Source organism: Siphateles boraxobius, unplaced genomic scaffold (genome assembly GCF_051911475.1).
Source record: "Siphateles boraxobius isolate OS27281-9 unplaced genomic scaffold, OSU_SipBor_1 15, whole genome shotgun sequence".
NCBI classification, from domain to species: Eukaryota; Metazoa; Chordata; class Actinopteri; order Cypriniformes; family Leuciscidae; genus Siphateles; species Siphateles boraxobius.
Window position 1 is genome coordinate 5,473,975 of NW_027508755.1, and position 55,129 is coordinate 5,529,103.

General features: G+C 39.9%; 1 protein-coding gene and 3 long non-coding RNA genes across 4 annotated transcripts; 1 reads left to right on the forward strand and 3 right to left on the reverse strand.

Annotated features, from left to right (window-relative positions):
* Positions 1 to 2,716: 2,716 nt before the first annotated feature.
* Positions 2,717 to 3,810, forward strand: LOC143738571 (uncharacterized). Its single transcript, XR_013203912.1, has 3 exons — positions 2,717 to 2,815; positions 2,988 to 3,089; positions 3,642 to 3,810. It is a non-coding gene; the product is annotated as an uncharacterized LOC143738571 (long non-coding RNA).
* An 8,256-nt stretch (positions 3,811 to 12,066) lies between these two features.
* On the reverse strand, positions 12,067 to 17,918 carry LOC143738572 (uncharacterized). The gene is made up of 7 exons (XM_077230565.1): positions 17,838 to 17,918; positions 17,691 to 17,735; positions 17,026 to 17,064; positions 15,398 to 15,452; positions 12,748 to 12,938; positions 12,537 to 12,666; positions 12,067 to 12,459 (listed from the first exon to the last, which is right to left on the reverse strand). The coding sequence occupies exons 1-7, from the start codon at positions 17,899 to 17,901 to the stop codon at positions 12,357 to 12,359; spliced, it is 627 nt and encodes a 208-aa protein (XP_077086680.1). The 5' UTR covers positions 17,902 to 17,918; the 3' UTR covers positions 12,067 to 12,356.
* An 87-nt stretch (positions 17,919 to 18,005) lies between these two features.
* LOC143738573 (uncharacterized) lies at positions 18,006 to 22,956 on the reverse strand. The gene is made up of 6 exons (XR_013203913.1): positions 22,882 to 22,956; positions 21,815 to 21,886; positions 19,027 to 19,115; positions 18,829 to 18,939; positions 18,142 to 18,241; positions 18,006 to 18,056 (listed from the first exon to the last, which is right to left on the reverse strand). It is a non-coding gene; the product is annotated as an uncharacterized LOC143738573 (long non-coding RNA).
* A 94-nt stretch (positions 22,957 to 23,050) lies between these two features.
* LOC143738574 (uncharacterized) lies at positions 23,051 to 23,773 on the reverse strand. Its single transcript, XR_013203914.1, has 3 exons — positions 23,666 to 23,773; positions 23,278 to 23,399; positions 23,051 to 23,122 (listed from the first exon to the last, which is right to left on the reverse strand). It is a non-coding gene; the product is annotated as an uncharacterized LOC143738574 (long non-coding RNA).
* Positions 23,774 to 55,129: the final 31,356 nt, after the last annotated feature.

Sequence of the window (55,129 nt, forward strand, 5' to 3'; positions counted from 1 at the left end):
TGAACTACGAGCTGCTCTCAGGGCAGGAGTACTCAATAGGTTCATATCACTGTGTTATTGTTAGTGAACTACGAGCTGCTCTCAGGGCAGGAGTACTCAATAGGTTCATATCGCTGTGTTATTGTTAGTGAACTACGAGCTGCTCTCAGGGCAGGAGTATAGGTTCATATCACTGTATTATTGGTAGTGAACTACGAGCTGCTCTCAGGGCAGGAGTACTCAATAGGTTCATATCACTGTATTTTTGTTAGTGAACTACGAGCTGCTCTCAGGGCAGGAGTATAGGTTCATATCACTGTATTATTGTTAGTGAACTACGAGCTGCTCTCAGGGCAGAAGTATAGGTTCATATCACTGTATTATTGGTAGTGAACTACGAGCTGCTCTCAGGGCAGGAGTACTCAATAGGTTCATATCACTGTGTTATTGTTAGTGAACTACGAGCTGCTCTCAAGGCAGGATTATAGGTTCATATCACTGTATTATTGGTAGTGAACTACGAGCTGCTCTCAGGGCAGGAGTATAGGTTCATATCAATGTGTTATTGTTAGTGAACTACAAGCTGCTCTCAGGGCAGGAGTACTCAATAGGTTCATATCACTGTGTTATTGGTAATGAACTACGAGCTGCTCTCAGGGCAGGAGTATAGGTTCATATTGCTGTATTATTGGTAGTGAACTACGAGCTGCTCTCAGGGCAGAAGTATAGGTTCATATCACTGTATTATTGGTAGTGAACTACGAGCTGCTCTCAGGGCAGGAGTACTCAATAGGTTCATATCACTGTGTTATTGTTAGTGAACTACGAGCTGCTCTCAGGGCAGGAGTATAGGTTCATATCACTGTATTATTGGTAGTGAACTACGAGCTGCTCTCAGGGCAGGAGTATAGGTTCATATCAATGTGTTATTGTTAGTGAACTACGAGCTGCTCTCAGGGCATAAGTACTCAATAGGTTCATATCGCTGTGTTATTGTTAGTGAACTACGAGCTGCTCTCAGGGCAGGAGTATAGGTTCATACACTGTATTATTGGTAGTGAACTACGAGCTGCTCTCAGGGCAGGAGTATAGGTTCATATCAACGTGTTATTGGTAGTGAACTACGAGCTGCTCTCAGGGCAGGAGTACTCAATAGGTTCATATCGCTGTGTTATTGTAAGTGAACTACGAGCTGCTCTCAGGGCAGAAGTATAGGTTCATATCAATGTGTTATTGTTAGTGAACTACGAGCTGCTCTCAGGGCAGAAGTATTTGTTCATATCACTGTATTATTGGTAGTGAACTACGAGCTGCTCTCAGGGCAAGAGTACTCAATAGAAATATCGCTGTGTTATTGGTAGTGAACTACGAGCTGCTCTCAGGGCAAGAGTACTCAATAGAAATATCGCTGTGTTATTGGTAGTGAACTACGAGCTGCTCTCAGGGCAAGAGTACTCAATAGAAATATCGCTGTGTTATTGGTATTGAACTACGAGCTGCTCTCAGGGCAGGAGTATAGGTTCATATCACTGTGTTATTGTTAGTAAACTAATAGCTGTTCTCAGGGCAGGAGTACTCAATAGACTCCTATCGGTGCTTTTTGTCAGTGTTATTGTTCTGTAAAAAGTATTCAGGACATGTGTGCTTGTTTTTATAAATTTAATTTCGTACCTTCATTTTTTTTTTTCAGGTTAATGGAGCATATTTGGCTTGAAGGGATAAGGCGACAGGTAAAGAAAGTAAAGGATGCTCGAGTCATTCAGGAGGTCATACCTTTTTCTGGGGAGGAGACTGATTCCATGCAGGATTACATTAAGAAACTGGAAGAGGAAACAAAAAGCATCTTCAGGTCCCCTGTGTCTACTCGAAAAGACTACTTTTACTTTGCATGTGAAAGATCAACTAAAGCAAGTGGGAAAAGCAAAGGAGAACCAACAAACACAAGAGCTAATTCTTGCAAAGCTTATGTGTCATTCAAAATTATCAAAGACGGTTGTTTCACAGGTGGTGTGGTCAACAAAATGCTTCAACACAATGGACATGATGTGTGCTTGAAAGAAGAGGGTGTTAAAAATCGCATTGATCCAGAGTTGGTAACCTTTATTGAAATGTGGCTTGATCAAGGACAGTCAATTTCTGAAACACTTTTAAAATGTGTGGACTGGGCAGAGCGTCAAGGACATATGGACAAATATAATCGCCGGTATTATGTTACACCTGAAGATATTCGATTAATCAAGAAGACCATTAATGCTCTTAGTTTTCCTGATGCGAAAGACTGCATTAGTGTGGACAAGCTAGTCACATCTGAGCTGCAGCAAAACATTTGTTACTACCAGCCATTGAGTGAAAATCAACCACTAATAATTGTAGTGCAGACTCCCTGGCAAAAAGATGTACTCAGAGAACATGCTCACACCATGGTATTCATGGATGCCACTTACAAAGCCATGACATCATATGGTTATGCCTTTTATGCACTTCTTTTGACCAACAGTATTGGAAGAGCAGTCCCATTTGCTTACTTTATTATTAGTGAGGAATCAGCGGACATACTTGCTCTCTGCTTGGAAAAGCTTGAAGAACACAACCCTGGATTTTTTCCCAGGTCTGAAGTAAAAAAACTTGCATAAAGACAGCAAATTGTAAACTACTTTTTTACATAAGCTTTTCATTTTTGACTGTTCAAACTACAGATGTAGCTATATCTTATTTCCTTCTTTATTCCTCATCATGTAGGTCGATAATGATTGACCGTGACCTTAAGGAACTCAATGCTATAAGAAGAGTTTTTCCAACAGCCAAGATTCTTCTTTGCTGGTTTCATGTACTCCAGGTAGATATATCCTACTGGATTTTTTTTCCCATTATCTTGGGCCTTTAATTAGCAGTATTGAGTTAAAATAAAGAAATTATCACTTGTCACAGACCTATTCATTTTAAAACTAAATTTTGATTTAAAAGGTCATATAAAAATGTCTTGACTAGCTTTTGAATGTTTTTTGTAGGCCGTGCATAGGTGGATGGTTAGAAGAGATGGAGGAAACTTGTCAGTGAATCAACGAAATATTGTGATTCAAGCAATGGTGTCAATGAAATCCTGTTTAACGGTAATATTTGTATATCATAAATCACTTTATTCTTTAGAAATCATTTCAATAATGAAAATAAATCTTGAATTGCATACTATGGATTTTAATAGGATTGGTCAAGTTTATATTTAGTTGAACTTTGTTGTGTTAAAAGTAAAAAAAAAAATGTGGGAACATTATTTTCAAAAGGCAATTTATCACTCTTTACTCATCATCATATCATTCCAATTCATTTGATTTATTTTCTTTTGCACTAGAATGTTTCATTTTTTTCCCGCCAATAGTATATGGAAGTCAATGGGGTATAATGTTGTATTGGACTCAATTAAGTTTTATTACATAAAAAACAAACAAACTCAGAAACATTATTCAAAATAGCTCAATATCATCAAAATATCTATTGTGTTCTACTGCAGGAATAAAGTCATATAGGTTTGGAGTGACATGAGGGTGAGTAAATTATGACATGCGTAACAAAATGATAATTTTCAACTTTGGGTGGACTACCCCTTTAAATGTGTGTAAACATAAGGTGGCATAACTTTACAATGTTGTGTTGTTTTTTTACAGGAAGAAGAGTTTAACAGCATGTCAGCTAGAAAGTGCGAAGAGCTTGATACCTGTCTGGGCAGTTCACATGTATCGACCTACCTCAAGAATCAGTGGATTTGTTTGGGAGATTTGTGGTCTAATTTTGGAAGGACATTCTATCACCACAACAGCGAAACCAACAACAAGGCAGAGAGGTCAGTCAACTATTAAAATTATAACACCTTGCCCTCAAATTACTTTTTAAAATATAGTGTAAATAACATATTCATTACAAATATTCATTAAGGATGTTCTAAATGTTTTAAATTTTGTACACAGATTTTTTCTTACAATGAAATACCAGTTCCCTTACGAAGGGAACTCAACGATGCGTCCATCGACGCCATGGGAACGCCCCCAGCGTGACTGCGTCTGAAGCATCTATGTCAACTAGTCCAATGGAAAGAATGAGCGTCACGGGCGGGTGACGTCATGACCAGGATATGATAAAAGCACATCCGGTGCAAGCCGGCATTAGCTTCTGTTGCCTCAGCAAGCGATCTGTGTCAAACTGTCTGTTATATTTACTGTTGTCTGTCTGATATATATATTTATGGAAACTAAACAATTGCACAAACTCTGTGTTCTCCCTGCTCGCGCTATTTAACGAGTAGGGACACACACGAGCTTTGTGTGATGGGTTTGGGAGTAGAGCATGCGGTATCAGCCTCCGAGGGGGCTGATTGCCAACATTGTGAGAAGCTTTCGCTTCGCATGCTCCGCTCCCGCCTGTCACTTTTCGAGGAAAGTGGCCGGGCTCGCAATTCTCAGGGTGACAGGTCCCGCGTCTGCCGAGGCAGCGCGGAGAATGCATTCCTGTGGATCGCGAATAGGATCTCTTTACGGGGTTGGAGACGGGTCCGCGGATCTTATCTCCTCCCTTTCCACGAGGGATCCAGTGCTCTCTCGCCGGTCTCGGAAGCCCGCACTGCGGTCTCTTCCGCCCGGGGAGAGAGAGAAATCAATGCTTCAGTGCTCTACCTCCGAGGAGGTAGATGTGCTGGGCATTGAAAGTGACACAATCATGGGGGAAGTGAATTTGCCATCTCTTTCCCCAGCGTATGAGAAATATATATAGCCTATATATATATATATATATATGATAGTTTATATATTATATATAAAATAAAGTGAATATATATAAAAAATATATATAAAAATAATAAGCTGGTGGAAGTGTTTACTAAGGCTGTAGATAAATTAAATATTTATGGCCAGCAGAAATAAGGGGGCACTCGTCCTAAAAATAAAATAGATTAAACGAGTTTCCTTCCCTCTATTTTTCCACCTCCATCACGGGGCCTTCCATTTTTCCCGATCTGCACAGCGAGCTGTCTAGATCATGGAAAAAGCCTTACTCCTCTTGTCTTTTAGCCCCCACATTCATGTATATTCAGATATTTGGGGGTTAAGAGGGTATGGCTATGGGGCAATACCCCGGGTAGAACAGACGCTTGCGAGCTATCTGTCTCCCGGTTCAGTATCGTACCTGAAGGCGTCGGCTTCTCTCACTAAACCATTAAAGAAAACTATTTTTTAATCTAGTGGGAAAAGCATATATGGCAGTGGGTCTAGCATGGGCCTGCTTGCACACCATAGCAGTGCTACAAGCATATTCAGGCTGACCTGCTGCGGTATTTGGACAGAAGTGAGGGAGTTTGGCCCGATGGGGTTTGAGAACTCCGTCGGGCCACAGATTTATCTCTCAGGGATGGCAGCCCTTGTGGTCACTGAGAGACACCTCTGGCTCAATTTGATGGGAATCATAGAGAAAGATACAAGATAATCTCTCCCTCGCTATGTCCAACCCCCTGGGGCTGCTGGGCGTGAGCAGCTCCAGCCGTCTAGTTTCTCATACACAACACAGCAGCCAAAGCCTTCAAAGCAGAAGCCGGATCCGAGGACCGTTCTTCACGCTGAGAAGGCTGCGGCTCAAAAGAAAAGGTCTGGCGCCACCGGCGTCAGACCGGTGAGGGCAGCCCCAACCGGGGTGGAATGGTGTACACCTCATTATACGGTGCCCTTTCCATCTCGGTGCCCTCAGGGGACCGTTCTGCCAACCCCGCCACCCTTGGTACTTCGGGGCGCAGCGGTCTCCAGCGAGCTTCTGGCGCAGCGTCAACTCGACATTGCGTCGGAATGCGCCCTCTGAGGGGGGTTCGAAAACAGTCAGTTCGGGTGGTTCCTGCCAGTATGCTTCAGGTCCCCGAACTGGCTGTCTTTATTACACCAGAGGCCAGCCTCGAGGGGCTGGTTCCCTTGGTAGATTTTCTGGCAGCGCGGAAGCTACTGCCAAATATATCTCTATGGGTCCTGCAGTTAGTAGTAAGAGGCAAATTTGGTTCTCGTCCTCCAGGCTACAACGGGGTGTTGCTCACGTTAGTGCATTCCGAGCAGGCTCTGGTAATGGAGCAAGAGGTAAAGGCCCTGTTAGCAAAGAAAGCTATAGAGCAGGTGTACTCACCCGACATTGCGTCGGGTCTTTACAGTCGTTATCTCATTGTTCCAAAAAAGGATGGAGAGCTGCGTCACATACTAGATCTTCGTCTGTTGGAGTGTTTGGTGCTGGAACTCAAGTCCAAAATGCTGACACTCAAACAGATCGTGACTCAAATCAGATCCGAGGACTGGTTTGTCACGATAGATCTAAAAGACGCATACTTCCATATCTCCATCCTCCCTCAGCACAGGAGGTTCCTGAGGTTTTCTTTGGGGCAAAGAACACCAGTATCAGGCACTTCCTTTCGGTCTAGCTCTATCACCCCGCACATTCACGAAGCGTGTAGACGCAGCTCTGGCCCCGCCAGGCTGCAGTGCATATGCATTCTGAATTGCATAGATGACTGGCTGATTCTAGCGGAATCAGAACAGTTAGCGGTTCGGCACCGAGGTGTCGTTCTCGCTCCTATGCAGATGTTGGGGTTGAGGCTCAATGCCAAGAAGAGTGTGCTTTCTCCAGTACAGAGAACCACTTTCCTTGGTGTGGTATGGGATTCAGTGACGATGCGGGCCACTCTGTCGCCCGTTCGTGTAGCTGCTATCCTAACAGCCACAAAAGAGCTGAGGCTAGGCCAGTCACGCACTGTAAAACAGTTAGAGAGACTGTTGGGTCTTGTGACAGCAGCGTTCAACGGGATAACTTTTGGCCTGCTGTACATGAGACCTTTACAGTGGTGGCTCAGGACCAGAGGGTTCTCCCCGAGGGGAAACCCACTTCGTATGATCAAGATCACGCGGCGGTGTCTCCGCACCTTGGTTATATGGAGGAAACACTGGTTCTTAACCCAGGGTCCGGTGTTGGGAGCTCTTTGCCATCGAGTTGTGATCTCGACAGATGCTTCCCTCACCGGCTGGGGAGCGGTATTGGAAGGCCGCTCAGCTCAGGGCTTGTGGAGGAGTCATCATCTCTCTTGGCACATGAATTGCCTAGAGATGATGGTCGTCTTCAATGCGTTGAGACATCTCCTCCCAGACCTGAGGGGCCATCATGTGTTGTTCTGGAACAGTGACTGTTAGGCCTCAGGGCAGCAGCGTCCAATGTGATACCCTTTGACCTGCTGTACATGAGACCTTTACAGAGGTGGCAAAGGACCAGAGGGTTCTCCCTGAGGGGAAACCCACTCCTTACGATCAAGATCACGCGGCAGTATCCCCGCGCCTTGGTTATATGGAGGAAACTCTGGTTCTTGACCCACAGACAACACGTTGGTGGCCTCTTATTTTGGTCCCTCAAGAAATTACGCTGTCTGAGGGCAGTGTATATTCCGGGGGGGGGCAGAATATTGGAGCAGACACCCTGTCGAGGCAGGGGCTGAGGCCAGGGGACTCCACCCCGAGGCGGTGGAGCAAATATGGGAGTTTTACGGCCAGGCAGAAGTGGATTTGTTCTCGTCTCAGCATACGACGCACTGTCCACTCTGGTTATCCCTCACTCAACCAGTCCCCTCGGGGCTGGATGCTATGGTGCAGACGTGGCCGAGGCTACGTCTGTACGCATTTCCCTCCGTTGCTCTGCTCCCAGGAGTTCTGGAGTGAATCCGCCAGGATGGAATAAGCCTATTTAGTAGCACCACCCTGGCCGAGCTGAATTTGGTTTGCGGACCTAATTTTTCTCCTCGACGGACCTCCCTTGGAGGTCCCGATCAGGAGAGACCTTCTGTCTCAGGCAGGGGATGCAATATTGCACCCCCGGCAGGGGATTTGGGAACTGTGGGTTTGGCCTCTGAGGGGGCCCAACTCATAGAGAGTGGTCTCTCAACCGCGGTTGTTTAGTCCATTCTAAGCTCCAGAGCTCCCGCTACGAGGAAACTATATTCACTATTTCGAGAGTTTTTCACTTCTTGGTGTTACCAGCGTCAGTGGGATCCGGTTAACTGTTCAGTAAACACAGTATTCGAGTTTCTGCAAGAACGCTTTGTATCAGGTCTATGTCCTTCCACGCTTAAGGTATAATATGTGTGGCGGCCATTGCGGCTTTCCACGCCCTGGTGGGTAGTACATTTTTGGGTCGAGACCCCCTGATCACTCGTTTCCTTCGTGGCACTTTGAGGCTGAGGCATGCAACTTGCACTAAGGTGCTGGCTTGGGACCTTGCAATAGTTCTAGAAGGCCTATCTGGGGCTCCCTTCGAGCCCTTAGATTTGGTCTCAGAGAAGTTCCTTTCTTTTAAGACTATTTTCTGCTAGCTATTTCGTCCCTATAAGAGTCAGACCTTCAGGCCCTTTCGGTCCCCACCTGCCCTGAAGTGCACCGGGATGGCCAAGGCAATCTTACCCGAAACATGGATATGTTCCAAAGGTGCCTACCATTATTCCGAGGCCTATTGTGCTGCAGGTTTCTGTCCTCCCCCATTTTTCGGACCAGGAAAAGCTGAACCTCTTGTGCCAGTGCGAGCACTGGACACTTATGTTCATCGGACTTCTCTGTCGAGAAAATCCAACCTATTGAGCATATAGATAGTCGAGACTATTCTTCTTGCTTGTGAGTCTTCTGGCCAACCATTTGGTGGTCAGGGCTCATTCCACTAGGAGTATGGCTTCTAAGCGTATTATCTGGAGTTCTCTCCAAGACGTTTGTGATGCGGCGGGCTGGTCCTCACCGCTCACATTCATGAGGTTTTACAGCTTGGACCTGGATGCTGCCCCAGGATCCCAGGTGCTTGGTGCAGTGTGACAACAGGCTGACACTCAGGCATTTGAAAGTCTGGCGCTTTGGGTATTCTCGTTCCCATGGCGTCGATGGACGCATCGTTGAGTTCCCTTCGTAAGGGAACGTATCAGGTTACTATTGTAACCATAGTTCCCTGAGAACAGGGAACGAGACGATGCGTCACCCTGCCATACTTCCTGCATCCCTGTGATCGGCTTGCTTCGGCAATTTTCGAAGCTAATGCCGGCTTGCACCGGATTTGCTTTTATCATATCCTGGTCATGACGTCACCCGCCCGTGACGCTCATTCTTTCCATTGGACTAGTTGACATAGATGCTTCAGACGCAGTCACGCTGGGGGCGTTCCCATGGCGTCGATGGACGCATCGTCTCGTTCCCTGTTCTCAGGGAACTATGGTTACAATAGTAACCTGAGACGTTTCTTAAAGGAAGGATGAATAGCAGGATTGATCAGCTTCTTCGCTTGCTGTGTGGTGATGTCCAAAAATATTACAGGTAAATATAAGTTAATTTTATTACTTTTGTTATGATGATAAATTGTAATTACAGAAATCATATGACCAAGTTGTGGTACCCTGTTTATATATTGCATATACAGGTGCTGGTCATATAATTAGAATATCATCAAAAAGTTGATTTATTTCAGTAATTCCATTCAAAAAGTTAAAGTTGGATATTATATTCATTCATTACACACAGACTGATATATTTCAAATGTTTATTCCATTTAATTGTGATGATTAAAACTGACAACTAATGAAAATCCCAAATTCAGTATCTCCGAAAATTAGATTATTCAAGAACAATACAAAAAAAGGATTTTTAGAAATGTTGGCCAACTTTATGGAGATGCAGATTTCATTTTCCAACAGGACTTGGCACCTGCACACAGTGCCAAAGCTACCAGTACTACCTGGTTTAAGGACCATGGTATCCCTGTTCGTAATTGGCCAGCAAACTCGCCTGACCTTAACCCTATAGAAAATCTATGGGGCATTGTGAAGAGGAAGATGCAATACGCCAGACCCAACAATGCAGAAGAGCTGAAGGCCACTATCAGAGCAACCTGTGCTCTCATAACATCTGAGCAGTGCCACAGACTGATCGACTCCATGCCACGCCACATTGCTGCAGTAATTCAGGCAAAAGGAGCCCCAACTAAGTATTGAGTGCTGTACATGCACCAACATTTCTAAAAATCCTTTTTTTGTATTGGTCTTGAGTAATATTCTAATTTTCGGAGATACTGAATTTGGGATTTTCATTAGTTGTCAGTTTTAATCACAATTAAATGAAATAAACATTTGGAATAAAAATATCAGTCTGTGTGTTATGAATATAATATCCAAATTTCACTTTTTGAATGGAATTACTGAAATAAATCAACTTTGTAATGATATTCTAATTATATGACCAGCACCTGTAGCCTGGGAAAACCCAGACAACTTCCGGCAAATTCAGATTTGCACTGAAAGTTAGTCTGGCAAAGAGCTCATTCAAACACATTTCCAATCCGTCGAAATCGCGGCACCAATCAGAAACGTTGGGGCGGGCTTTACACGATGATGACAGCGCTGGGATTTTGAAGCAGATTTTGTAGCCTACATTACAAAGATGGATGCCGCCGTCGAACATCACTCGTTCGAATCAGCTATCGCGTCTGTTTTAAGCGCTTTGAACGTTTCCTTTTTGTTAAAAACCAAGCAAAAAACAACACTCGGAGATGTTTCTCCGCCGCTCTGCATACGTCATCTCCTTCATCGCTCTGATTGGTTTTAGGTCTATCCGCGACGTCCGCTGGTGACGCCCCTCTGGAAATGATTTGTCTATGACGCTTTGTCAGACCCTAACTCAGTTACAACTGAGAATGGTCTGGTTTTAACCAGGCTACAGCACCTGTATATTACCTCTGGCCACAACCTGTTACCATTATCAACTTGTTTGGATACAGGAAGCTCTAGTATAAACATTAGCTATTCTCTTTAGCCTTATCATTGTCAATTCCAATTACCTGGACACTTATGAAAACATTTAGAAAAAAGGTCTGTCAGCTTCGAGGGCATTGTTGGTTGTTATAAAACTCGACCCCGTAAAACAAAGTATGCAAAGAGTCGTCTACCCCCCCACCCCCCCCCCCACCCCACCCCACCCCCTGTACTCCCTCTATTTAGAATAGTCTTTTTCCCACTGTTTGTTTTAATTAGTTTATAGCCTATGAAATCTATACAAATGTCTATACAAAGGGTATAACAAATGTCTAAAAAGTCTAAATCTTTTTACAACTTGTTCTTTCGTTTAATTGTTCAGTTACCTGGATGACCTGACAGACACTGGACGAATAAAAGGAGAGAACACTGAAGAGACCGCAAATGCTGCCCACTGCATGACTGCAAAAGGCCTGGATGCCAAAGTGGAGATGAATGAAAACGGAGTGTGTTTGGTTCCACCCGATACAAGCACACAATCTCACAGAGTTGACTTGGTGATGCATAATTGCGATTGCAAAATATTCCAATGGGGATCTGTGTGCAAACACTTAATTTTCTCACAAACCATTGCAGAGAAACAAGGACTCGTAATTCAAGACCTAAGGGCAGAAGCAGCAAGAAAAATTGTTGACAGTGAATCCTATTTCACAGATAATGAAGACCTTACTGTGTATCATTTTGATGGGAGTGTAGGAATTGTACGTCGTAAAGGGACCACATTTTGCACATGCATTGCAAATAGCTATGGAGAGGTGTGTGTATGTATCTTAGTTCACAACATTATCTACACAACATCCTGTGAGAACATATCTGAGGATTCACACTGCTCAAAATCCAGTGAGAAAAAAAAAGTAACACTGCAACACATGCTCACAGATCTTCATGAGTGGAGCCAATCAGAAAAATTTCATGAGGATAAGGAAGTGCACAGTGTAGTACAGAGAGCACACAAATTAATTTTTTCAAAGTTTAGCAAACTGTCAAGAAAAAGAAAAGTGACTGCACTTCATAATTATCGTAAAAGGGTCAAAAAAGCAAAAGATGCAGTCACTGTAACTTACACAGTCAAAAAGAAGAAAAAACGTGGTTGATCTTGTAGAGAGATAAATGTTTCATTGATGAAACAATAACTATATGCTCTGCCTAGCCAACATGCTTAGTTTTTCCCCCTTGCTGCCACTGTCTTTTTTTTGGTCAATGAGTGTTGTACAGATGCTTTGTATAAGAACAAAATTAAGGAACAAATGTTGATTGTAAATAATTCACAAAATAAAGCTTTTATTGAATCGTCTTTTGCTTTAACATTACAATAAAATATCAAATACTTTACTTTTGTATTAAGGAACAAAATTGAATTACAAATGCTATTATAAATTACAAAACAATTTAAAAAAAATAAAGTGGATTATAGGTATCTATAAAACAGCAACATATTACAACAGCAAGGTATTATTAAACAGCTGTACCTTAACTAGTTCACATCTTTCGTAGAGGATTTAAGTGTTTTAATTTTTTCTTTGAGGCACGAGTCAATGAACTAGAATGTGCCTACCATTAAACCAGGCCCAAGCCCATGGGTTGCCTGTCCAAATGTCTCCCAGTTTCTCCCTAAAGTAGCCAGAAGTGTTTGCAAGGTCTTCCTGTAATTGAAGTACATAAAGCTTTTGGTTTCAATTTACATAGTCATTAAAAACATTCAACATAAAATGTACTTTACCTGCAGGCTTCAGTTTTGGAAATTGCATCATGGACATCCTCATTTTCACACATTTCCTGGACCACTTTCCTTTGTGGAGTAAACTTTGCTGCCAGGAACATTACGTCATTGACCAGCTCACTGCATTCATCTGAAATGAAACGATGTAAACAAATAGAATTATTAAAAAAATATATAATCCCCAACACCTAAAAAGAGACTTAACAATCACCTTCACACAGTTTAGTGCACAGTGAAGTCAGTTTGGTCCGCTTGGTGGGCTGCACACCCATGCCAGTCAGCTTTTCCTCTATGTTTTTTTTCTGTGCCTTTGCTTTTCTCAAATAAGAAACCACAGTGTTGCTGGAGTAACACTCAGGTGGTGAGCATCTCCTCTTTAATTCACCTGTAGAGACCAGATATCTGTAATATTAAATTAAAGAAGCTTCAGTATTTTGATCAGGACCAAAGTCTACCTCAATCAAGGAAGCACCTAATCAACCATGCACACAGCACATTACTGAATGTACATTGTGAAACAACAACAGTTTATTATTCAGCCTCAGTAAGGTAACCTGTTCTCTTCCGATTGTAAGTCCATACAGTTGACCGCGTGGGGTGGGTGATAGGAGGATAGTGTTGGATGACTCGCCCGGTAACCCATCCCTGTGGGCTCCTCTCTCCTACCTTCCACCGTAGCCGTCGGAGTCCCCCGTGGGGCGTGCTGGTCCATCTGTAATGGAGTGGGTTGGCCGTTTCACCCCGGGGCTCCCCCAGAAAAAAGAGGAATTTGTGTTTACGGCAAATGGAAGAGGAACCTATTTGTTGAGTGAGTCTTCTCTCCGCGAGGAGATCCTGAAGGTGTTCGGTCATTTCAGTGCTCTCTTTCCTGCAAGATGGGTTGGAGTGGGTTGTGTCCTCCACCCTCAAAATGATGTTGCCTCTATATTTATTTGACGCACATCATGATGCCTGTAGCATCGGAAGCACGTCCTGATTGTCAGGTTCCTGAGGGAGCAAGGGAATCTGCCTTGCGCCCCTCTTTATCCTCTTGGGCCTTATCTCTGGTGCTAACTGCACTGCAGAGACCGCCCCTGAGCCACAGCAGGCAGTGAGTTAAAAATTCTGTTTTTACAGTTCTCCTGCTCGCGTGGTCTCTACTAGAGGGTTGGGACTGGCTCGCTTTCGGTCAACGAATTGTGCCTGGAATTCGGGTCGGCTAACTCTCACAAGCTGAGACCCCAGCCTGGATATGTGCCCAAGGTTCCTACCTCTTCCTAAAGGTGGGACCAGGTGGTGAGCCTGCAAGCAATGCCCGGGAGGAGGCAGACCCAGCCCTGGCGTTTCTCTGTCCGTCCCGCTTCATTTCGGTTATACGTGCACAAACAAGAGGCCTTAGGACATCAGACCAGCTCTTGTCTTTTAAGGGAATCAGCAGAAATTATCAGAAAGGGAAGGCTGTTTCCAAGTGAGGTTGGCCCACTGAATGGTGGCTACCTTCATTTCGGTGAGAAATTCCGAGATGCTCATGTCCACTTAGGTGTTGAGCTCCTCTATAATGAGTGTGTGCTCCGCCTGGGCATTGACAGAGTGCTTTGCTGACAGATTTTAGAGTTGGGGGCTGGGTGACACCTAGATTTGAACCGCTGCTTCCCGTGGGCTCCCTTCTCATGAAGCCAGTTTCACCATGAGCCCGGTTCGAAGTGTCGGCTTGTTGCGCCATTCCCCTCCTATAGACTGGATACGTGCGCCTTTCTACTTCAGTTGAGTTCCCTTAATCCGAACCCTGTTAAGCTTCTCCGCACCCCTCCGACATTGGACGTGCGGAACGTCTGGTGTCAGGCCTACCACTCGTAAGCAGTCTGAAACCTGGGTTAGGCTGGATCCATATGTTGTGATCCCTACGTGTATTCTTCCACGGTACGGCTCCCTACGGCGAGCCCGTGTCTTCCCTCGGCAGAGCCTGCTGTGACATTCCATATGTCGTACTGCCCGGTCTTCCGCCCAGTTCATATGTATATTCTCCACGTTACCTCCCTCCGGGTAGGATGTGGCTTCTGCAGCGTCCCTTCCTTCCAATGTTCGGGGAACGCTTTCCCAGTGGTCCTGTAGGAACAGCAGTGATTTCCTGGTCTAAAGCCCTGTCCCTTCTCCGCCTTAAATCGCAGGGGGATCAGCAGGCTTCTGTCTAGGCACTGGAAGGTGGCAGCACTAGTGGCGTTTTCAATGGTTGATCCCCATTCAGTCGACGTCGACTACGTCTGACGTTCTCGACTGAAAAGGAACGTCCTGGTTGCGTATGCAACCCATCAAAAGCAGAAAATTATCAAAATTAGATTCTAAATGTCACGTAAATGTGTGTGCGACATATCTGATTTTTGACTATAGTATTTTGGTTGAGATCAGTGTGCATGTAAAAGAACTGGGTGACTGAAAGAAATGGTCCCACTTTATATTAAGTTGCTTTAAGTACTATGTACGTACATCGAAAAATTAGTACAATGTCCTTATTGTGTTAAGGTTGTATTGTAAAACACTTTTGCTGCTATTGAGATGTGATATGGGTAAGGTTAGGGTCAGGTGTGGTGGTATGGGTCGGTTTAAGGGTAGGTTAAGGTGTAAGGGAAGGGTCAACTGTGTAATTATAAATGTAATTACATAAATTAATTACAGCGGTAATTACATGCAGGTATTTTCAAAATATAAGTACAATGTAAAAACATGTATGTACACAATAAGTCTATTGTATCAAATTATTAATTTCAATGTAAGTACATAGTACTTAAAGCCACTTAATATAAAGTGGGACCAAAGAAGGTCGTCTGTAAAATGTGGCGTGCAATGTCACATTAATTTCTCCTACACTAATCCTGCTGCATTACCTCTTTGCCTGGTGAAAGTCTGACACTTTCAGTACGCTTTCTACAAGGAAGCCATCTGTAAAAGATGACAAAGAGCTAAAAAAAAACTCTTTAAAATAAGCTTAACATAAATGGGATTCTTCAGATGAACAAAATTTCCTTGGAATATTATAGATATAATTTTTCATCAAGACTAAAAAGATATTAGGGGTTGGAAACCTTTGAAACACAAAAGGGTAATCATTGTTACACAAGCAATTGTAAGAGGGATTAATAGTTATTTTACTAGTAAAATAACTATATTTTCATCTTTGTATGGATATGAGGACAAATAAATTATGACAGTTTTAATTTTTGTGTGAATTAACAAAATTGCTTTTACTACTCAAATGAACTGTGCAGTGAAGACAAATTATCTGCCACCACAGACAGAGTGGACAGTGTAAAGCAGATTTCAATCTGCTGGTAGAGTTGTAGCTTTAGACTATAAAAAGGTTTAATCTGTTTTTTAAAAGAATCTGGCATGCTCAACCCTTAAAGGGTTAGTTCACCCAAAAATGAAAATTAAGTCATTAATTACTCACCCCCATGCTGTACCAACCCCGTAAGACCTTCGTTCGTCTTCGGAACACAAATATTTTTGATTAAATGTGACAGCTGGATCACTCCTCCATAGGCTGCCTAAGGGATTTAAACCTGACGGCCCAGAAAGTCAATGAAGAAAATGTTTAAATATTCCATGTCACAACAGTGGCTCAACTATAAGTTTATCAAGCGACGAGAATACTTTTTGTGCGGAAATAAAACAAAAATAACGACTTTATTCGACTATTCCTTTTCTTCCTTGTAGGCCTGAAACGAGACTTCAAGAGATTTCCACGACGCATGCGCGAGAATTGCGATCTCCTTCAACTACTTCAGTTAAGTTCTTGCGCGTGCGCGTCGTGGAAATCTCTTGAAGTCTCGTTTCAGGCCTACAAGGAAGAAAAGGAATAGTCGAATAAAGTCGTTATTTTTGCTTGTTTTTTCGCACAAAAAGTATTCTCGTCGCTTGATAAACTTATAGTTGAGCCACTGTTGTGACATGGAATATTTAAACATTTTCTACATTGACTTTCTGGGCCGTCAGGTTTCAATCCCTTAGCCAGCCTATGGAGGAGTGATCCAGCTGTCACATTTAATCAAAAATATCTTCATTTGTGTTCCCAAGACGAACGAAGGTCTTACGGGGTTGGTACAGCATGGGGGTGAGTAATTAATGACTTAATTTTCATTTTTGGGTGAACTAACCCTTTAAAGTGTCATACACAATGAGTGACACTAAAAACAAGTAATTAAAACTAAACCTGCATTACATGTTCTCAAAGGGTACCACAAATGAAACCCCAGTTCAAACAAAAACTACACGATTTTTCATGTGTACATACTGGGGACATGACATTTGTATAGGTAATCAATTAATGAAATTATTTATTTATTGTTGTGTTGGAGTTATGGTAAGTGAGTTGATATCACACAATGATGACCATAAAGTTGCAAACCCCTGTTTTAATCTAATATATTTATGTCCTTAAATCCAAGCGAAACAATTTCTCCTCTATTGCACCAAGGCATCTCAAATAATTTCTAAGAATAATTATTTGCTTAACCTCTTTCCACCACTTCCTCATCTAGGTGTTTGTCGGTCTCTGCAAAGATAATGTAGACAAAATACAAATAACTACACTTTTGGAACGATGAATGGGAATATTTTTTTTTTTAAATTATATATATATATATATATATATATATATTCCAATGTCTATGTTATGTCTATTACAGGGCTCTTCAACTATTTCCTTTGAGTGGTGAGTTTGTCCCACGAAAATAATAGTGGGGCCCAACATTTTTAGGGAAGTTATCAGACTCTTTCATTGTTAACATGACAAAATAAACTGAAGAGATGTATGTCTATGCCTCAAAGCCTCAAAGATGGTGCTACTGTGAATATGACATCTCAGCCCAAACTAAAGAAGCTTTGCAAACATCTGCAAACTAGGAAAGTGAACTGACATTTTAAACATTCTCACTCTGGTCTGTTAACTGAATATTGTTGTGCGCTCTCAAACTCGCAGCTATGTGTGCATTAAAGAGCACTCTGCTGTTTTAGGCAATGCAATGTTTTTTACAGTCTAAGAGTTGTAAAGACATGATGGCGGAATAAAAGGGAATACATTTTGGACCATGGGTGGTTGATTGAGGAGCCCTGGTCTAAAGACTGATAAATTCTGCAACATGACTATACAGTAAATAAATTAAACTCTTTAAGCCTTACCTGCTTGCTTGTTTTCTTTATGTTCTGATATTGTTTCAGTTTGTACTAAAAAATATAATTTAAAAAATGCATCAGGGTGAATTTTTTACACAAAGTATAAAAAAGTATGTTATAATTAAAAATGTATGTAATAAAGAAATGCATTACCTTTGCACAGCAAACAAAGAGCAGTCTCCTGATTCTTTTGCTCACATTTGTCATGTACGCTCATGCCACATGTCGAACATTTGGCCTATATGTTTGTTAGAAAAGACTGAATTGTAAAGGCCACATTTTTTAATATGAAACATCATTTGAGACTTGCAAAACAACTTTCCTTGCTCTTAACAACAGCCTTATGGCAGACACCACAAATGCCTGACCTTTCTAAAGAAAGCAAGAAACACTTGTTGTACAGTTTTATAACCCAAACCAACATAAAACTGTAGGTATAAACCTGTATTGTACTTACCAAGTGAAGTGAAGAGCAGAATTGCTAGTCTTTCTCTTTCCTCATGAAGTGAAGGGCAGTTAATATACCCCTGGTCTCCACGAAGAAAAGCCTCTGCAAACTTACAAAAAGGTGACAAAGTTTTCAAAAGTTTTCATGCTCTCCTCAAAGGGTTAGTCTACCCAAAAATGAAAATTCTGTCATAATTTACTCACCCTGAAGTTGTTCCAAACCTATATACATTTCTTTGTTCTGTAGAACACAAATTAATAAATTTTGAAGAATGTTTATAACCAAACAGTTGTGTGGGACCATTGACTTTCACAGAATTTATTTTCCTACCACGAAAGTCGATGGTGCCCCAAAACCACTTGGTTACAAACATTCTTATATTCCTTTGTGTTCAACAGAAGAAATAAATTCATACAGGTTTGGAACAACTTAAGGGTGAGTAAACGATGACAGAATCTTATGTTTTGGGTGAACCGTCCCTTTAAAAGCAGTATTTCAAAATGGCATGAATTAAACTAGATTTTTTTTTAGATGTGCATATCCAAGTGTGTACACGTGTAATGCATCTGTAGTGTAAATAAAATGTAGCAGTAAATATTAATAACAGATATATCACTAACAATTCGACATGTAGACAATTAAATTTAATCTTTGGAAAATAAAAAAATATATATTTATAAGATTTTAATGTTTTACCACAGCTGTAAAGATGCCACAAGAAATGATATCTCTCTGAATGGCATGCTCCCTTGTGCAAATGTGCAAATGTCCCATGTTCCCGGGATTCCCTTTGCTGTGGCAAACATCCTGTTAGAATGGATACCACATGTACAGGACAGGTAAGATGAAATCTAGTTAAAAGGTGAAATAGAGAAACCTTTTCTACATACACACCTCCAATTTTCAGCTATTTTCTGACAATTCTCTTTCTGCTCACCAAAGGAATTTAGGTAGGTTATTGTTCTATCCACAATGTTGCAGTGCTCAAACTCAGCAAGATAATATTTGTGTGTATTACTAGGGCTGGTCCGAATACCATTTTTTGAGCTTCGAAGCTTCGGTAGTAATGAACATCGAATATTCGAAGCTTCGGAATCTCTATATGTCTGTCTGTCCGTTTGCATTTTGATTATTTCGAGAACCGTTCATCCAAACGACTTCACAAGGGACCGCAGTGTCGTATTTGGTGCAATATAGAGAGACAGGCGAGACACGTCACGCGACACGTTCAGAATTAATAAACTTTTTTTTTTGGTGGTGGCACGGCGGCGGCAGTCTCCTCTTCTCCATGGCTTCCTGACAGCTCTTCCATCTCCGGAACGGTCTGTTGCTGGTGCAGATGTTCAGCCAGGCGGACAACCTTAAAATCCAATAGCATTTTCTTAGTCAGATCTATTCGTTGTTGTGCACAAGATAAAGTAGCCTAGTGTGGCATAATAATCATATTAAATTACAATATATAAATGTAAAATATTAATATCAGTCTAACCTCAATGTAGACCAGGTCCTTCTTCTCGTTCTCAAGAAATTTGAGGTGCTTAAATCGCTGGTCTAGTGCTGAAGAAAGGAGGTAGATGCTGCCGGGTTCCAAACTTAACAGTTGCCATCTGCTGTCGATCTCCGTGACGAGGGTCTTCTTCATTTCTCTGATGGCAGGGCTGTCATCCTCCTCCGGTGACAGGTGGCGTTTCTTCAGGTTGAAGAGCATAGGCACTGTTGCAGACAACGATAAGTTTGCCTCCTGTGAAAGTAGTTCTGTGAGTGTGATTAGGGGCCCCAGTACTTCTGCTGTCTCCTGTGCCAGTTTCCACTGGTCTGCTGTCAAGTCAAGGGTGCGATCTCCTTTCTTCGTGATGCTGGGATCTGACAAAACAGCTGTCACTGGCCATCGTTGCTCCACCAGTCGGTTAAGCATTTCACACGTAGAGTTCCAACGAGTAGCGACATCTTGAATTAGTTTGTGATCTACAACGTTCTGCTGCGTTTGTTTCTCTTTCAAAGCAGCTGTAGCCTTTGCACTTTTTTTGAAGTGTCCCACGAGATTCCTGGCAGCCGCAACTGTGCGACGTATTCGGTCCTGTTTTAGAGCTGTATTTATGCACAGCTGTAGCGTGTGTCCTGAGCAGCACACCCCTTGAACGTTGCCCCATTTCTCCGGTTCTTTCTTCAGCATCTCGGTGCACAGCTTCATATTGCTGGCATTGTCGTGAACAACGGCTACTCGCTTATAATTTGGAATGGCGAAGGCGTCCGCCGCGTCTCCAAGCTGTTGCGCAATGTTGATTCCCGTATGGCTCAGCTGAAATGCTTTGGTTTCCAAAACGAAGTCAGAGAGTTTCCACTCCTGAGTAATAAAGTGACAGGTGACAGCCATGTACGCCTCCATACTCACCGAGGTCCAAATGTCCGTTGTGAAACTCAAGGCTGTTGAGTTTGCAACGATAGCAGAAATTTGGCCTCGCAGATCGCTGTACTTTAGAGACAGGGCGTTTGAAATACTGGAGCGGTTTGGGACAGTGTAGTCGGACTCCATCTTCTTAATTAATTTTCTGAAGCCTTCGCCTTGAACTACATTAATGGGTCTCATATCCATAGCGATGAACTCAACAATGGCATCTGTTATTTCTCTCTTTCTTTTCTCCGTTATAGGTTTTCGGAATTGTAGGAGCTGCTGTGAAGTTTTTGGTGTGGTTGAGGATGTTGATTGCTGCGAACGCCATACCTGGGGATGTACCTATAGACAAAGTATTATTAGGCTGGGCTATTCGCAAGTAACGTTATTTTCCAAGAAAATTAAGTGCACGTCTTTACCACGTGTAAAATTACTGATGGCGCTCGGTCTACTTACAGAACTCAGGTGATTTCTCAAGCTTGATGTACTGTTGTGGTAGGCCAGTTTCAAATCGCATATTTGACACACTGCCTTTGTCTTGTCTTCCTCACTTAATTTAAAGTTCTCCCACACAGATGAAGTCCTCGGCATTTTTGTCTTTTCGCTGAATCGCGACGGTCATGACGTTCAACTCATGGGCGGTTTAACTGGGGCACGTGACGTGACGACCCAGTAAAATCTCAAAGTCTCCTATATTTCGCAGTAGATTAATTTAGATTGATAATAACGGATAAAAAGGATAATACATTTTGTTTCTATTATTCTATTTTCCACAATGTCAAAGCAACGCAGCTTAACCCAAAATACAAGCTCAGGCATGCACTTCTGTCCATACAAACTCCGCTGTTCTGTGCTCTAGCCAGAGAACACTCCCCGTTGCAGTAACACTTTTAGTAGTCCAAGAAGAAGCAAATATATTTATTAAGTAGATATAACGAAGTTATATGTTAAGTATTATATTTCACCAGATTTTAGAGTGTAAAACATATTCAAGCGCGAATGAGAACCGTTTGGAGGGGGATGCCAGGTGTGAAAAAAAAAAGAAAAAAGAGACGAATATTCGAATGTCACATTTTCAAATCGAATACCAACCCACCGAACGAATATTCGAATATTCGAATGTTCGGGTCCAGCCCTATGTATTACTTTAAATTTTGCACAATACTCATTTTTTTATGCATTGCATAAATGCATTTCATGCATTGCACATTACCACTCATGACCAAAATACTTTTTTTTTAATACATAAAAGATTAATTAAATTCTCAACTTAGAACTAGAGGAACTTACAAAGAAAGTCCAGTGATTCCCTCCCTCCAGGTATGGACCAATAACAACTTCTGCCTTTTCAAGAATGTTATTCTGCAAATGAAAGAAAAGGCTACATGAAACACTGCCATCTTGGAGAGGAAAACAAATTTTAATTTTTAGTAAACTATGTGCACTTCATTACAATAGAACTACCACACTGTTTTGTATATTTACAAAGAAATAATGCATCCTATTCACACTCAACAAGAAAAGAACTGTAACGCTTTAGATTACAGCCCAGAAAGTACTGCGTAATTAAGACAGTTAAGAATTTACAGTTTAACTTTCTGTAATTATAGTGTACCTATAAAGTACTTGCAAGTATAAGGGAACACTATGTAAAGTTTGGGGTATAAAGGAGTAACAACCAGCAGAATAAAAAAAATTATTTATACTGTAAGTATTATAGAACTAAGGGGTACTTATTCTACAATTATAATACAACAATCTTACTTGGAAATATACTCTAGTTTCATGTAGTTACAGGGTAAGTGGTGCTTGTTAACCTCCTATTCCATGTAGTAACAGGATAAGTACAATAAAAATACATACACAATCTAATATCACTGACTCGAAAACCTTTATGTGAAAAACAACTTATTGCAGTTGGTCTGAGGCGATAGTCTACAGTTTAAAAAGTTTAAAATATTGTAATTTTTCTTACAAACACTTACCGGTTCCCTTCAGAAGACATTGATCCATCCATTAAAAAGCCTATACAGTATGTATTGGTACACAATTATTACAAAAAGGTACATAGTGTATGTTCTTGCTAAATTGCTCCCAAATGTTAGATTGTTGTATTATAATAATAATTAGGCCTTAGTTCTATAATACTTACAGTATAAATATTTTTTTTATTATCCTGGTTGTTACCCCTTTATTCCCCAAACTTTACATATTGTTCCCTTATACTCACATGTAAGTACCTTATTGGTACACTATAATTACAGAAAGTTACACTGAAAAATCGCTTTAATTATGCAGTACTTTCCGGGCTGTAATCTGAAGCATTACTAAAAGAAAACTGTAAAAGTAATTCTTACCTTCACAAAACTATGACTTGTTGCCCTGACCTTCCCATCAAGAATATTGTTCAAGGTGTGGCTATTGATTGCAACTAAAACCGTTGTCTGCTAAATTACACATGAGAAGTTATGTATTAAAAATTGAGGTAGTTAAAATGAATACCATCAGTTTAATTTAGTATGTGTTTTCTGACATAAAATGTATAGGTAGATAACGTTATATTACCATGTTGAACAGGTAAAATATGGCATCCATGATCTGAACAGGTTAAAAAAGGTAAACAAAATAATAAGTAAAAAGATGTTTATACGGTAGGCTATAATGTTTAAATACAGTATTATAAATGTACAGTATGTGAATTTTTTTAAATATAATAGAAGTTATTATTATTTTATTTATTTATTTTCATTTACCTCATCAGGAATTTTCTGGTTTTGTAGAAGAGACTGAAAGCTGCTGATATATAGGGAATATGGCCCTATTTTCCCAATTTTGGTATCAGAGCTTAACTCTCCCGAAATCAAAAAGCGTAGAACTATATGGGTACAGAATATAAACACACCGTTATGCTTTTTCCTCTCCATACAGTCATACAAAATGTGCTACTAAAACACATACTGTTTCATTTGTGTATTAACTGCATATAATTAAAAACAATGCGTTTTAAGAAATGTCCTGGAACCTCCCTAAGTAAGGATTAAAAATGTTAAAAATCTAAATACACAGTGCTGGGGAGGCTCCAAGAAAAAAAGATTATAAAATCATGGTTTAAACGGGAAGAACAATTTTTTTTTGGCTTACCATTCATTTTGTTTGTACTCAGTGCTTCCTTGTTTAAAGAGAAAAAAAGCACATTAGTCCACTCCTGCCTCGAAAGAAGGCACATATTACAGTAAAAATAAAATTGAGTAATTCTGCCCTGAGAGCAGCTCGTAGTTCACTACCAATAACACAGCGATATGAACCTATACTCCTGCCCTGAGAGCAGCTCGTAGTTCACTACCAATAACACAGTGATATGAACCTATATTGAGTACTCCTGCCCTGAGAGCAGCTCGTAGTTCACTATCAATAACACAGTGATATGAACCTATACTTCTGCCCTGAGAGCAGCTCGTAGTTCACTATCAATAACACAGTGATATGAACCTATACTTCTGCCCTGAGAGCAGCTCGTAGTTCACTATCAATAACACAGTGATATGAACCTATACTCCTACCCTGAGAGCAGCTCGTAGTTCACTACCAATAATACAGTGATATGAACATATACTTCTGCCCTGAGAGCAGTTCGTAGTTCACTACCAATAACACAGCGATATGAACCTATTGAGTACTCCTGCCCTGAGAGCAGCTCGTAGTTCACTACCAATAACACAGCGATATGAACCTATACTCCTGCCCTGAGAGCAGCTCGTAGTTCACTACCAAAAACACAGTGATATGAACCTATTGATTACTCCTGCCCTGAGAGCTCGTAGTTCCCTAACAATAACACAGTGATATGAACCTTTTGAGTACTCCTGCCCTGAGAGCAGCTCGTAGCTCACTAACAATAACACAGCGTTATGAACTTATTGAGTACTTCTGCCCCGAGAGCAGCTCGTAGTACACTACCAATAACACAGCGATATGAACCTATACACCTGCCCTGAGAGCAGCTCGTAGTTCACTAACAATAACACAGCGATATGAACCTATTTAGTACTCCTGCCCTGAGAGCAGCTCGTAGTTCACTACCAATAACACAGCGATATGAACCTATACACCTGCCCTGAGAGCAGCTCGTAGTTCACTAACAATAACACAGCGATATGAACCTATTTAGTACTCCTGCCCTGAGAGCAGCTCGTAGTTCACTACCAATAACACAGCGATATGAACCTATACTCCTGCCCTGAGAGCAGCTCGTAGTTCACTATCAATAACACAGTGATATGAACCTATACTTCTGCCCTGAGAGCAGCTCGTAGTTCACTAACAATAACACAGTGATATGAACCTATTGAGTACTCCTACCCCGAGAGCAGCTCGTAGTTCACTGCCAATAACACAGCGATATGAACCTATACTTCTGCCCTGAGAGCAGCTCGTAGTTCACTAACAATAACACAGTGATATGAACCTATTGAGTACTCCTGCCCTGAGAGCAGCTCGTAGTTCACTATCAATAACACAGTGATATGAACCTATACTTCTGCCCTGAGAGCAGCTCGTAGTTCACTAACAATAACACAGCGATATGAACCTATTGAGTACTCCTGCCCTGAGAGCAGCTCGTAGTTCACTACCAATAACACAGCAATATGAACCTATTTAGTACTCCTGCCCTGAGAGCAGCTCGTAGTTCACTACCAATAACACAGCGATATGAACCTATTGATTACTCCTGCCCTGAGAGCAGCTCGTAGTTCACTAACAATAACACATTGATATGAACCTATTGAGTACTCCTGCCCTGAGAGCAGCTCGTAGTTCACTGCCAATAACACAGCGATTTGAACCTATACTTCTGCCCTGAGAGCAGCTCGTAGTTCACTAACAATAACACAGTGATATGAACCTATTGATTACTCCTACCCCGAGAGCAGCTCGTAGTTCACTGCCAATAACACAGCGATATGAACCTATACTTCTGCCCTGAGAGCAGCTCGTAGTTCACTAACAATAACACAGTGATATGAACCTATTGAGTACTCCTGCCCTGAGAGCAGCTCGTAGTTCACTACCAATAACACAGCGATATGAACCTATACTCCTGCCCTGAGAGCAGCTCGTAGTTCACTAACAATAACATAGTGATATGAACCTATACTCCTGCCCTGAGAGCAGCTCGTAGTTCACTACCAATAACACAGCGATATGAACCTATACTCCTGCCCTGAGAGCAGCTTGTAGTTCACTACCAATAATAGAGTGATATGAACCTATTGAGTACTCCTGCCCTGAGAGCAGCTCGTAGTTCACTAACAATAACACATTGATATGAACCTATACTCCTGCCCTGAGAGCAGCTCGTAGTTCACTATCAATAACACAGTGATATGAACCTATTAAGTACTCCTGCCCTGAGAGCAGCTCGTAGTTCACTAACAATAACACAGCAATATGAACCTATACACCTGCCCTGAGAGCAGCTCGTAGTTCACTAACAATAACACAGTGATATGAACCTATTGAGTACTCCTGCCCTGAGAGCAGCTCGTAGTTCACTACCAATAACACAGCGATATGAACCTATACTCCTGCCCTGAGAGCAGCTCGAAGTTCACTAACTATAACACAGTGATATGAACCTATTGAGTACTCCTGCCCTGAGAGCAGCTCGTAGTTCACTACCAATAACACAGTGAAATGAACCTATTGAGTACTCCTGCCCTGAGAGCAGCTCGTAGTTCACTAAAAATAATACAGTGATATGAACCTATAGAGTACTTATGCCCTGAGAGCAGCTCGTAGTTCACTACCAATAACACAGTGATATGAACCTATACTTCTGCCCTGAGAGCAGCTCGTAGTTCACTACCAATAACACAGTGATATGAACCTATACTTCTGCCCTGAGAGCAGCTCGTAGTTCACTACCAATAACACAGTGATATGAACCTATACTTCTGCCCTGAGAGCAGCTCGTAGTTCACTATCAATAACACAGCGATATGAACCTATTGAGTACTCCTGCCCTGAGAGCAGCTCGTAGTTCACTACCAATAACACAGTGATATGAACCTATTGAGTACTCCTGCCCTGAGAGCAGCTCGTAGTTCACTACCAATAACACAGCGATATGAACCTATACTCCTGCCCTGAGAGCAGCTCGTAGTTCACTAACTATAACACAGTGATATGAACCTATTGAGTACTCCTGCCCTGAGAGCAGCTCGTAGTTCACTAACAATAATACAGTGATATGAACCTATTGAGTACTCCTGCCCTGAGAGCAGCTCGTAGTTCACTACCAATAACACAGTGATATGAACCTATACTTCTGCCCTGAGAGCAGCTCGTAGTTCACTACCAATAACACAGTGATATGAAACTATACTTCTGCCCTGAGAGCAGCTCGTAGTTCACTACCAATAACACAGCGATATGCTAGGACGGGAGATTTATAAGTTAACTCTGACCGATGAAATGTCACGGAGATCTGAACCAGTTCTGTCCTCGCATATTGGCTTCATAGAAAGCGGGCTAGAGTTAAATTAGCATGTTTATACCTCATTTACACCATAAGCAGCTAGTGCGGTCGATGGAGTCTAATTAAAATGCACATTAAGATGATAAGATTATAATTTTTGTGCATTTTAAAGTTTGCCAATTATCTTTGTAACTGCAGAAGTTGTTGAATTTTAACAAAATATAGCAAATTCACTTAGGCCTAACTTACCTTATAGTTGCTTTCTCCCAGTAACGTACAAGTTTGAAGGATTCCCTCCAAACGTCTTGAGCCCGCCTCTCCTTCAATTTCATTGGCTGAATCTGTAAACCAATCATGTTCCTTTCTGCCCTCAGAACATGTTTGAGTCACTAAAACTCCTATCTGCTATAATTATATGGTGTGATCTTAAATGTACTTTCTGGCCTTCAGTTTTCTCTAACCACTCTTTTTCCTGTTCTGGATCCCAAAGGGGGTCATATATCATTGTACAGTGATATTTACTTTCTGGTAGGGTTGTTTTCAGGAATTGTTCTTTTATATACTTTTCCCATCTATCCAGTGTTTTTCCTAGTCCCTCATCTAAATTCCCAATCCAAAATGCATTAGCTTGTGGTTCCTGTTGATCAATTTCACTCATCACTATCATCTGTTTTATACCTGCACTATCTATATATATCCCTTGGGGAGTGCACCATATCTGTAAATTTAGTTTGCATATTGCATCTCTTCCCAACAGATTGACTGGTGTTTGGTCTGATACTAGCACAGGAATTTTAATTTCAGAGTCTTTGACTTTTATGCTGACAGGAGTTGTCATTGGAATTAGCTACGTCAGTCCCGAGAATCCTACTGTCTTTACATATTTTCCGGACCTGGGGAGGTGCGAGGCATAAGTTGGGCTCAAGCAGGTTTATGCTGCTCCTGTATCAAGCATAATAGGTGTTATCTTGTCCTCTATATTAACCCGCAGCATAGGTTCTTGGTCAGCATTTGATGACAGCATTGGAAGCTGACTCCTCCCCATAGGATTCTCTGGGCATCCCTAGTATCCTTGGTCTGGGCCACGCCATGACGGGGGCCAGATACCTGATACTGCTGGTTTTGATTTCCTTGTCGCCCTGGCTGTCTTTGCTGGGGCCCATCTTGAGGCCATGGGTTAACTGGACAGAATCTCTTGGTGTTTCCAGGCTGATTGCATCCCCAACAGGTACTTGGTTGGTCAGGGTTTCTTTGCTGGTTGTAAAATTGTCTCCCTCTTCCTCTTCCTCTTCCTGGAATTGTTCCATTTCTATTGTCTTGATGTTCAGGAAGGTATATTACAATTGGTGCAGCCAGTTGCTGTGGGTTTCCTGTGTTGACGGGCACATTCTGATTCATGTTGTTTGGTGCTTGCTGGACAGTCTGGGGAGCTTGACTTGGTATGTTGACAGCCGCCATCATGGCAGTCGGATCGTCTGTCTCCTTCACAGCAGCTTGCACTTTCTTCTTTTTGTTGATTAATTCATCCAGCTGCAACTGGGTTAGTTTTCTCTGAAGATCTCTTTCTTGGTTTTTCAGCTTCTGCTCATTTTGTCTGTGTTGTTCTACTGCATGAGCCACATGATCACTAAATTCTTTAGGTGACTTTGAGGTCAATCCCACCACATCTTCCAACTTGGCTTTCACTGGTGCAGGCATGGCTTCCACAATGGCAGTTCTGAACAGTGTTGTTATTACTGGGTCATGTTCGGGGTCTCTCTCCAGTTCTTGCTTCCACTTCCTTGCTTGTTTCTGGACATAGGTGATTGGGTTTTCTCCGTCTCCTATTGGCTCCCCTTTCAGTGATTTTGGGTCCATTTGGGTCTGATAATGTTTTCTCAGCACTTGCCATATCATTGGTCTGCATTGGTCCAGTGGTCTGGCGTCCATTCTGGGTGAATCAACTGCCGGATGTAGTCCTTCGTCTTGTAAGATCTCATTAGTCCTTGCTCCTCCCACGCATTTGGCCAGCAGGGCCTTAACATCTCCAAGGGCCCTCTTCTTCCAGCGATCTGATCCACTTGCCAGCTCCTTCATGTAAATCAGGTAGGCGGGCTATCAGTCCTTCCAGATCCTGCCCTGCCCACGGCACATACTGTCCCTGTTGACCTTTAATTAGGATGGGGCACTGCACAGTTTCTTCCTTCAGTGGGTCCTCCTCTTGTTTGCATGTGCTTATCATATGGCAAAACTTATGATTCTCCATATGCCAGTCTTCTTCTTCCCTATACATACTTGGCTTCCTTAGAGGCCGTTCCCTTAGATTGTATGGGGTAGCTGGTGGGGTGGCTGGCGAGATATCTTCCAGGAGTAGGGTCCCTGTTACACTCTTGACTTCCCTGCGAGGTCTGGCTGGGCTGAGTGAGCGTGACTTGTGCTTTCGACGGTTCTGATGTCTCTGGTGTTCTTGAGGTTCGTGTTGCTCTGAGCCCGTGACATTCTTCAGAGATTCCTGTAAGCGTTTAAAGCTGTGATTGATTTGTTCTTCTGTTGCCCTTATATCTTGTTCCAGCTCATCACGTTCTTGTGCGAACAGCTGATTGGTGTCTACTTCCTGGTTCAGCTTTTCCCCAAGACTCTGCAGGGCTTTCGCTGCATAATGGTATGGATTAGACAGGGTGGGGTTCTTGCGTTCAGTCAGGTGTTTCATATTCAAGCTGCTACCTTGGCTTCCGTCATGGCTTGATGGCCCCTTGTTTAGTGGAGATGATGCTTCAAATATGTCAGCATCTGTCAATATTTTGTGGTCATAACCTGTATTCCTGTGGTCTTCTCTTTCCTCCTCCTCTCTTTCTTCTTCCTCATCTTGTGTATCTGTGAGGGTTACGTTGCATTTGATTTTCACAGTGCCCTCCATCAGGGGGAGCTGTTTACCAGTCATATCATAGGGTGGTGCATAAGGGGGTGGGGTTTCTATTTTGCTATCTTTTTTCTCTGTTTTTGCCTTTAGTTCCTTAAACAGCTGTATGGCTTTGTCTCTAAATAAATTCAAAACCTCCTGTTCCCTTCCTCTTTTCTCCTCCCTTTTCTGACTTTTATCATAAGCCTTGTGGTTTTTTATCAGTGCCCCCATTTCCCTACACATAGCCAAGTCAAATGTTCCCTCTGCTGGCCAGTTAGTGTTTAACTTTTTGGTCCTTTTTTCCCACTTCTTTGATAATTTTTTAATAGTGTCCCTACATATTGGATATTGTGATGCAAGCTGCTCTACTGGGGTCTCTTCTTGAGGTGACACCGAAGCCATCGCTGCAACCAATTATCTGTACAGTATAAATTTTTCAACCTTCTGTTAAATTTAAGAATTCAGGTATTCTTTTTGTTTTCTGAAGGTATTTCAATATGGTTCGTATTGGTACCTCAGACAGTGGCGTCGGCGTCACTTCTTCTAGCTCGTCGTCTCCTAGCTTGTCGTATGTGCTGCGTTTCCAAATGATGTCCTCCCCCAAGTAAATTAATTCGAAATCCCAGGTTATGTTGTCCTCAAACCATCAACCTCTTGCAGTTATTTTCCCTTTCCTATACAAATATTAACTCTTCGGGGTCGCCGATCACGCCGGCGTGATCAAGTTACATGACCAGTTTAAGACGTTGAAGCATAAAAACAAAGTCACGTTGAGCGCTGCCGTCCACTTCTGTCGAAAGTGCTGGCTTGAAATTCTATGTTACTTTTTGTTTTGTGTTGATAGACCAAATAAAAACGGAGATATGATAATTTAAACTTTATATAAAAAAATATTGACGCGTTCGTAAAAGAACGCCAGATGGGATGCGACAGGCGTTGCATTTATTCTAATAACTTCGTCGGTTTTTGTCATAAAACAAAACGGATAAAAATGTGTGAATCTGCTGACTCTGCTCTTCAGGATGCACGTTTGAGGGAATGGAGGAGGAGCCAACTCAGCAAACAAGCGAAATTGAAAGGCTGAGGATTTACGGAGTTGACAAAGAGAGACATATATACGTTATATATATGTAAAGAGAGATGTTATTGCTAGTTTTTGCAAGGGTTTGAGTAGATTTTGAGAGTAGTTTAGGAGTAGTGTAGATAGTTTAGGTAGTTTAGGAGTAGATTTAGATAAACTGTTTTGAGGAGTGGCACAGATAAAAAATAAAATTAAATAAAAAACACCTGATATTTTTTGTAAATACTTGTATGTATAGTTTGATTTTGTGTTAATTTTACCTTTTGTATGGTATATTTGCAGTATTGAGGAACCCCTCTTACTCAAGGAATGAAAGCCCTGTAATGTAGATATCTGTGTAATTGTACATGAAGTGTTTTGTGGAGTTTCTAAGCAAAAAAGTAAAGAAAAAACGCCTATTGCCACACCTCCTTTTTGTGATATATAGTTTCATTTTATCTCAATTTTACTTTTTTTATTTAGTATTTGCACTATTTGGGAACCCTCATACTCTGGGAATGCAAGGCTTTAAATATAGCTCTCTGAATAATTGTGTGCACAACATTTTTTTTAAAGTGGCTGAGCTAAAAAGAAAGAAAAAAATGGCTACACCCGCTCTTTTTTGTAAATCATATTTTTTTGGTATATAGCTTGATCATATCTGAATTGTGCCTGTATATGTTGACATTTACAACTTGTGTTTACATTTTAAACCTTTTAAAATGCTTCATTGAGCATGTTTGTGTTTTTTGTAGCAGAAAAGCTATAATTTTTCTATTCGGATTTTGTGTTTTTTGTGTGATTTTGGGTCCAGTATGTTGATACAGTACATCAAAGTGAAAAATTAATTGTCTGGTCATATAGGTGATGTTGTGCTGAAAAAAATAATACCAAACATTGGTATGGTAAACATTTGTTTATGTCGCAAAATTAAAAAAAAATAAAAGCACTCAAAAACGGCCAAAATAGCCCAAGACTCCGGAGGGTTAAGAGATGGGGTCAGCTTCACCTCATGGCCTTTCCACAGGGTTATTGAAATATTCAGTTCTTCTCGGTGCAGGTTTTTAGTGTTAATGGCTCAAATAAATCAAGATTAGCAATTTTTGTCAAATCTCGCAAGAGTTCATCTCTTTTTTGATCTGTTAGCTCCTGTCTTTGTCCTGTTTCATCCACAAACTCTTTTTCTAACCAGAAATGATTTTTAATTCCCTTCGTTTGTTTTAGGGCCTGCTCAAACCTTTCTTTGTCTTTGTATTGAGCTAATGCTCTCCTATGCCTTTCTTTCCCGTATTCACTGAGTCCCTCCCACATTTGTTTTTCCCTTGACTTCAAACTTTTTTCTTTAAACCTTTTTCTGACTGTTTATCGTCTCTTTATCTCCTTGTTTTATTTGCAATCCGTCTATTCATACGCTTAAAATTTTATTCACACACTTCTATCCCTTCTTCAATATCATAAGTATGTAGAAAGCCCCAATGTTCAACTTTAATTCTCTTTCAACAGGCGCTGGGTTTCTCCATCTGGATCACAATATTTGCAGTCTGGCGAATGGCCAAATAGTCGACAAAACCAATTCTTTGGAGTGTTCTTTGTTTTTTGGTAAGCACAGTTTTTCACTTGATTTTTACTTGTTGGCTTTATTTTATCCATTAATTTCTAATACATTTTTATACTTCTTTTCTATTTATTCTTATTCTGGGCTTTTTCTGCTTCTGTTGCTATTTCTCACTAATTGGTTCCACTTTCCTCTGCTTCCCAGTACTATCACTGATTAATGACTAGTTATTGCACCTCTTGGCAGAATGCCCGGGAGAGCCAAAAACTCCCTTCTCTCTATATTTTAGTCTTCTGGTGTATACTTTTATATTCTTTAACTCAATCCTTTTAACTTATCTTACCTTTTTATGTATAAAACTCTAGCTAATAATTATTATATGAATATTTTTGTTCTTTATCTATACTTTACCTTCCTTACTTTGTGCACATTTTAATACCCCCTATTCTTTTTCACAAAAGACAGACAGACAAACAAACAGATAGTCAGTGTACTTCCTACACTGCCTGGCGCCTTTTAAACACTTCTTTTACTAGACAGTGTACTCTTACTTCATGAGCGCAATCTCCACGCTATGCACTTCTTGCTTTTTGGGACAAACACACATACAGCAGCTTCTCTGGACCTGGAAATCAGACTCCCCTCTCTTCTTCTTATCTTTTACTTCTCAGTTGTTTTAGGTTCTTTTGCAGTGGGGATTTATAATTGCAGAGCAATCATCAAGCGTGTCAGCTTTTCAGAGGCAATTCACAGAACAAAATATAAGCAAAAACTGCTTACCTGATTTTTGGCCGGCCTTTGTTTTGTGAATGCCACCGTCAGCGTTCACACCACGGTGATCTCCTGACCCCAAGCCTGCTCCTGGCTGGCTCGCAAATTATGTCGTGGCTAATTGCTGGTCTCTGGTTCTGATCAGTAGATTTTCAGAGTCTAGTAGGAGTTAGTCTTCAAAAAGTTTTCAGAGTCGAAGTGCCAGGTCTCAGAAGAAGAACTTTATTGAGCAATTCAACAAAGTGAGATGGTCAGCTGAGTCATCTGATCTTACAGTGGTTGAAACACAGATTTTATACATCTTTCTTATCGCCAGTGTCCAATTAGTGTTTGTACCGTTATCTCTTACACTTCGCTCCTCCTGGTATCACGCCACAATAAAGATCACATGCTCCGAGGCCTTATTTCTATTGGTGGCGGAGTATCACATGTATAGTTTTTTTAAAAATTACATCATATATGTTTTTTAGTACTTTCCTGTACCTTGCACCAACGTCATCTATGCATTACATGGGTTTTTAGGTACTTTTCCAACTCTACATTGCCCTATGGCCTACTTTTGCTTAGCATTACAGCATTGAGACTTGAGCATCAGATAGAGGAGGGGTAGCAGAATTCTACAACACATTCCAGGAACTATCCGAATCTTTCGACATCGAATAGGGGACAAAGTTTATACCATCCACAAAGTTTTGTTCTAAGTATCTAAAAACTTCTAACTAAAAGCTTGATGGAGCACGACTGCCCGTTGAGTTCTGAAGATGCTGCGCACAAGCCTACGGTGTTCGATTGTGCCTCGAGCAAAGAGTGTTGTTTAAGAGCTACCCAAAACTGTATGTTTGAAGATTATTTTAGAGGCCGGATGGTTGACTTGATGCATAAGATCATCGATGCTGCGTGTGAATGATTGTAAGAGGCCTAACAAATTCATGGCAGGATGTTACGATCGTGTGTCTTAATGTCAACGAGCCGATCTGTGTAATCCTCAGAAAAGTTCTGGGTGTGGTGTTTGACTGTAGTAACGAGTTTGAAGTCCTCTGTATATGTTCATTTGTAACAGATCTATGTGCGTCACTGTTTTCAAAAAATGAGAAATTCTGTGACGTCGGCAAAATGGTTGAAACTCTAGTCAGCTACATCCTAGAGCAAGACAAGACAGGCTGCAAAAACATTATTTTCTGGTTAGACAAACTTGAATGTCATTACTATTGTTTTACTTTTACTTATTGTTTTTTTAACGCCTCAATGTATGAATATATTGTATAACGTTTCAATGTATGAATATACTGTTTATCTCTCAATATATTGTTGAAATAAATTGTTTTTAAAAATCTTTCTTTTGTGGTCATGTCTGAGATCATAAAAACCGTTTTGTACAACATGCAACCCTAATCCAGACCATAAGGAGGTATTAAATAATAATAATAATAATAATTAAATTATCTTTTGTTTAGCTGCATTTTAAAAAATGGACAAACGGTTCGTATTATACCCATATCTATGTTACACAGCATCTTTTCAATAATAGACAAGCTGTTTAAGTTGAGTTTAAGCAATGCCAAATACATGTATCGAAAAGACCATTGTGTTACAACAAAACCATTATTTGTAGAATGATAATGTGACGTATTGAGTTCTTAGATCTGTTTTGTATTACTCGACATTATCTCAGTGCTTCTTGCTAATTTTTATTTGTTTTTGTTTAATGGTGATTAGAACCAGTTTTCCCCACCTCAAAGAATATGTATGTTACAGACGTAATAATGGTTTATTCAGAATGTAGATTAATGTTTTAAAGCTGATGTGTAGGGTTAGGCCTATAGGTATATTGTGTTTTCATTTTACTCGAGAGAATTTAATAAACGCTTCAGGGACTGAACTTCAACATTTTAATCGTTGGTAAAAGTTAACTTAAAGTCTGCATAAAAAGAAATTCCATCCTATCTACTTTCTAAATGAGTGTTATGGATCTATTGTGAATAGCACGCATATGTTTTTGACCTTGTGATGCTTAGTAAAAATTTTGTAACTGGATTGAGTAAACATAAAAACTTCTCTCTAGTGTCATGCAGGACTTGCAGTTACTTCTGATGCATTGTGACTTTAATTTACATAGTTATATATGGCTCCCTGATGACAACCACCGTACACCCTACACAACAGTGGGCTAGGGAGGACCCCAATCGCTGTCCTGTCCTGGTGGAGCCATGAAATCTTAATTATTTTAACATAAAAATGAGTTTGACTAATGTATTGGATTGGTTTAGTGCCTCAACAACTGAATACAGTTAGTTTGTACTTAATTTGTATAAATAATCTAAAAACATACTATCATACCTAAATTTACAACGGGAAAAACAATCTCTTTTGAATCCCCATGTGCAAGAATGTGAACAAATTGGAAGTCAACAGCACATATGCCAGAATGTAAGATTAGTTAGTTAGTTAGTTAGTTTATTTAAGAGTTTGACAAGGCAGGATATTGAAGGACAAAACCCTGAAATGTATCAAACAGAACACATACTCAAGACAACCGTATATACCTAATAAAAAAAAAAATAAAAAAAATTTAAAACAAAATAAATAGAAGAAACAAACAGGAGGGGTAAAACAGATGCATACAAAAACCTGAAATACATCAGGCTTCATACAAGCAGAACCTGCAAGTTATTTATAAAACAGTTTAAGAGCACGTGGAATAAAAGAAAGTTCATGTCTTTTTGATTTACTCCTGGGCACAATAAGTTCTCTACGCTGCCGTAGTAGGTAAGTAGGTGTTGGAGCCACAGACAGGAAACAATGCAGCGGTGATGAACTGTCCTTGAGTAGTTTTGTAAAAGTACGTATAGTGGCCTCATCACGCCTCTCACTCAGTGATGGGAGAGAAGAAGTTGGAACACCTATTATCCGACAGCAACGTTTTTGGACCCTTTCCAACTCATCAGAGAGACCTTTTGGTAGTCCACCCCATACTGGACTAGCGTACTCAAGAACTGGCCGTATAAATGTCAAATATATTTTCATTAAAACATCACATGGGAGACCCGCGTTTTTAGCAACACAGACATAGTGAATTCTAGGACGCACCTTCGAAATCATGTACTTAATGTGTGCGCCCCACGACAGATCAGAAGAAATTTGAACTCCAAGTAGTTTAAAGGTGGAAACTCTGCTAATTAGATGTCCTGATATTACAGGAGAGGAAGGGCAGGGAATGTTTTGTCTTTCCTGGCGATAATGACCATGTCCACTGTCTTACCTCCATTCATTGCCAATGAAAATTCATGTCCCCATTCCGCCACTGAATCCAAAGCCTTCTATGTTAACCCTGGTAAGGATCCCATTAAAAATTCAGTGATTGTTAAATCATCGGCATATTTCACCGGGATTACTGAAGGAGGCAGGCGGGAATCCAAGCTGTTTATGGAGATTACAAAAAGCAGAGGGGATAGAAGTCCCCCCTGGGGAACACCAGCTGAAATTGGGTAGGAGTTAGACACACAGGAGCCCCACTTTACCTTTTGCTCTCTGTTACTCAGATAGCTCCTTACGCTGAGCCAAAGTGGACGTCTGACATTCATCTCAGCTAAAGCATAAAGCAGTTGACAATGATCAACTGTGTCAAAAGCTCGAGTAAAATCAACAAAAACAGCATGAATGTCCAATTTAGGATTGCTATTGAGTGCTTCATGCCAGTGTTGCAGAATATGAATCAGTGCAGTGTCAGTGGATCTGTTTGCCATGAAGCCATGTTGTGATGGTTGAATTTTAGCAACTGTATCCTCCAGAATGGCATCTCTGAGGATTCCTTCATACACTTTTCCAACACAGCTGAGTAGTGAAATCTGCCTATAATCTGTTGGAAAACTGGGCTTTGATTTTTTGGGAACAGCCTTGACCAAAGCCTCCTTCCATTGTTTTGGAAAAATATTATTTTGCAAGCACATGTTAAAGATATCACATAGTACCGGTGCCAGCTCCTCATGAAAGGTCTTTAACATCCAAGGAGGGATGCCGTCAGGACCAGCAGCCTTTGCTGCCTTCACTTTGCGAAGTCTAACCTTAACTTGTCCAATACTCAGAAGAGGTATACTACAATTGGATAACTTGCAGGTAACCTCTTCCTCAGATGGTGAAATGTGACTTGCATAATCCCACACAGAAGCAAAGTGCTTTGCCAAGTTGTCACACTCATATTGCATGATGTTATGATCCTGAGACACCATGTCACTCTTATCTCCTTCCATCCCCATTAATGCCTTCACAGACTTAAACCATTGTTTAGGCTTAGTGCTTTGCAGTTCCTCGACCTCATGTATATAGTATTGTTTCTTTGCATTCTTGATTTTTTGGGCTATAATTGTTTTTAGTTTACTGTAAGTTGTTTTGTTCCCAGAACAGAAAGCAAGCTGTCTGTCTTTTATCAGATTCTTAATTTGTATGGTCATCCAGGGTTTATCATTATTTGTGATAGAGACTTTCTTAAATGGAATTGTTTTATCCAAGATAGACCTGATCGTAGAAGTGAAGGCACTAACCTTAGCCTCAGGGTCCGTAGCCTCAAGAATGTGAGAAAAGTCAGTAGTATTCATGAGAAGGCCCAATTGCCTATTTGTTTCAGGGGTACGCTTTCTACAAATAATGTGCTTAATAGGTTTGGTAGGCCAATTTCCAGCATTTAACAGAATAGTCTCATGGTCAGAGGAGCCAACAGGAGGCAAATGCTCTGGTGACTCATACATGCAGGAAATGTTAGTGAAGATTGAGTCTAATTGACTGGTCTTTCTTGTTGCTCCAGCCACTATCTGTTTCAGACCATGTCTGCTGCAGATGGTCAGTAATCCATAAAAAGATTAGTAATTTTATGGATTTAATAATGATCCATTTTTGTTTGTCCTTTACAAATTGGTGCAAAATTACCACCTATCTTCTAGTACAAATGCACAGTGCTCACATACTAAATGTCTCTTTTCTTATACACAGTACACACGTTTGTAGTAAATTGTGGACGCGTGATTGTTGCATAAAGACTATGCTTGAATTTTATCCATAGTCTTTACAAGGACAGGTAACTTTAACCCTCAAATGTGTTTGCATTACAAAACTGACAGAATCTATTTCCATATTGTAAATGTTTACTATAACTTCTGGGATGATCTGGGGTGTTTTGTTTATGTCGACTTAAACTATTTGTATTATTGTTGTCTTTAATTAATTTGCTTTTGTTTGCATAAAGAACTGCTTCTTCAGCTCTTGGATGTTAAACACCACGGGGGTGAGATCATTTGAATTGTAGGTTTGTCAAAAGAAACATCTGTATTTTAAAACACTGCTTATTCTTAAAAACATTGTGTCAGACGTATTTGGTAGCATTATTCTCGTTTTCATTGTGCATTAACTCCATATTTAACACAGATATTTGTAGAAATAAAAAAGTGTATTTATAAAACAAAAAGAATTGATAGAGCGATTTGTGTCTGTCATTGTGTCAGAACACAACAGGTATGAAGATGTTTGGTTCTAACTTAACTCAAGCTTTAATGAATGTATATCAGTGCAATAGTCAGATGTGATTAGTTGAAGTCTAAAACAGCATGCACGCACTTTTCGTGTTAATACATTGTGTGATTCAGCATCATAGATAGAGGGATAGTCATAGATAGTCAAACATTCTCAAACAGAAAGAATATCACTTAAATTCTTAATGGTCATTTATTCCTATAAACACTGAATGTTGACAGCTCTCAAATAAAGGTCTTCATCTAAAACACATACAGTTTGAGAAACAAGATGTGAACAGTGTCATACTAAGTAATATCTAACATATTGTTGATTGTGAACGGTCCATTATCTGTTTATTTGGGATTAGAGAACATCCTTAGCTCATATGTTTCTTTAATTTGTTGAGGTATTAGTTAAAAAGGTATTAGTTAATAACAAACAAAGACTTTAAAGCAACATGGAACCATAATATTAATGTATAAAATATGGTATAGGCCAGGGGTGTCCAAACTCGGTCCTGGAGGGCCACTGTCCTGCAGAGTTTAGCTCCAACCCCAATTAAACACACCTGAAACGGCTAATCAAGGTCTTTAGGCATGCTAAAAACAAGCAGGTGTGTTGAGGCAAGTTGGAACTAAACTCTGCAGGACAGTGGCCCTCCAGGACCGAGTTTGGACACCCCTGGTATAGGCTAATTACATGTTGAAGCATACTCACAGTTTGAAAATGACTTCCATAAAGTTTATTTTAGTAAAGCTATGCCTGGATATTCCCAACACAAAGTTTTACGGTTGTGGGTGAGTGAGACCTCTGAAAGATTACAACAATATGAGCTTTCTCGAACATTGCATGTTTGCACTAACCCTGAAACTTACTAATCAACATGTATTCCCTATATGTGGTTGTTAAACGCCTCAGGTAATTCATATGAAAAGTTTAAGTAAATACAATATGTTTGTCACAAACACATCTAAAACGCTTTTTACACATGCGAGGAAACCCGCTCGCAACATTAATCAATTAATCACAGAAATAATGCATGTCATCAGACTGTTTTAAAGAAATAAAAGCTATAATAAAAGGTACATCTTTATTTAAAAGAAAATAGACTTATGCTTTAGCAACACACACATTTATAAATGTTCGGCATAATGTTTCGGCATAGTCATCTACTTTTCACCCTCTCAGCGTCACTGCACGATGTATTATAATCCTCTGGGTAACGTTATTAACGTGGTCCGCGAGCAGTCTGTATCCCCATTTGTTAATCCGCTTGTTAATCCATGTGTTTATGAAAAGAGAAGGTCTGTAAAAACCAAATCGGGGGTCCTCTGTTGTATTCCCTGTAAATCTCTCATCGTTATCCACATTGATCAATCAAATGAAAACCATATTCCACATGTTCCGTAGGTTCGTGAAGAAACTCCATGTATTTTTCGCGGAGCTAGAATCAAATCCTTCCATAGAAGTAGCCGTTGTAGCTGAATAGTTATCCACTAGTGTAAAATCACAAGTGAGTGCACGTTGAGTTTGTGGCTTTTAAAACAGGCCGCTGCAGGGTTATTGTCATCCTAAGCGTCAGTCGCAGCTGTCCTAAGAACATCCGTGTGTGTGTGTGTGTGTGGCCGTTTCTCAAAACCAAGAATGCAAAGAACTGTTGTAAGGATAGATAAGACCCAGTCGCAAATGACAGTCAATATTATTCTTTAATGAAAGTAATGGAACAACCGCCAGCAAAACATGAACAGAAATCTTCTTGTAATAAAACACAATAAAAACAGGCAACACTTTTTTATTTTTTATTTTTATTTAACCTTTATTTATCCAGGTAAACTGTTTGAGAACCACTTCTCATTTACAAACATGACCTGGCCAAGAGGCTACAGGAATAAATAAGAACATACTGTACAGCTGTACATAGTCAAACACATAACACATAAACAAGCAACTAAATTAAAAAAAGATAGACAACAAAGGGGAAAAAGAAAAGGAATAGAGTGCTTAAATATGTGTGTATAAATATGGTTCATGATTGTCAGCAGGAACAAGAGTCAACTATGTAATTTTCTAGGTTTTGCTTAAAGGTGGAGATTGGGATCAGAGATGTAAGTTTCAGGGTATTTTGTAATATGTTCCAGTCATGTACTGATGCAAAGCGGAAGGCATTACGTCCAAAGGTAGTAGAAGTAGAGGGGATACTGAATTTAATCAAATTACTTGCTCTTGTGTGATAGGTGTTATGAGCGGCATGAAGTAGGGATGACAAATAGAGAGGTGCCTTGCCCAGAATTGTCTTGTATATGAGGAGAAACCAATGATGGAGCCGCCGGGTATAAAGGGAGGGCCAACCCACCAGTTTATACAGGTCACAGTGATGAGTGTGAAAGGGTGCATTAGTGGCAAAACGGATGGCTGAATGATAGATTGTGTCAAGTTTTTTTAGAGCTGTTTTTGGTGCCATTCTGTAGATAATATCGCCGTAATCCAAAATTGGCAGTACTGTCGTCTTAACGAGGGTGCATTTGGAAGCATGGGTAAAGGAGGCTTTATTACGGAAAAGAAAGGCTAGTCTAGCTTTGACTTTTGTTTGAAGGTTATTGATGTGTGTGATGAATGACAGGGATGAATCCAACCAGATACCTAGATATTTATATTCTTTGACATACTCCAGAGCCATACCGTTCATGCAGGTGATTGTAGGTGGAGTCTCTGTAACCTGTTTTCGGCTAAAAAGGATACATTTTGTCTTACTGGCGTTAATACGGAGGTGGAGACTGTCAAAGAACTGCTCTATATAGGTGAAGCTGAGTTTAAGACTGGAAGCCGCAGAAATGGGAGAGGAACCAACTGAGTACAAAATGGTATCATCTGCATAAAGATGAATCCGAGAGGTACCAACAGCTCTGGATATATCATTGATGTAGATAGAAAAAAGGATTGGACCCAGGATGGAGCCTTGAGGCACACCTTTAGAGACAGTAAGTGGGTCTGACATAATGTTGTCAACCTTCAATTGCTGGACACGGTTGGTGAGATAATTAGCAAACCAATCACAGCTAGAGGAGGACAGACCAATACTGGAAAGCTTATGTAAGAGGATCCTATGGTCGACAGAGTCAAAGGCCTTGGCGAGGTCTATAAAGGTGGCAATACAGACCTGTTTGCTGTCTAATGCTGTAATTACATCATCAAGGATCTTTGTGGTGGCTGTAATGCACCCATGTCCCGTCCGAAAACCGGATTGCATGTCAAATAATATATGATTTTTATCCAGGAAATCATTTAACTGTTTTTGTACGAGCTTCTCCAGAACTTTGGCAAGGCATGGAAGTATGGAAATTGGACGGTAACAATTTGGGTCAGATTCAGAACCCCCTTTGAAGAGGGGGAAAATTGTGGCTGATTTCCAATCAATAGGGAACTCAGAGAACTGTAGGGACATGTTAAATATTCTAGTGACGGGAGCGGCAATAATGCGGGATGCTGCTTTTAAGAACGTGGGATCAAGACCATCAAGACCAGCAGATTTATTTGTATTCAGCTTGGTGAGTTCATCCTGGACTTCAGAGATGGAAAGAGGCATAAAGGAGAAGCCCCTCTTGTCTGATGGAGAAAGTTGAGCATCTGCATCGGTTGTAACTGAAGTGTCCATTGATACAGGATTAGGGTTTGACATTGAAACTGAACGGGTTGCATTAATAAAGTGATGGTTTAGAAGTGATGCCATCCGAGACTTCTCAGTAATAATAATGTCATTAAATAACATAGAAACTGGTAAATGAGGGGAAATAACTTTATTTTCCATTACCTTGACTGTTTTCCAGAATGTCCTAGCATCAGTGCCACATGTGGTGAGTTTCTCTTTAAAATGCGAGATTTTGGCGTTTCTGATAGCCTATGTTGCTTTATTTCTGCATTGACGGAAGGCCAGCCAGTCAACTGGAGATTGGGTAGAGCGGGCCTTTTTCCAGAGGGCATTTTTACGATGAATAGTCTCAGCCAGGTCATTGGAGAACCATGGACTATATCGATTTTTTATTCTAATTTTTTTCAGAGGGGCATGCTTACTCATAATCAGACTGAAAGTGTTTTTAAAAAAAGACCATGCCTCTTCCAAGTAAGGCAAGGAATTAATTCTATCCCAGGGCACAGCCGCAACATCTTGGAGAAAGGCTTGCATATCCAGTTTTTTCAAAGAGCGCTTGGTTACAATTACTGGGGGCCTTTTGAATGAAAGGCCAGAACGTATACATGCAATAGCGCAGTGATCACTTATTTGACTAAACACTCCTGTTTGATAATTAGATGGATTGTTAGTCAAAATAAGGTCAATCAGAGTGGATGATGCGGTAGATTTGTGATTAGGTCTGGTGGGCTCAGATATCATCTGAGTAAGGTTTAGAGCATCAAACTGTTGCAAAACTGTATTTGGGGGATTGAACATATCCCAGTTCAGATCACCCATCAGGACAAACTCAGAGGATATATAAGGAGCTAAGAGTTGACTAAAAGCTGTGAGTGCAGAAGCTGGAGCTGAAGGTGCTCTATAGCAAACAGCAACAGAGATAGAGAAAGTAGTTGAAAGCCTAAGCTTTAGTACCAGTAGTTCAAGTTGTTTAGGAACTGACTTAGAAAGAACAACAGTACATTGCAGATGATCTTTAACATACATAGCTACACCACCACCCCTGGTAACTCTATCCTGACGAAACACATTATAGCCTGGTATACAGATGTCAAGATTAGTGTTCCCTTTTTTAAGCCAGGATTCAGAGACAGCAAGAACATCAGGATTAGCTGTGTGCACCAATGTTTTTAAAGTGTCAAAATGCGTAGAATTCAGCAGACTGCAGATATTTACATGTAAAAAACCCAATGATTTACGGTCACAGAATTCACCAAATGACAGCTGGGCACTAACTGAGTTAGCTGGGCCAGGATTTGGATGAACATTACCAGAGATAAATAACATGAGAATAATTAACATGCGTCTAAAAGCAACACCAGAACAAATCCATTGCCTGTCTTTTACAAAGGGCAGAGCCAGTAGCAAGTTAGAGTCAAACAGTTCCTGCAGAAGCATAATTGAAAAATATGGAAGGGTTCGAAATACCTGGGTGACAGAAAGTCCAACAGATTTAGTAATCCAATAGGATGTGACATCTCTTGATTGAAGAATGAAGTCTAATGTTCCCCGACAGTGAAATGCTGTGGCAGATCCTAGAGTGCGTTTACCAACAGGCCCGGGGTCCTGATACTGTACATGCAGCAAAAGGGTGGATGACAAAATCCCGAGAACCAGTAGGATTTTTATAAAGTAAAGCATGATTATTTGGTAGTGTAGCACAGGCTTCAATGTGTGCTGTAGACAAGCCTTGATGGAGTAGGTGGAGTAGGCCGAGATCCTCTCGAAAACAAACAGGTAGGCCTCAGACCAGGTGGAATAGGCTGAGAACCTCTCAGAATAGCTGTAGCCAGATAGCATAGGCTTTAGTGTGTGCTGGAGGCGAACAACAATGCAGCTGGAGATAGATGTTGTTATCTTGCTGTAAATCCTGTTTCAAGAAACCGTCACAGATCTAGGCTGAAAACAAGCCACACTGCAGCAGATCCCTGGGTTGTAGTATGAAGATAGGCCTCAAATAGCTGTAGAATAGCTGTAGCCAGAATAGTTGTAGCCAGATAGCATAGGCTTTAGTGTGTGCTGGGGGCGAACAACAATGCAGCTGGAGATAGATGTTGTTATCTTGCTGTAAATCCTGTTTCAAGAAACCGTCACAGATCTAGGCTGAAAACAAGCCACACTGCAGCAGATCCCTGGGTTGTAGTATGAAGATAGGTCTCAAACCAAATAATAGGCCAAGAGCTCACAAATATAACAGGGTAGGTTAAATGAAGGCACTGTCTGGATTATTTCAGTGAAAAGTGCTCTAAAAACCTTTAAAAAAGTTAAAAATGGACAGACAAAGAGCAGACAGAAAGACATGCAGCCATCTTGGAAAGGGGGCTGAGATTTAACTTGTGGCCGTTAATTAACTAACTGAGAAGTCCTCTTGGAAAAGATCCAAGGCGAAAGCCGTCGTAGAAGCACGGGCACAGCTGGGGCAAGGCTTAGATCACACAGCAGAGGTAACGACAGAAGACAGCGGGGAGCTGCAGCAGCATAGATAAGCACGGCACTGTACACAGAGAACTGGTTAGAGTATAAGCAGACAAATACTTGCAGCAAGACGTTTCTAGTCCAGGACAGGACAGGACAGGACAGGACAGGACAGGACAGGACAGGACAGGACAGGACAGGACAGGACAGGACAGGTAAGAGTGGTATAATCACTAGACACTTCTATCATCAGTAGTCAAAAACAACCTGACAAAGAGACAGGAGGAAGAGAGAGAAGAAGTAGCAAACGTAATTAGAGAGAAAAGGGAACAGGTGTGAAGTAATAGGAGCAGAGCAGCGGGAAAATAAGGAACAGCTGAGAGTAAGTAATTAAGAGCGTGTAAGAGGGGTCAAAGCAATAATGAAAGTGACCAAAAGAGGGCGGAAAACGATAGGAAAAACCAGGATCATGACAAAGAACGGACTTGTGTTCTTGGGGAGACATCCTCTTGCTAGTTGTTCTTGGAAGAATGAACTTACAAGGTGACGAGCACACAGAACGCTGCTGACAGTTTGAGGCGATGTGTTCTTGCTGGTATTGCGCAATACCCCCGCACAGCGCCGTCTTCAGTACTTCGCTAGCTACACCCGCGTGCGCTTATGGAGATTCTTCACTACCGAAAATGTTTGAGCATATTTTCGATTCACCATAAATTTTCGTAAAAATGGCAATATTTGAAATCTACACAGTAGATTTCTCGCATCAAATGTTCTCAGAAGTGGATTTAGTGATGAAATAGCATACGAAATTGTAGAAAAATGACTTACTGTTGTTCTGCCTTTCTGCTCCCCGCTCCTTCCTTGAATGCCGAAATGAATGCTGGGATATTTCTGCCGTCAAGTTCACACAAGTTACCAACCGATGCATCCTCGGTAAAATGGACACTTCCGGGATTTTTAACCGTTCTTGCCAAAAAGCAAACTTGTGTATTGAGACAGTACTTGGGCAGCGACTGATGACGTTTCACAAGTCCACAAGAACACAAGTACAGACAAGAACGCATATTGAGAAACTGCCTGTGTGTGGTTGTCGCGTTGTGGGAGGGGTTTGGGTGTGTGGGAACCACTGATCTATATAGAATGACTGGATAGCTCATGACGTCATAAACGGTGAAGCCACCGCGCCGCCATATTGGTATTCCCTAGTGAGCTCACGCGTTCTATTGAATCAATAGGAAATTGTATGATTTGACTGAGAAAACATTGCCTAAGGAGACACCGTTTTAAAATCTAAAGTCTCCCTGTACATTCTTACCACTCAAACACCGTAAGCATTTAAATGGATATTTGTTTAAGGTCGAAAGCTTAAAACCTTTTAAAAATTGCATTACATTAAGATGTAGGTACATCTACTGTGCAACAGTGGGCAAATATAATTATTTCAGTCAATTTCTTCAAGCTAAACCGAACTTTTATTTTGACGGGTTGCCGTGAAGACCTTTGAGTTTCTGTGTGTGTTATGATATGACGATGGTTTTTCTCAAATGAAGCGGTAAAATGCTTATGAGGTGACTCTCAGATCGGCTCTGGAGAGGAAGTTGATCATGTCCTCATATCGTGAGGCAGCAGAGACCGAAACCTGCGCGAGCGTCACTCGTGCTTCTGTGTGTGTGTGTGTGGTAAATTAAACCGCGCGTCTGCGCCATTCATTCACACAGAGACAAGCAGAACATGCAGGGTTAATAGCCAAGTTTTTTGCGGTTTAATATTCACAGACACTAGTATAATACATCGTGGTATAGGCTACATTGGCTAAAGTGCTCCTAGTAAAAAAGTTAGTCTGGAGACTGGAGCCTCGATCGCGCTTAGATAAACACTGAAGCGATTGAAAGCAGCGGGTACCAAGAATATAAGTTACCCGGTGCTGCAGAAATGCTGGTATCGTCCCATTTCCAAAATTTCAGTACCGACTTGGTAACTTACCGAAGTAACATTACCGGTTCTTTTGACAACACTAGTAGAAGAATTAACGTTAAGTTACTCTTGCCTCGGAGAAAACAACACAGGAATAACGACAATTGTAAGTTACATATAAATAACTACTTATAGGGCTTGAATTACAACCTGTGCGGAGTTTTTCTACATCCTTTTGTGAACGTCGTTTTACACTTGTATGCTGCACAGCGGGTCATCTTAAATGTGCCGTCGGAGCTACCAAAATCTGTATAACAGCCGTTGGAGCCGTCTCTATATGATATCTAAGGTTGGAGCCCTCTGCTGGTAGGGAATCGTAAGATGGCCGCTCGAACACTTCCGGTGGCTTCACTGGCAGAGAACATTGTGGAAAAGAAGAGATCTCCTAATGGTGGGGTTCCGAAGTTGGCTTCCCGTTATCATGCTCTGTTTCTGTTCGTGGATAATCTTCAATCGTTTTATCTTTTAGTTTGATATTTGACATTTTTATTTGAGCCTTCTTTTTCCGCCATGCTTCCTTAGTTTGTGCTCTTTTGTTCATTTCTTAACCTTTTCTTTCAATGATTTTATCTCCCACAGGACTTTCTGGTGGGGTGTGTAGGGGAAAGTGGGTTTTGAACACATTTTGGTTTTGGCTCAATTATTTTAAAAAAAAATAATTAAGTTAGATTCATCTTTTTTTTTTTTTTTTTTTTTTTTTACACAAGCAACGTACACATCTCTGCTACAAATGAACACTTAATGTTTTTTTTCTAGGACCTACCATTTCCGTACAGTTGCACTGAAAGTGACAGAACTGCAAATGCTACATCTTACCCAATATGCGGGGTTAATTGGGCTGCACAGTTTCGCAATACATAAATAAATAAAATCATCAGACATTGTAATTGCAATTGAATTATATTTGTGTGTGGCAGCTACAGTAATAATAATAAAATCGAGCTTAAAATCACACTTTTTTGCATGAAAAACAGGCTATATTCTTAATAAATAATTCCTAATAAATGATCAATGCATAGTAAACAAATGTGGGAAAAAAATCATACTTTGAAATTTAAATTCAAACATTGTTTGTGCAAGTCCAACAAAGTTAAATTTGGCAAAATAAATATTTAAATAAATACTCAAACCTGGAAAGTTGGGTGGCTCGCTGTTTTCATTTCATTATCGTTGTACACTTGGTGGCTTAGTTGTAACACTGTGCTACATCTAACCCCGCTGTGTAAAAAAATATGCTAAGCCTAGCTAACAGTTTCTAGGAGTTGCTGACATGTTTCAAAATTCTATGTTTTAGCCAACAAGACAGTGATTAAGGATATATAATGTTAGATTTGGTGACGTACACACTCAACCTCTTCACTCTGCATAGCTCTGGACCTTTTCTTTGCTTTCCTCCAATACTTTCTGTGGTGCCTCTTTGCTCTTGGTCCTAATTGTCCTACTTGTTTTACTTTTTTGTTAAGTAATTGTCCTTCCATCTCTGTCTCTCCTTTTCTAACTGGTCTCTTCTGCTTTCTGGGTCACTGTTAATTCTCGCTCTACTTTTCTTCTGGTACTCTCTTTTTCTTTGCTCCTCCACTGACAGTTTTTGTCTAGCCATGTCTGGCAGTACAGATAAAAACAACAAAAATTAAAATATTACATGAAATCAATAAAAAAAAAAAGGATTTTAAATACAGAAATGTCGGCCCTCTGAAAAGTATAATCATGCATATGTATATAGTTATATATACTAAATATATTAGTTTCACCTTTTAATTTGAATTACTGAAATACATGAACTTTTGCACGATATTCTGATTTTTCGAGTTTCACCTGTAAATTATATTATCATGTTATGTAGTTGTTATACATTACTTAATGATTATTTGGGAGCACTTTTCCACTCCGTCAGCTTACATGTCAACACCATCTGTTGACAGAGTTGACATCTGATGGAGTTGACAAAACAACATGTTTTTTCAACTTAATCATGTCTAATAAATGGTAGCCATTTTGATTTAACTCAGTTGCCAGCTGCCACTAAACTAAACCAAAATACCAACGTTTATTTCAAAATTCTTGATTAAAACCATCCCTGCTTTGAAGACAGCGTTGACTCATAAAAGCTGTGACCACAGGGATTTCAACTTGTTTGCTGAATATTTAAAAAAATGTAAAACTTATGAGACCATGTGTTGGACTGCTGCATCCATCAACAGAAAGAAGTCCTCAGGGTTAAAGCTGACAAAAATATGCCTGATTTATTTCGCATTTGAAAAATATCTGATGGAGTTGACATAAATTGATGACAGATTTTGAAAGGCTGTTGTTAATGTATAAAATAATGCAATGTTCACTTTAGGTATTTTGTGATATTTTATTTATTAAGCCATCCAATTAACCTCATATTCACATTTGTGGATTTTGGGCATTTTAAAACACTTTTTTTTTGCAGTTTGAAACTTTGACCTCTACGGAGGACGAGTTAATTTGCATGGGCTTTCATAGTACAGTCCCGGTATTTTATAAAATTATACTATGAAATAATATAAATATACAAAACCAAGGGTCTAAACATACACAAGTCTTTCATATCCAACTTTTAAAGCCTTTTTAAATTAAATTATTGTTTTTTAAGGCAAATTGCAACATTTTGATGGGGGACATGTCCCTTATTTCAAGAATCAGTATTTCCTGAATTATTATGATCAAACACCTTAACTGTAAAAAATAAATAAATAACACGTAGGGGAAAAAAACACAGTTACATGACTGGCAGTAAGAGAACATTAAACACTTACAGATCTCTCAAGATCTCAGCATCTTTAAAGACTTTACCTATGCCTATCCAGTTTGACTATTTCTTACATACAAAAGTTCTTATTGAGAATGAACAGAGGTTTAGATGTTGATGTTTTGTTGAACATAATAAAGACCATTATGTTGATTAGTGTTTGCTTTCTTTGGGCTCTAGACCCTTTACTTTTTAACATTAGTTTATGTAACCACCTCGCTCAGAAAACCAGACGAGTTTATGTCAAGCAATCATCATAGTTGTTCTTTGAACATCAAAGATGCTGACAAACATTAATTTACTGTGTTATTGTGATAGGTCCCGACAGGGCTGGGCGATAAAACGATAACGATAATTATTGCGTTGTAATTTGATCTCGATAAAACGATATCAAGAGTTCGATAAATGTTCGATAATGTTGTTTATGCGCCAAAAGCGGAGCGAAACTCATTTGAACCGCGCGCAACACGGACCATTCATCCGCTCGGCTCAAAGTCCAAACGGCAGCCAAAGACCGTCTACGGAAAGCCTGGTCACTCCCTATTAAGCCCTATTGTACCGAATTTTGGTTGTAGTTCCACCAGAGTTCCACTGGGGGACGATCGCCCTGAGTGCAAAATGAATGGGAGTCTATGGAGCTAGTCGGCTAAATTTGTCTCTTTCACCGGATTGCGTTGAGAAATCTCAGATTTGATTGTAGGTTTTGCAAGTTCAACATGGGTTATAGGTCGAAAGTTGAATGAACGAGTACTTATTTCCTTTCGATTTCTTACAGGTTGAGTTGTTGTTGCCCATTACACGCTAGCATTCTGATAATGAACGCTGATTGGTCAGTGAAGGACTGACTACGCCCAGAGATACCGCTTGATGGCATTGTGGCATCCGAAGCGGGACCACAATGTGTGTGTGTAATTTCAGCGTGGTCTTTTAAAAGAATCTTCTAGCGCGTGTATTTACCTGTGTCAGCTGTGTTGTCGATGAAAAGAAAGTGCTGAGCGCGAAAGCACCAAAGTGACTGAAGGATTGCCGTAAAGCCGTATCTCTGGTGGAACGATGTGTATGACGTCATTGACATTTTAAAAGACTTTTTAAAGCAAATGAGTGACTCTAAAAAATCTAACATCGAGCAATGAGTAATTTCTTTGCATCTCCTTTCGAATACAACATTCAAATTACTAGACAAAAAATTATATCCTGAGAAAAGTGGATTTTGAGGGGTATATCTACATAGACCTCCATTCATTCTGCACTCGTCCTGTGAGCGCCCTCATATGGAACCAGAGTGGAACTGCAACAGTTCAGAAGCCGGAAGTTTACTGAGTGAACGTTCTCCCCATATTAGACATTCTCTGCTATTAACTTCACTATGAAATGTGGGATATATTGAATTGTATTATAAATGTAGACAATGCATTAAAGGACTAATGGATTATAGTATTTAATTAATGTAGGCTATTTAGGCTACAGTTTTTCATACAAATACCATAGAAACCAAAAAGTTACAATTTGCATGGTAGTGAGGTGCTTTAGGCTATGCCTGGTTTTATCTGTAGTTATCATGATCTAAATGCATGATACTGTTTGACCAATGATTAATTTGAATAAAATTCAAACAGTCAGAAGAATTACATTTTGCAAATAAAATTGAGGTCATTTACCTTTTTTTTTTTTTAACAGATGTTACTGTTTTTGCTAATGAACATAGATTTAACATACTACTGTCTACTCACTTTCAATATGCGTTTCGAGACAAAACATGTAGGCTAATATTAATATTGCAGCCTGCACTGCAAACTGTGCTGAAGATACGTGCCATCAAAGTCAGGCAACACAAACCTGTTTCAAGACTTGAAACTATATCCCCCATTAGCACATGCAGAAACTAAGAAATTTATTTTTTTCTTTTAAGATATTTATTTTGTTAAGGAAAAATGACAAATGTTTGAATGTTCTACCTCAGATTAGTGAAATGTACACCTGTTTGGCAAGTGTTTGATATGTTCTGACAATAAAGAGTAGGCTTAAAACCACAATTAACGCTGGTTACTACAACTTTCACTTAGGAGCAAAAATCTGCCTTTAAACGTGAAAGAAATTCTCAGACCCCTCGTTTTTCGAGACAGCGCCTCCTGCTGTTCGGAAGATTCTATAACACCCTTACACAAATGCCATTGAAAACAATAGAATGCAATATTAAGGTCTCGTTATTAAGTCTTAAGTTAACCAAATAAATATTTGCGTTCCCTGCTTAATGCATGTGCCAAAAAAAAAAACATTGTGTTCTCTGACTAACAAATTACCCAGTAGTTATTTTTTGAGGGTGGGTGTAATTGAAAAAAAAAATTACTGATGGAAGGGATACAATTACAGATTGAACTATCTTCTGAAAAATATGATGTGATATTATATTGCTACAATGTTTGTTGTAATTCAAATTCCAATTTTTCTTTCAGTTCAACCTATAATGGTCTAATTAACATTATACCATGCTAACATTACAGAACCTGTTTTTTGATATTTTGAATGCAAAGCAAAACTCAAATAAGAATAGACAAAGCACCAATAATAAACAATTCTGTACTTAATTTAACGATCACCTAAACATCATCTTGCTGTAAACAGGACAAAGCAAAGAAAAAAGGAGGAAATAAATGTGAGTATCTTTACTTTTCGTCTTCAATTGCATTAAAAAAAAAAATCCTCATTTATATAAGTCGCTTTGGATAAAAGAATAAATGTAAAATGTAATGTAAATGCATGAGGTAAAATAATTACTTTCTGGTAGGCGAATGTTCCTTCTTTTTTCACTCTTTTTGCAATCGCTCTGTCAAATTCCTCGACTTCACTGAATGGCATTCTCAAAAATATTATGTAATAATAAATAATTGTTTTTTTTTTTGCAAATGCAAATTACAAACATACCTATGACACATTCTAGCTCACATGTTAATACCATAGACTGGTTAATACATAGTAAATTTGATTATTAGGCAATTGTATGAGTTGTAAATGGCTGGTAACAACTTAAAATCACAGTTAAATTAATATTGATTCATTTTAATACTTCATTTTATAAGAACTAATTCAAGCAGTCTACATAAATTATATAAAGTAAAATAATTACTCCAGAATTAATCAATTCAATTTATAGTTTTAGGAGAAAAGGTCCGGTAATAAAAAAAAAGGTCAAACAGTAAATCTGATTAAATAATTAATGATGACATTCTTTGACATTAACACACTTAATGTATTTAATTGGTCTACTTTAATTTCAACTAATTTTACAATGGCTTGTCTACAAAAAGCCATAGGTTAAAGGCTAACGTTAGCTATCAAAATATTTTCGGGGAAAAAAGGCGAAAAAACATACAATAGGGCCTAACTGCTCAAATTTTGTTACAAACTATCTTTACAAATATTAATGGACTATTCATATGTTGGTGTATCAATGAGCTATGAAGTAGTTTGATTAAAAAAGAAATCGAATGAGTATGATTCGCTAAATAAAATTGACGATATTCACGTTTTGGCCTAAGTTCTTCACATGTTTATCCGATCCGATTTGACAGGAGGCGCTGTCTCGAAAAACGAGGGGTATGAGAATGCGGGACTCTGGGTGGGGGACTGTAAGTGCAGGCTCCGAGTCTGCAGATTCATACTACTCGCTTGGTCTGAACAACAGAGCCATATAGAGACAGTTTTACGACTGTCTCGTGACCTTTTTAGTTTAAATTAATTTTTAGTACATTTAGCGAATACATATTTAATGTTTTGTTATCTTAAACCCCCCAAAATGTCAGGTTGTGCAATTGTCCGCACAAATGAACAGACTAAAATACTCATTTAAATGGTGTTTCAAGAATAAAAAAATAAAAATGAAATTCTATGGCATCATTTTACCCTTTCATATAAACAAATTTTATACATTTCAGTAGATTTATAGCTGTTGAGATAATTGAAAACCTTTTTTCTAGCAATTTGCATGTCAGGGTGGCACAACTGCAAACATGGCTCTCTTATTATGGTAATTGCAGTGTGCATGATAATGCATTGTCCAGAGGAGCCTTAATGATCCTTGTAGATCTCTATCAAATACTGGTAAAAACTGCTTTCAAGTATGGGTAGGTTGGTATACTTTCAGGTGAATTTAAACACTTAGAAATGTTCACAACTGAAACTTGTTTAAATACATTGTTCATGACACAAAAATATACATCAGTTTTGAAAAGATTTTAAAAAAACATTTATTTGTCAATGACCTATATATATTTATATATAGACTTTTGCACTGATTTAGCACAATGGGATTTATAAATGTCTAATAAACTGCACGTCAAGCATGTTATCTGCCCTTTCCTCTTTGTTGTTCTTGTAGCCTATTGTCCGACACAGAGAGCAGAAATTATGCTCGAGTCAGGAGCAATTTGAATAGAACTAAACATTTTGTGCTAATCATACTTTGTGAAAAAGTGCAGATACACCTAAGACCAACACTGGGAAGTTTAATGTTTATTAAAAATAAGGAGCAAGTAAAGTCTTGCAAAATCGAAGGAGCTGAGACTGAAGGTGAGGGTACAGCGTCATTGCTGGAGTCTTCAGGATCCACTGAATCCCATTTGTGCTTCTTGTGTTGAAAGAGATAAAGGAAACAAAAACGGGATCAATTATATAGTAGTTAGTATATAATACAGTTATGGTATTTATAATACCCCATTTAGTCTAGTGTGATTTGATCTAGATCACGGTTTGCTGCCGTTTTAAGCATGGTTTTTAATCTTACTTTATAAACTTCCATCTCCCTTTCCCATCAATACAAATCAGCTGCGCTGAAACATAATATAGACAGGTAATAGTCAACAGAAACACAATTAATAAAAAACTCCAACGTTTTTGCTTACTTAAATATGAAATCTAAAATAAGGATTTTTTCCTGTTATTGCACATTTGGTTTCATTCCATATTAAATGTGCAATAACGGGATTATTGCTCTCTAAATTAGTAGTTTTAGGGGACGTTATCAGGTAAAATAAAGGTCATTGGATAAAGTTAGTACCGCATAACAAACCACGAACAGCCGTTCTATTAATGCATGTTTACGTTATCCTTTGTTATGTAATAAGAGGGAAAGGCTTCTAAACAACATTTATTTACATATTCAAGCATGAATATGGAATGAAACCATATTAAATGTGCAATAACGGGAAAAAAATCCTTATTTTAGATTTCATATTTGAGTAAGCAAAAACGTATTGTTGGAGTTTTTTTATTAATTGTGTTTCTGTTGACTCATTTTATCAATTACAACTATCACACTCCCCAATGTTATATTTAGAAGTCATTCCCTCTTATTACACAACAAAGGATAAACATGCATTAAATAAAACGGGTTTAACCATTAATAGGCTGTTCGTGGTTTGTTATGCGGTACTAACTTTATCCAATGACCTTTATTTTACCTGATAACGTCCCCTAAAACTACTAATTTAGAGAGCAATAATCAACTAGCAT

Bases quoted from the DNA above. Each gene is read 5' to 3' on its own strand.
- LOC143738572 (XM_077230565.1), bottom strand. From the start codon at position 17,901: ATGAGCGTACATGACAAATGTGAGCAAAAGAATCAGGAGACTGCTCTT. The intron at 17,065-17,690 runs GTAAGGCTTAAA...TTATCTTTGCAG, and splicing joins TAAAGAAAACAAGCAAGCAG to AGACCGACAAACACCTAGAT. The intron at 12,460-12,536 runs GTAAAGTACATT...CTTCAATTACAG, and splicing joins TCCAAAACTGAAGCCTGCAG to GAAGACCTTGCAAACACTTC.